The sequence below is a fragment of the Pieris rapae genome, chromosome 18, assembly GCF_905147795.1.
Source record: "Pieris rapae chromosome 18, ilPieRapa1.1, whole genome shotgun sequence".
In the NCBI taxonomy this organism is placed as follows: domain Eukaryota; kingdom Metazoa; phylum Arthropoda; class Insecta; order Lepidoptera; family Pieridae; genus Pieris; species Pieris rapae.
In genome coordinates this window covers 2,005,050-2,068,053 of record NC_059526.1, presented here as the reverse complement: position 1 = coordinate 2,068,053, position 63,004 = coordinate 2,005,050, and the positions used below count along the sequence as shown (strand labels likewise).

Below are 63,004 nucleotides of genomic sequence, written 5' to 3'. Positions count from 1 at the left end.
TGTGAGTTGGCGGCCTAAACCTATGGATCGCTATTTGAAGTTACAGAGTACCGATGTTGAAGTTCCATACATCACTTCAAACATCCTGGAGGCTTTGAATTAACATATATTTAATAAGCTAACGAGTTTTAATACATTTTGAAGCCTACACGTGCTCGGTATTACATGGAAACGTTTATAATATTTTCTTAGGCCTTATTAAATCATAAATTATAATTGGAATGGTATACTGATAAATTGAATATATTATAATATATTTAATTATAATACAACGTAGTATAGTGGTGATAAGAGGTTGGAACTTTTTCTTTTTTATAAGCTTTTAACAAGTTTGTGTGTCTGAGTCTCAGATTGCAACTATTTCCTGTTTATGTAATACGCAAGTAGGTAATTAGCCTTATGTGCCTGACATGGCGTCAAATTTTTAGGTTTAAGTCAAGCTTAGGTTTATTTAGGATATTTTCTTTCGCCGTTCGAAGGACTAATCAATGCGCACATTAAATGTTCATTGGTGCATGGAGATATGAGTCGCACTTAAGTCAGGCCTAAACTGCTCTTTCTAACTAAAAAGTATATCAAATTAAAAGCAATATAAAAAGCTTTTGTAACATTACTTAAAGCATTAAACCGAATTCGGCAATTGTGTTGGTAAGCAAATGTCAAGGGTAAGACAACCTTGGACACGTGTTTTCACAAAAGAAAGAAGAGACAAAAGGAGTGGATCTCTTAATGGATAAAGGCGAAATAAGATTATTTACATGACTCGCCCATTGTCATTTGATATGGGCCATTGTCATCGGCTGTCTCACTGACCATGTCAAAAACGTCAACTCGTATTATGACGCAAAAGTCGCAGACAATATTTAGTTATAACGTATTTATAAAGCAACAGAACGGTAATAATGTTTTTTGAATTCGCTTTATTTTAAAGTCCCTGACTTCGCTATTGAAATCGTCCTTACACGTGCCGGGATAAATAAGGACTTTCATTTTCTTTTTTCTTTAAATTAGGGAGGCTTTTATTTTAATAACTAGCTCTTGGACGCGATTCTGTCTACTCAGTTTTGTTCATTAGTTAACGTAGTAATTAAAGCATAGCAGCGCAAATCTATTAAGCATATGTCATTGTTCTATGTATCCGTAAATCATTAATCGAACATAAGAGAAATACAACTGTATAGTTGGTGATTGGAGATAATTTAATGGACGACTTTGAGTACAGATTGAATTAAAAATCTGTAAGTCGGTAATTGTCGGTAAATATATTTTTGATCTCTCGTATTCTTTAGCCTCCTGTCCGTTTGCTGCCTGTTCTTGTACAAACAAGTTAAGACTGTACATTTACAAAAATGTAAATGTACAGTCTTAACTTGTAGTCGCGACCTAGAGGTTTACTAGAGGTAATAAGCCATGCTAGATATTTTCTTTAATGATTCCTTTTGCTGAATAAATTCCTCCTGTCAATCCAAGACGTGGATGACTATGAATGTGAGTGAAGCCAAAAAAATAAGCTCCAATTAAATATTGACAAATGTGCCTCGGTGACATTTAGTCGCGCCAAATTGCCTCGTCATCATGAGTACAAATTATCATTATATACTTAATTAAATTTTTTTAACTTCTTATCATTATCATGTTGTCTGTATGTATAACGTAAAGAATAAGTCTCGTTGCCTTATCTTAGGACCTACAGAAATAATGTTAGACAAAAAAATCACTTGATAAAATAAGTAATGTTTGAAATTTATATTTACAAGCCAATTAAAAGTGAATAGGGCCAAATTGAAATTGTAATAATAATAATAATTCATTGTTAGGACACTAAGTCTAGGCATCATAGACAGGTATGTGATCAATCTTCTATTGTTTAATTTTAAAAAATCAGAGACAGAGAAAATTGATGGCTCAAATCTCTATGAGGAAATCTGTCTCTACTTCACAGTAGATGCGGTCATAGACAGAAAGTCCATTGAAGCACAGCCGCGGATGGAACCAACGACCCCGGGGATGAGGGTTACACACTGACGCTTATCGGCAACACTGTTGTACCAATATTTTACTGTGCATCATATTCAGGCAAAGAAATATTATTATATATTAGATTAGATATTTGCACCAATAAATGTGTGGACTATTCGTGCCTTCATTTTCACGTTGTTAGGTTTAAGCGCTGTCAGGCATTTGTTTATAGGGCTGTCCACAGCTATAAGAAATACCTAGCTAAAATAACAGGGCTGGCACAAGTGAGCTTTTTCGATTCCAATTGGGGCCCAATACATTCCGAATGGTGAAAAATGTTCGATTCAATCAATTTCTATGTACCAATGGCCTAAAATTTCTGTATCTGTTCCGTGGTCATTTCTGACACACATCGACGAATTTTTGGGTCTAAGGGATGACGGTTTTCTCGCTATATTTTCTTGTAACGTACAAGAGAGAGTTAAATGTAGACAGAAAGTCTATTGGTGAACAGCCGGATATTGAACCTACGAACCCTGAGAGCTGATGCCTATGACGATACTGGTCGATCGATATCTAGAAAGTACAAAATTTAGTATTTGACTCAGATTAAAATCTGTTTTGTCTAAAATTTCCTTTTTTGACTTATATTTAAAAAACAACTATACTAATGAATATAAAATGAAGGTTTCATTTGATTCTTTGATTTACAAAAATAATATTAAATCGAAGCTGAGCCCTCGGCTGATATTAAATTTACTTCCACGTGTAACTGATTTCTATATTTTATTTTAAACTACTGGTTTCCCGCTGTTTTACTTGTTATAAACCATTAAGATCCTAGATATCTATATTTAGTTATTCATTTAAGTTTACTAAATCATACTAAATCTACGGCATATTTTACAAAATCATCCATCTTAAATGTATGCCAATCTAAGTAAACATAAGTGTTAGAAAAGAAAAATATTCCAACATACAATTAAAAAATATCTGGTAAAGCAGAAAAGAAAAAGAATCACCAGCAAAACAACGAATTTGGTTCGAGATAGGCAGCCAACAATGTTTTCTCTAAAACTGATCAGCCCATTACCGAACATATCCAGCTCCGGATAAGCTGTGTTCAATCCGTTAAAATCGCGGAGAATTCTACATGTCATAAAGGTAGAAAATTCTTGATAACATATATTTAACGGTCCTACGTGTTCAGTGATTTGAGCTCATAATACTTTAGTTTTGTGGTCATAAGTTCGATTCTTCAGGCTTCTCACCCGAGAGAATCTTCAATCATCAGCTATCCGAGCTACGCAATGAGGTGCCAATTGACAGGTCCATAAAACGCGGAAAGTGGAAATTACCTTACGCCCCATAGGGATCCATGTCACTTTGCCAAGCAAGCCCTCGAATCCTCAAGGCAAAAGGAAAGTTGGCTGCAAAACAGACCTGGCAACGATGCATCACTTCAGGGGTGAAGGAAGCTGTGATGACGTGGAGTCAAATTAAGGGAGCTGCCCCAGAACGCCTGGTCTTGAATGCTCTGCCCCTCTTGGGAATTACCCTTGCTTAAAGTTAAGATCCTACTTTAAGTGAAGTCGGTTACTAATTTACCTTCGACAAAAGATTATAACTGTCCCCAACAACTTTCGTATGAAACAACATTTATTATACTGCCAGAAGCTGCGATGTCGCTGCGTTGGGTGAATTGAGTTCGGAGGTTAATAATAATTATTGACCCTTGTCAATTAATATTTTACTATTTATTTTTTATGCAACAGGGGGCAAACGGACAGGAGGCTCACCTGATGTTAAGTTATACCTTCCTTCTGTTTTAAATAAATTATAGAAATACTGTTTTTATGAATTAATATTGTTCAAGATAGCTCTTATTATCTGTTTAGAGATCTAATAGTCTTATTATCTTTTTCCTTCTGGCTTCTGAAGTTTTTCACAATGGTTTTTTATATATTTTTATAAACTATAATATTAAATAATATAAAATTAATTATTATACATTTTTACTCTAAACGATAGTTATTAAACCAATTTCATGACGTTTCGACACTTTCAATTTTATACAAATCTACGGTCTAGTCTCCGAATATGATTTTGTTCCATTCAACATTGTCGACAAAATCGGACGTCTTGGTCCGTGGGGTCCTAACGCTGTAAGTTTAAGGTGGTATCAAAAACGTTAGTCGACATCACAGGAGACCGAAGAGCTGGCAGCTCCCATGGACAGAGAATTGGTCTACCTACTCAGCGGGGGAACGCTGCCAGTATCTTCGAAACCTTGCTAATAGAAACTCCTTTTAATAATATATTTTAGTAATTCCGTTTTAAGGTAAGTTATTGTTTTTTGTTTATATTAATTTATGTTATTTTTATTTTAAAAATTAATGTTATATTTCATGCAGCGTTTTAATGTTGTTAGTATTAATTGAATCTAAATTCCATTCCAGCAATTAGGATTTAAAAAAAAAATCTTTCATTACTTTTATTTCTTTTACCTGTTGGTTACATATATTTACATTATAAGTTGCAACACTGTCTTGTGTATACTTTATAAGCTCAATTTATTTAAATTTGTGCTAGGAAAACTTTGGAATTTTTTCACTCACTCATTTGAGTTTATTTTATGTAATAAAATAATCATAGTGGTAAAATGCATTGGTAGTGCCTTATTAGGAGTACCAATGTTCTTATGTCAGTTTATTTTACTCTATACAAAAACAAATATACGAGTAATTCATCAAAACTCCGATATTAAAATCGTTCAACTCATTACTGTCGGGCGATATATCAAGTGGTATTCCAAATTTAAATTATATCCAAAAAATTCTAAGGAAGCTTTAAGAGCGATTTTAAAAATGGAACAACAATATTTTAGAACGAAAGTGAAACGTTGAAGCTCGGGCGGTTTAAAAATCGAATCAGGCCCGGCCTTGAGCAAGAAAAGGAGGCGTTCTTGCCGTCAACACATAAATCATATTTCTGGAGAATTTTTAAAAGTCCTATTGCTTTCGCGTATTTGCCATGTACTCCCACCCGGGGGGGTCGTGTGTACTTACCCCCTCGTTTCCTAGTTCTGTGCGTCATATACTGGGTGATATTCCGTGTTCAATGATTTGTATGGCTTAGATTCAGAATCAAATTTGTCAAACCAAATTCGAAGTAACTTCCATGCGTTGTAAGTGAGTTGGGTTAGTTAGTTTGTATTTAGACTGAACATCAAAAAATTTATACTTAGTACCAATTTTATCGCCTATATTTTCTTATTAGAGTAAAGTATTAAAATATACTTATTAGACTTTAGAAACTTTAGACAAACACTTTTTGTGTAGGGTGAATAATATTTATGTATTTATTTGATTATAGAATTTAATAAAACAATGTAATGACGTATTTTTTTATAATTGAAGAAGAAAGAATACATCCTGTATAACTGTAAGGCGCTGTGGAGAAGCGAGGTCGGGCGGCGCCCCGCACGCAGAGTATAAGGGAAGTAATAAGATATATTTTAAGAAGTTTGTATATATTTCTGATTCCTGTAGTCGTCCAGCGTTTCTGCACCGTATGAGTTTTTCAATAATCAGATAAACACCTCAACTGATTACTTTTGTTATTTTTTAATAGAAATAAAGTTTCAAGGCTTATAATATCTCTTATAAAATATTTCACTGAGTATATTTAATTCCATTTTAATGTATTGCGGTTAATACATACTATAATGTGTATAATTATTATCATTCCGACTGTAATAAAAATAAAATCTAAGATACCAAAAAGAAATGTCTAGTTAACATAAAGAAAATTCTATTTTTAAATTAAAACCGGAAATGGGGTCCATCTCACGATTTTCCCTTTACTATACACGGCACACATGTGGTGGGGCACTAGGAAGAAAGCGGGCGAAGAAAAAATGAGGGAGACGAAAAACTAGAGCGGGACGGAAAAGTGGGTGAAAAACGAAAAATTTCACCCCCACAACCTCCCCCCGGCCGGCAGCCTGCCGCCACGCGGGGCCCTTCACACGCACACATGCGTGGGATACTGCGATGAGAAAATTTCGATACTTTCTTTCCTGAAAGTTACATGACATTTTTAGATTGCTAATTATTCTAATAATATCCTAAATGAAGTGTTTTCAAGAAATACAACCTTCTGTTTTAAATAAATGATAGAAATATTGTTTTTATGTAATAATCTTGTTCAAGATAGGTCTTATTATCTGTTTAGAGATCTCATAGGCTTATTATCTTTTTCCTTCTGGCTTCTGAAGTTTTTCACAATGGGACACCAGCATTTTCAGACCAAACTTTGAAAAAAAGAAAACAAAATTTATTGAAATAAAGGCTTTTTTCGAATTGCGAATAAGGTTTTACTGTGCATGAAGTTAATGCCATATTCATAAAAGTACGTCAAGTATATACGTAGTATTAATTAGTATATTTATTAGATTTCTTTGAATTATTAAGTATATTTTTTTGTAATTAATGAGGTATGTTATTAAATTACTCATATTTATTCAGTGTGAGCCCTCTTGCAATTTCCTCGAAAGTATCAAGAGGGTGTGATCCCGCAGGAGGCTATTGTAGCATGTTTTTATACCCAAAAATTTTAAGTCAGTAGGCGCTCGAACTCTGAGCGGCTTGAACGTTTTTATTATTAGTATATATTTATATTTCGTTTTAATTTACAAGTTTTCATGGTTCATAATTTTAATATTTTTATACCGTTTTATACATTCATAGTGTTTATAGATAAGAATTACACCGAGTTTTGACATCTATAACCTACCGCGGTCTAAGTTTGTAGTCAAGTTTCGGAGCGAGTTTGACAGTTCGCGGGTTCGAAATTTAAAACTGACGTTTGGAACAACATGGCGGACTGTGTGTCTGTCTGTGCGATCGCCGGTTGCACTGACCTTGCGGCTTAGGATGCTCAACTATCAGAATATTTGACGTCTGCTCTACCCGTGAGTATTTATCATAATTAATGTAAACTGATGCGTCATACATATGTAAATACATAGGGTTGCTCGAAAGCCACAGACAACCATTTAAAATAATAATAATTCACTCGAGATGTGTAAACAAAATATTTTTAAGGCCAAAAATGTATGTTTATTTATTGTATTATGTTAATATAAGCGATGTATAAAAAGGGAAGTGCTAAGCGAATACTTGCTATTCAATAATTCATTTATGATTCCTAGATCAATATATTCCAAATTTAAAAACTGGTCTTACGGAAGTAACAATTAACTTTAAAAAAACAGGTTTTACCAGGCTATAACAGCTTAATTAATACAACTTTGCAAAATATTTCCTTAGGATTTCCATGGTCTATGGGCTTTCTTAGCAAACATACTGTATGTAAACATATGAATCATTCACGTAGTCACTTGCGGATAGATTCAATGAATTGTTTTCATACGATTTTAAGTATTATGAGTAAACTTCATCTTTCAATAAAAACATGTTACAATATATATTAACCTAATTTAGTTAGCGTAAACATTTGAATCAATTTATTAGAATTTCTAATTTTGTATATATAAGTATGGACGTCAGTTGATATATTTTAAGGATCCTCCCAAGATATTAATTAATTATTAAATAATTTGTGTCTGGGGTAAGAATCATACATGTCATGTTATGACATGTCAGTTACCAAGCTATGAAGGATTCATTTTAAGAGTCATTCTTCTCGTTTCGTACATTCACAGTAACTACCTCCATTAATGTAGAAGACGTCGCCACAATAATAGAAAGAATTGAAGCCCACGAACATAGGTTCCACTATCACGATGAATCTCCTCCATGATGAGGTTCCATCATCATCGTGAATGTCGAAGCTATTCAACAGTTCAACTCCTTGACACCATGGACCTGGTAAAAAGATTTAAAAGGACAAAACTATTTGTATTAGTGAATTATTGTTAGTACACGTTAGTGGTAAGTAAAAAAATATAACAGAAGAATAGAGTCTGTAAGAGACTGTAAGTAATCTTATTGGACACTTATATTAAATCAACAAATATTCAAGCAAAAACGCATACCAAACTGTGCCAGATAACTTGCACTGATGAAGAGTTAATCGCCGAAACTGAAGCATATTTTGAGGCTAAAGACAAATCCAAATAAAAATGGTATGCTATAATCGTTAATATTGCTCTCGATATATTGGCATATTGAATAATCAAATTTTTTTTTACAAACTTCACAAATAACTCCAAAGAATACCACTTTTTTGTCGTGTACAAGAAATATAAAACAGACAGAGATATATATAGATACAGATATATATATATATATATGTCAAGGGAGCAGATCATACTAAATCTTCTCACGCCATTTTATAACAAATAAAATATTATGTCTTAAATTAGTCCAATAAGTCTTAATACATATATGTTTTTTGTTTGTGTATTAAATTTTTGATATATTCGGCCTTCTACGCCTGACACGTTGTCGATATTTGAATCTAATAGTAATAATATTTTTTTTTAAAGTATGATCCCTGTGACAGAATACGTTTAAGGCAGCATTTCCTGGCTGTATTGCGATATTTATTCGTTGAATTTCGTTCGTGTAATTAAATTAATTAAATTGAAATGATAAAAATCAAATATAGAATCTTGTCGATATTTATGAGTTGGAAATAAATATAAATGTGATAGCTGGTTTACTCTTGATGTATTCATTGCAACGTGCTGAGATTCGAACACACGTCCTCAGGGTTGTGTATAAGCCAATTGACCTGCACTGAGAACTGTAAAAACCGTTCGGGATATCCCATTTTTATTTATTTACTACATACAAATACCCAACTATTTAATAATCAACAGTTTCATTTGATGGAAAACACGTTGTAATTGAAATGTCAGTAAACCGGTTTTTTGATCTGTTTAGATTTTTATTTTTAAAGGATTCGTTTGATAACCACATTTTCTATTCCATGATAAATTAACAATTAACAGTTCTATTTATGGAGACATACGAAGTAAAACAAGTTTTTTTATTTCTACATAATCTGTGCTATTCATAGATTGTAAAAACTATAAATTTTCAAGTCTGAATTTTATTCAATGCTATAGAAATATACTGAGAAATTCGGAATTCGACATTCAAATATTGATATGGACTTATTGACAACCACAGATAATTTTTTTATTTTTAAATTAAGTTTATAATTTATATTTTAATTGTTTATATTGTTAATAAGAATATAGTTTGTGCTATTCATAAGTTGTAAATGTTAAGAAATCAAGTTATTTTACTTCGCGGGTGTAAAAATTATTATTTGTTTATTCAAAAAAACTTTAAATTGTTAAGAGTGCGTTTTATTTAATCTTATATAAATGTATTCAGAAATTCGAAATTTGAATATTGAATTTCGAATTCCGAATTTCGTACAGTAAACACTATATAATGCTAGTTCGAAGTATGCGTTTGTTTTAGCCGCAGTAAATTAAGCCGATAGCCGATAGCCAGTAGTGTGCGTATTGATTTTTTTCCCTCATTCTGTTAAATTTCATTTATTTGGGGGAGCGGTCTGACGTGAACTGACCGATCTATAACTATTTCATATCTCCTATGGGCAATTGTTTGTTCACTAATATTGTTTCGATCGATGTTTTTATGCCATATATATACGTATAAGTACGAATTTTAGTACCAATTTTAAAGATAGTTCAGTACTCGAGAAGAGAAAGCGACTTTTGATACCTAATACGATTAAAAAAAAACTTTATTATTATAAATCTTCCTTTGCATCTATGCTCAGATTCATCTCGATGAATTTAATGACGTGGAATAAGTGATACCATGATGATCTTATGTTCCAAAATAAACGTATTTTATTTATTTATTTTATCAAAATAGATTTAGTATTTGGCGTAATGAACCAAACATTTATTGGATATTTCTTTGCCATAGATAATATTAATCCATGAATCATATATATATGTTGTACTGTGTAATCAGACATATATGCTATGTATTACATTATATTTTATATACCTTATTAGGACAAAACTATAAGGAAGTTCGTTGTATTAATTCAAGAGGCCGCTTTTACAGACTATACGACGACAATAATAATAATGTTTTCCCTCGTCACTCACTAGCTGAATAATGAATAAATTATATGAAAACTCAACGGCACTTATGCTTTTATGTAAACAAGTTAATGTTTTAAGATTAGCTCTTAATTTTGTGTATTTTTTTAAATAAAATATCTAACTATTTAACATCGATTGTTGATGTTCATGTCTTGGATTCGATTCTCGGTGAAACTGTTACTTGAGAATTCGCCCGTATTTTAAATTTTAAATTTTAAATCAGGGCACTTACCACTCCTCCAAGTCTTAATACACAATTTTCATATTTAGTTACTTCATTTCCCTCATGCAACATCTATACAAAATAAAATAAATTAATTAATATTTACTTAATATAATTATTGATTAAATCAGGTTTATACTTGCAACAACTGTTCGGTGCCTGCATTTATCTCTTTCGTTGGTGTGCCGGGAGCTTGCAACTAAAAGTGAATGAAATAATGTATGTATAAAGTATGTATAAAATAAAAAAAAACAATAATCAATCGGACCGTTTAAAAACGCTGGAGATATTCATTAAGGCAAGATTAAATAAATATTTCAGTATAATTTTTTTTTATTAAATAAGTAAGGTCATGTACAGAATTCGGATGTTATATGAGTAATAACGGTACGTGCGTACGCGCATCCCATATGCAATGACGTAAGACCTCTATGGTTTTTACATTTGGGGAAATACCATAAATAAGTAGACTATTGTTAGTCCAATGTTTTTCTATATAACATGAAATATGAGCATTAATGAATTAATAAATAAGAAATAAAAGTAAATTAATACTCACATTATTTATTATATATATAATAATGGACTTGCTTATGGTGTGAAGCCTAACTAAGAATTATTTTAAAAGCATAGTAGACTTTAAAAAAAAATTTAAGAATTTTTTAAGTATTTGCCATGTAGTTTATTTGCTTAAAATTGTATACACACATGATTTAATCTAACAGGCCCTTAAAACAGCGATATTTTATTTATAAATGTGTTATCGAGATATTTTATCCCCTAACGAACCGGTTTCAATAGGAAATTTCAAAATATTTTAATAGTGACTAAGTAGTTGCGTAATCTGTGGAAATCAAACAATAATATAATAACTTTTCGAAGTGCATTTATACAGAGAAAATGACCTGTATAATTTTATAATTATACAGGTTATTTTCTTCTTGAAGGAATTTATTCACACATACAAATTTAGGATGGTTTATGGACGATTAATTGTTTTATTATAAGTGTGTGCGTGTTAACCTGTAGTCCAGCCCACCAAACCTTATTGGTCTAATTGTGTTAAAATATATTTGTATACCTCAATTATCCGCCGTTAGACACGTCACTAACTCTCGTGTGACGTAAATAAATCGAATATAAGCGGGACCCAGACGATTCGTAGCCACAAACGCGAAAATCAGTCGAACAATGATGGCGCGTGCGCTTATAATTCTACTGGCGTGTGCTCTCGCATGTGAATCGAGCGAGTTCGACGAAATGAAGAGTTTTCTAACAAAAATCGAAGGACAGTATGACGATATGTTCCCAGTAATTTCTGGTGAATTATCGCCTTTAGTGCCATGTGATAATTGTCGTCATAAACGTAGTATCTTAGAGCACGATTTCTACAATGAATGGCTATCCAACAGGGTTCGATCAAACAAAATGGCAAGGAACAGATGCCCGTATGATACTATACGGTTTTTCCGGGTTTGCATGCCGATTAAAATGATACTGACCATGCGACAAGATTGAAAAGAGAATAGCTGGAAATGCCACAGATCAAAAATATGTCTTGACTCAATTCAGCGTGTATTGGAACCACCTCAGTTGTTCCCCCAGTATCGTACATTCTACTACCCTACAGATATATTTATATAACGTTAAGTAAGTTCCTAAGTTTAATACTGAGTTGTATTTTATTAATGTATATAATGTACTCTATCGCTTTATTGTTCCATTTAAAGTTACATTTTTGCTAAGAACTGAATAAATAATTGTGAAAAACGGCCAGTGAAAATGTGAGTTGTGATTGGAATACATTTGTTATATTATTTTATGCATAAAAATGCAAACTGTTTTGTTATATGAGAAGATTTTATGATGATCGAATGATATAATTAAGAAATAAATTATTAATAACATATTTGCAATTTTCTTTAAGATATATCCTACGTTTCCTACGAATTTATCACATTATTTTTGTTTTTTTTTCATGCACAGGTCTGATTGAAATATTGCACTGTAATTTTTTATGTTAACATTATATTATTCCATGAATAATTTATTTATATCCAACTAAAATTGAGGAAAATATATTATGTTTACATTAATAACCACAATTAATAGCCATAGTTCGAAATATAATTGGATAATAGAACCATCCTTTGTTTTAAATCGTTTAAAAATCAAAACCAATTCCTTAAACCTAATTTCTATATATATATGATATAATAGATAGTGATAAGGACAGATTAATTAACAGATATTTTAAGTGTATAGTTTGAGTACAGGGATGAGTTTGAACTATGCTACTACACAGCATGATTCACTTCAATTGGAATACTGTTCGCCCTTGGGCGAGTTAAATTGCTTCCCTTCAGGGTTGCGTCGTAGTTTCTTAGTGTAAACAGAAATAGTTCGTCAAAATATACTTATGAGCATATTGAAAAAGTAAGAAATTTAAACAATCAAATGATCAAATTTGTATCCTAGAATCATCTCATGATTTATTTGTTTTGCATTTAGACCTAACTTATATTTATTTTCAACACAGAAATATATAGTATTTAAAATATTCTTAACATATATAATAATTTAATAAAAAATTGATAAGTAGAAAGCAGTTTCAGCAGAATGTTGGTAGCATTTTTTTACTCAGTGAAAGTTCCACCTCTGGAATACTATCTACCAGGCGCCAACTTAAATCTAGTAGTCTACTATGAAAAATACGACTGTAACAAATATTTAAAATGACAATCGGAACATACGTTTAATAACTTCTCAAACATAATTATTTAAAATTAAACAAATATACAGTATTTACAATTTTATTACTATAGTGTTCATAGTAGTAAAAATAATATTGAAATTTAACAAATAGAAAAAAATTATACAATTTTAAAAGTAAAATTATAAAATAGCATACTACATGTGTGTCAAAGATCGATGGAATGATGAAAGTGAAAAAAACGATAGACCAAATGAGGCATGCAGCTTTAAGAAAAACAACTAAGGTAACGATAAGGATATTAAAATACATATAAATATACTGAAGTGAAAATGAGAGGGGTACATGGCAATAGGAACAGAAAAGTGGAACAAAAAAGTACTTAACTGGTGCCCAAAGAGGAAGACAACTTAATGAAAAAAATGAAATGAAAACAACTTAAAATGCGGATAGACCAAAATAAAAGAAACTGCAGGTGGCACGTGACAGAGAATGGAATAGTGCAAAGAGGAATGGCTGTATTTTAAGGAGACCTTTGCCAAAGTGTTTAAATGTAAAAGTATCTGTATTAAAAGGCTATTATTATAAAATTAAAAAAAAATTGTACCTATAATACTTACAACTGGAATTAATCATATCCGGTTAAGTTTGTTGTCGTTTACAAAATGTTTTCATAACAATAAAGAACTTGTCGAATTCGAAGACGACATAATATGTATCTTTAGTTATCTGGAAAACTATTTTTTGTGTTTTCCTACATGCTAAGTGAATGACTCGTGGCGCAAAGGATTATTCAGTAATTGTTCCATTTAAAAAAATATCTGTGGTACTATAACTTCTTTACGTATAGGCCTCAGATTTCTGTATGTTATGTTTCTATTAGATTGACAAATTATCTTGAAGATAATTTGTCAATCTAATAGGCAAGTATGTTAGCCTTCTGTACACACACACTTTGAGAGAATGTTAAATGCGCACATAGGTGAAGAGATTCCATTCGTGCACAGCCGTGGATCGAACCTACGACCTCAGGGATGAGAGTCAAGCTGAAGCCACTAGGCCAATACTGCTGTTTAAAAAACATATCTCAACGTATAAGTTTAAAACAATTCTCAAGAAGTATATTATCAATAGATACTTTAATTTTTGTATAACTATTAATGATGACGTCATATTTCTTTTCTTAGCAATGGTACTCAACGAAGGTAGGTTTTTCGGTGAACTGAATGTAACGATTAATAACTACTTCTTGGAAAAGTGTTTCGTTGTAGGCATAGAGAAAGTAGTGAAACCTACTTTTACTTATAAAAAGCTATAATCTTTATTTAATTAAACAGTTTATTAGAAGATAATTTTAAGATCTTGACTCGAGGTCGCTGTATACAACTACCTGTGTGATATTATAAAAATTAATCAGTGGCGCTATAACCTTTTTAGGTCTGGGCCTCAGAATTCTGTATGTTTCATGATCCGAACTTATTGGTCAACCCAATATCGAGAAGGTGATCAGTCTCCTGTGTGTCCCCATGCCACTGTTTGGATTCTTCACATTGTTTTCCTTCACCGTTCGAGCGAATGGGCACATAAAAGTAAAGTCCATCGATGCACTGCCGGGGATCGAATCTACGACCTCATGGAAGAGAGTGGCACGCCGAAGCCTCTAGGCCAATTGCTCATTGTTGCTTTTGATGCAACAGTGTGATATTATAGCTGTCTTTATAATTTTTATACAAAACATTTATGACAGATTTATCCCCAAAAATAATCGAATGAAAATCCTCATAAATTAACTTGAAAGACGAAGTTTTTATAACCTACTTGATGCTCGGTCAACCGTACCTGGTGTTAATAGGCGCACGCGCATCATAAGTTTTTTGTGAAGAGTGCGCTTCCACAATTCTTGCACTTTACTGGCGTGCAAAAAAACAAAAATTACTTCAAATGAACTTGGACAATTTCATTACATTTCGTAAAATTATGAAACGAATTCGTATGCCATGAACAGAGGTCGGAGAAATAGCTGAAGGAGGCTTTTCTGTGAGAGCGATGAATAGTACTCAAGGAAATTAGAAATAACTATAGTAAACTAGCAGTCTTGGCCAAGCGTTGCTGTGGCTAAGGTTTTTGTTATATTACATAGTACTAAACAATTCAGAGGAAACGGTAGGAGAACTTATGTGAAACGTTAGTACTTTTAACACAGCGCCATCTGTTAGAATTGTATCAAATAATAAACAAATATTTGCAATAAAATAAAATTGCGGTATAAATTGAAAATTGAAATGTAAGCTATCCTGTCTTTTAAGTTAGATCAAACTGCACAAAAAATGTGCAAATTTGATTGATATCGGTTCGATAATAAGAACACTTTACACAGGTTGTATTATTAAGGTATACCAATTCTTAAAAGGTCGGCAACGCACTCGCGAGCCCTCTGGCATTGAGAGTGTCCATGAGCGGCGGTATCACTTAACATCAGGTGAGCCTCCTGCCAGTTTGGCCCCGGTTCTATTAAAAAAAAAGTTAGGAATGATTAAATACTTAAAATAATAATGTTAGTTTGTGCACCAACAGAGTGTTCTCCAAATGGTTTTATGGTTATATAATTCAGGCCCGGATTATGTTTCCTTAAGTACATCAAAAACCCAACGGAAAATCCAAATCAAATTCGATTAGGAATCCCAGAATGCTATTATCAATTATTGTATTTATGTTATATATATTTAAATGAAACAAAAAATATACAAAATATTTTATTACCTAATTAAAGCTTATAACATAATAAATACATTAAAACATGTATTTATATACATATTTACAAGACCGTCAAAATCAAAAATTCACAATTTATCTTAAATCTATATTATATTATTAAAAGGCATTTTTTTACAGCTGTAGTAAATTGGTGATTATGTATTAAAATTTACTGAACAAAATTTAATGTTGACAAATCTAATTAATAACAAAATCAGATAAAACAGGCGTTTGTTTGTTAATTATTTATTTCCGGGGTTTTTATAAGTAGTACTAGTCATCTAGATTTAATTAATTTTAAAAATACGTATTACTTACAATCAAGTGTGTAGCACTACTAAAGGTCAATTGCAGTATGAGTCATGATTAAAAGGAAACTTTCGTGTATTCATATTACTAATCGGGAAAAACTGATTTCATTATGACATAACATTGCATGTACGTAATATTAAAAATATAATAGCCATACAAGGAACATAAAAATTTAATACAATTCTAAAACTAAATAAATTTCATAATACTATTAAATGCTAATAATATCAATTTTACTATCCTATTTTATATTCACCCGAAGTTTCCACAATGTCGGGACTGTTTTTTTATTTATAAATATAAATCAAGATATTGGAACAATTTTATAAAACTTATTATTAAGGCAGTAATTTTAAACTACTTACCTACCTGTCTCTCTACATCAAAGCGTAAACTCAATTTGACGGAAAGAGAAATAAGAGTACTAATAAGCCAGTTTATGTTATAATTATACAATTAGTTAATTAATACGGGGTCTTTTAAGAAAATATTTCTGGTACTTAAGTAAATAAATCTAATCAGATCAGATCTATTTACTTAAGTACGTAACTTACGTAACGTAACGTAACTTACTAACGTAACTAACGTCTAATAAGACGTTAACACGATATTTGTAAGAGATTTTGGTTTCAGAGAGTTTCCATTTCTTCTCTTCTTATACTACTCAAAACTATAAGTCTCAAATAGCTACTAAACACTAACTCTCGAGTAAACTAACTACAGCTTCACATTCGTATAAATATCTTAATAGCAGGTGCAAAGTCAAGTCAAGTCAAGTCAAGTCAAAATTTGTAACATAATGTACACTTATGAACGTCAAAAAAAGAAATATTAAATGAATCTAATTTTACATTTACTGTCAGTTCTCAAATCAAGGTCGTAGAACGGAAATGTATTTTATTTTAAAACTTTAGATTAGTTGCACTTTTAAAAACAACAATAATAAGATATACAAAACTTGTCAAGAAAATCGCAGAAATACACATTGTATTATATTAAAGACTAGAGAAAAATCGTACTTTATGAATTCTATCGAAAAAAAAGCATGACCGCTATAATTGTTGTATCGCTCTTTCGAAAATTTGGAGTAATCAAATCAAATTATTATTTTTCGTTTTCAGCCAAGTGGGATTCGGATTAACTCCAGTTCGAACATAGACTATTATTGCAAAATCAATGTTACTTCGATATCACTTACTGCAAGCCTTGTTTTTTCGCAATTATTCAACAGGTATCGCATAAGTTTGACATTAAACTATACGCCCAAAACGCTTCCCATCGATGCACCCAAGACCGATCTTAATAAAGCCTTTGGGACAGCCCTGACCTTGAATTCTAATCGACCTCTTCCTCCTGCTGCCAACACAGTTGGGACACGGCACTAACGGAGCCAATTCACCTGCAACAACAGGGTATTTCTCCTCTTTGTCTTGCGTGGATAATCTTCTTAGAAACTGGAATATGTCAATAGCATCTTCACTCTCTTTGCAGTCGCAGTCAGCGCTGACAAGCAAGATGCAGGATAAGACCACAAACAATGCAGACTTCATGATTACTCGGTTGTGAATGGGGATTTCGTTTTCCCGTGACTCTATATAAGTGAACGAGTGACTCATACCGTATCTATGACGTTGTCTATTGAATTTATAAATTATATGACGCATTGATTTTACGTTAAGGTTTTTCAAAATTGGTTATTCCAATGAGCTTTTGATTAGACAAGTGGGATTTACTGGGCCATTGTCAGTTGTTAAAGTGCCAATATAAATATTTAATTTAAAGCTTTGGTTAGTTAATTTATGTTTAACTTTTATTAGAAAACTCAAAATAACTTTCTTTATATAGATAATTAAGTACACTTATGAACGTCAATGGAAAAGATCTTAAATTGATTGTAAGTTTACATTAACTACTTTTCTTTACTTTTTTTACTTTTTAATGGCCAAGTTTTGAGTCATAAAAATTGTTTGAACTGGAGGAAATTTATCCTAATGATAAGGATCATTTAAATATTCGTCACATAATATTACCTATCAATATCAAATTAACAAAATACGAGAAAATATTTATAAAGTCATATAATCATAAGTTCATATTAATATAGATAATAATAAACAATAGGCTTGGTCTGAATTTGTCGTATATGGGCCAATAAAAATACAATTCTTTTTATTACCCAGGAAATTAGGCGGGGCGCGCCGACGACATGTTTAAAATCTTACATACATATAAGTAGTTTTCAATAGTCAAGACCGACAGTTAAGCAAAAAATGCAACTGTGTTCTCCATCATCATATTAAATAAATTTAGTGAGGCCCAAATCGTTTAAAATTTATAAATATTTAAAATTCCTTGACCTAATCCATTTAAAAATTGGTCGAAACCTCTTTCCTAGAAATGAAGTTTTTAGCGCAGTTTCCCCCCTCCCGGCTCCCAGAATACGAAGGGCAGCCTGTGCATCCACCACCGAATACTGACTGTTCCGATGTTGAACACCCAGTGGTTGTATCTTAGTTGAATCTGTCAACTCCAGTGTTAGCCATGGCTAGAAGAAAGCGCAATCCTCAACCTTCAAATCTTTGGAAATCTAGAGTTGGTTTAGAGATGATGTTGACGAATTCACCATATTATATAGATTTTAACATATCAAACCCCCCTCCTCCCGGTGACATAAATCTGGCCAAAAGTACATCAGGTTCAGTTCAATTAAACATTCATTACACAATAAAAAAGTTCTTCACAAGAAATAAATTTCAATTGTTAAGAAGAAAAACTTTTAAATGTTATAACAATACATAAGTTGTGTAAGAAAATTTTGTTTTTATTAAAGGCTTTGTTTGCAAGTTGACAACAATTATTTTAAATACTTAAAACAAGGAAAATTTTTAGTTACAAAAATTACGTAAATATTTTTTAAGCAACCCTATTACATAAGTGTTATATTAGCTACTCAAAAGTATATTCACTGAATATATATTCTCTTAATCTACCATTATGGCAGACACAGTTTTGAATCTCATTTATATTTTTTTACATATTGCATTGCAACCAACTTTTAAAATTTTAATTTTACCCAGTTTTTTGTTTCGAAATATGTTATAAAATGTTTGCTCTGAGGGTGTTTTTGATTGTGATTGAAGACATTCTAGCACAGACGACAGGAAAGCAGAGAATTCATTTTCAGTTCTTCTTGTGCGTTATACTCAAATATAACTTTGTGGACTTGACGTGTGAAAGTGTAATCTTTATGAATAATTTTATGTTATATATTTATTTAATAGTAGCTATTGACGACAAGAACAACAATATCCGTTATTCAGAGCTGCAGGCTTACCACACCCATTCATTAGGGATTTCGATTTTCAGTAATCGAACCACATAGACCCTCCACGATTCCAGCTGTTTAATCGTGACTTTTGTAAATATATTATTTTAGAAACTAGCGTCGTGATTCAACACACTTTTCCCTTAGTCATTTTACTTACTGTGGTTGCCTGGAAGAGATCGCTTGTTAACCATAAGTCTGCCAGTTGGCAACAACAAAGTCATAATAAATATTTATTTATTAACACTTTGTTATAAGTCTTGTATCAGTTTCAATTACCCAATTTTCCACAACAAAATTGGGTTTTGCTGTTAGATAAAGTCATTAAATTTTAAGGGAATTCCAGACAACTGTCAACCAATCATTGCGTAAATAATTTGGTAGTAAAGTTATGTACATACTATATGACAGGAAGATGTACTCGTCCTACACGCATTATGTATATCCAGAAATCATATAAGCATTTACATATGTAAAAAATTGTAAGAAGCTACACCGTGTACGATTGTTAAAAGTTTTGAAACAATGTTAGATATTATATTATTATAATACAGTTCATTAGTTACTTACTTCCTTTTAACTATTAATAATGTAATTTTTAATTTAATTAATCCGATTAACCATAATTAATTAAATACTATAGTTAAATGAGTGTCCTATTTACTGTTACAATAATTAATTATCTTCTACTTTTGGTGCCTCTCCATTACCGGAGGTTGGCCGTCAGTATCGTGAAGCGAGGTGCAGCGACTCTTCCGTACTCTTCCGACTCTTCCTCTTCCTGACATTGCGAAGGCATGATTTTCTTTTCTTCTACCAACACGCTGAATCTTTACCCTGGATTTTATCCATTATAATTAATTGCAGGAGGTGATATGGCGCAACACGTCACCTAACTATGCAACATTCGGGTGTTTAATGTATCTATTAACTAATTAATTAAAGGACTGGCAACTCTAATAAGAAACAATTCGCGGGCACCAGTATAAAAGTGAAAAGTGAAGCTCAATCGATACTAACTCACACATAAATGTTCTAAGATAACCACCCCGCAATAATTAGTTTAACAGTGTTGCCACCCCACCCTCACATGTGTGTTACCCTCACTATTGAGAAAAATATACCGGAAAATTCGGAAACCCGCTTGTGATAAAGTATCATATTTTTGTGGTTGCTATGACAACTTTATTGAAATCACGATTAGCCAATCACGCCTTACTTGCTAAGCCGTGATCTTGAGTTCAATTCGGGAAGAATTATATATTCTGTTTTATTATGCGGTGTTTCCATTTATATATAGACGGCAAATGTTGTTGTATGCATATACAGGAAATATCAAGTTAATATTACAGATAAATAAAACTATTAATTTAATTAACTATGTACATTTGCAGTCAAAGACAGCTTAAATACATGTTTAGGGCACGGAATCCCAGACTCTTGTTTGAAATTCTTATTATTATAAAAAAATTACTCGTTTAGTAATATTACGCCTAGTATCATTACAAATGCTCCTCAATGTGTAATACAACTTTCTAAAGTGGGCAAACCCAACTATTTCTCACGTGATCTTATGTTCCAAGCATTTCCGTTATACGCTGCGCAGACGCATTCCTTTTACGAGTGCCATTCTTGATTGATAGTTACATGTTTTCTTAATTATACCTTTATTGTTTGGTTTAACACATTAAGTTCTTTTCTCTACTACTACTCTCCAGCTACCCACTGAAATATTTCCAAACTAGTTTGACTTCCTTCCATTCTTCAAGACCGTCAAAAGCCGGCAACTCCCTGACGAGCCCTCTGGTACTGAAAGTGTCCATGCCTCGTGCCTCCTGCCCTTTTGCTCCATTTAGAATTCACATAACTCTCTTGGTGACTCTTATACCATTTTTGGGTCCTGAGGGAAGATCAGAAAGTCAAGAATTAAGAGAAAATTCCGACTCCTTGGTATACGTTTTTGACATATGGTATTGCTCTTCATCACTTTCCAAGAATTAAGCGCATTGCGAAAATCAAATCGTCGATTCAACTTAACACCTAGCACTGATTATATTGGCCAGTCAGTGGTACAAAAGTCCAAGCAATTTCGAAGATAATTTACTGGTTCGAACCCTAATGTATGGGCTGATAAATCAAGGGTCAGCCTTTAGAGGGTCTGTATGCATATTTATGTGATGTGGGTGCAACTTTAATACCACACTTGTATACGAATGAATCATCGGCTTTTATATTGTCAATAGTAATAAACAATAAAACGTTTATTTGCAAAGAAAGTGGTAGATTCAGATTGAATAAAAAAATGCGTAATCGGCCATTTTAAAATAGGTACGCAAATTTCATAATAATTATTATAACGTCATAAGTAGTAAGTGCGACTCTCATACCTGAGGTCGTAGGCTCGATCCTCGGCTGTGCACCAATGCACTTTCTTTATATGTGCGCATTTAACATTTAAGACAAACCGGTTTTCTCACGATGTTTTCATTCAACGTTCGAGCGAAGTTACATATACACATAGAAATACAGTCATTTGGTTCACAGCCGGGGATAGAACCTACGACCTGGGATGATTACCGTACGTAATTGATAATTGTTATTGTTTTAATTATATTATTAAATATAAATAATCGAAATAAATTTAAATTTCAAAAGTAAGAAGTTAAACAAATTCGATTGCAACTACATATTTATTTTTAAATTAATTCTCTTATTTACAACAGATTATAAATAATATCGAGTACTGTATTAAGTTCAAAGTACATAAATTTAATATCGGATTAATAATTACACAATTTTTCTATTAATTCTCTATTTAGAGTAATTGTTTTAAATATATTCTCTTTTTTAAATAAGCACAAATGCTGACGACAATGTTGAAAAAGTAAGCATGATATATTCCTTTATATAATAACGACTTCGAATACGATCCATGAAGATTGAGTTGTGTAAATTTGCGAAAAGGAATAATGTAACCTTTTTAAATTTAGAACTTTAATTTGGTACTTATAAGACATGACTTCCGGTTATGTAACAACATGACTGCGTAATCTATTTAGTACTACGTTATAATCAATTTCTAATTTATTAAACGCAGCAATACATATTTCAGCAACAGGAAACTCGGGATAAGTCTTCCCCCTTATCGATCCCGCCTTGTCGCGAAATTATCGAAATCTAACAAAAACATCCCGCCGAAACTCACAAGAAAACTAATAACTGGACTTACACCCCCATACGCACCCTGTATAACGCACACAGACGCACCGTCTAATTATATAACACACTGAAAGATCGGGGAAAAATTTTACAAGAAACAAGTGTGCCGGACTTAGGGGGGGAATGACCGCTCTCCGTCATTAAACCACCCCCACCCTGGGGGGGCTAGTTCCACCCTGTTTAATAATATGAAGAATTGGAGATAATTTGCGCGAAACTAAATAAGAAACGCCGGACGAAAATTGAAAGGTCAGAGTGAGACGGAATGAGGATTCTTGTCTCTTAAGTTTTAATGTGCGTTTGGGGAGTATGTCTTTCGGTTTTAGATTATGTACAAATATTATGAAAGGAAATAAATAAGACTGAATATGTATATTAATTATGTGTAACATTGAAGAAAATGTTTGGTGAGTAATTATATCGGGAGGTTTTACGAGTTTGGAATTAAATTATGTATACAAAAATAATGAAAAAAAGGCGGAAAGGCAAATAAGCAGGCGGAAAATAATAAACGGCTAAAATGTAAGAGTAGAGCAGTGTTGGCCTAGTGGCTTCAGCATGCGACTGATTTGAGTGAGGTCGTAGGTTCGATCCCCGGCTGTGCACCACTTTCTTTCAATGTCCGCATTTAACATTTGCTTGAACGGTGAAGGAAAACATCGTGAGGAAACCGACACGTCTTAGACCCAAAAAGTCGACGACGTGTGTCAGGCACTGGAGGCTGATCACTTTGCCTATTACATATAAAGAAAATTGACCATGAAGCAGATTCAGAAATCTGATGCCAAGAGGTTTCTATATAGAGACCTAAAGATGTTGTAGTCCCACTGATTTATTTTATTTATTTAAAATGTAAGAGTCATTTCTCCAATTTTTCTCTGCAGCTTATCTCTTACTCCAAAGGGATCAAATGATTATCTTCTTTTTGGAGTAGAGACTCTTGGGCCGTGGGGTTCAAGTGCACAGTCGCTCATTAAAGGTTTATTGGTCCTGGTAGATTCACCGGTGACCTATCTACCAGGCTGGTGCTCTCCTCGCTCAACGAATAAGTATCATAATACAGCGAGGAAATACTGCCACCGTTTAAGGTACACTGTCGCAGGGACCAAACTTTTTAAATTAATTTTTCATTATTTTTATTATTACTATGTATGTTAGGAAAATTGTAAATACTGAATATTTGATTGTTATGAGTACTAATAAACTTACAATTAAACAAAAATAGAATCATGAAAAAAGTTTAAAAAATTACAGTGAATCCTTTGTGTTCAAGGCATAATTGTTAGATTTAGTTAACGAACTAATAAAAAAATAGAATACGTAGTTTTTAAGAATTTTAACGTGAAAATTTCATGTTTATTTAATTTAAACGTGTTCTTCCAATAACGCAAAATTATAAATTTCTTTGAGTCAGCTGTGAATCAAACCTCACGGGTTCATCTTCAAGTATTTTATCAAAAAAAAATTCAATATAACATGTACTTAAAAATGTACCTACTAGGTCGTCTGAATCCTTATATTTACTGGAGTTATTTAATGATGATGATGGATAAAATAACAGTCCAGTTCCTTCTCCGTCATTTGAAGTAGATTCAAAATAATCAATAGGCTTAGTTTTGGAAGCATATAAACAAATACCTAATAGTCCAAGCCAGGGTTGGTACTGTGTAAGTTACACAGTAATCCAGTTACACAGACATCAGCGCTACACAATCGCTATTGGAATTTACAGAGTACAGGCGCAGATTCGTATTCCAATAAGATTTTTTTTATCATTGTCAACCATTTGAGGATGGTTTACTGTTGAAATATAATTTACTCCGAATGGAACTTGAAGTTCATTCGAAAACTTTTAATTCGTAAATCTTGATAATGTATGTGTTATTATTAAACAATTATAAAGTTTGATCTGAAAACTTACACGAAGGTATATTTAGTATAGTAATTATAAGGTATAAATCTGTTTGATGTGCAGGTGGATAGAAAACCTGGTTCCAGTTTACGATTCCACCACATTATTGTAACTTCGTTTCTGATTATTTATATCAGATGTGAAATAAAACTTTTATTATTATATTATAGCCTATGTCCAATGACGAGCTGTAAAATAGAAATTATCCGGCTTGTCTATTAATTATTACTGTTTATACTAGGACAAAAATTTTACAGCAACAAAGGGTATTATTATTTAGGAACGAAATAAAATACAAATTATAGTGGATGTAGTAACAGTAACAATAAAATATTTTCTAATGGTAGCATTTTAATTTAATAAATAAAGCTATTAAAATAAATAAATAAGGAATACGTAATGTTCTAAAGATATTAGAAAAAATACACTGTTATCTTCTTTCATACTATAGTGAGAAAATCTAAGCGAAATAGCTATTTTTACGAAAATTACACACAAAATATGTACTGGTAAAAATGGATGGATGAATGGGTATTTTGATGTTGAGTACGCGCAACTTACTTCTAATAAGAACTTTATTTGAACCAAAAATAGATACCATCTTACAAATCGCTGACCACCCTATATATAGAGGAAAATTCTAAAGAACATTATAGTAACGAAATTACTGTAAAAATATAGTCCAAAATAACAAGGCTTTACCGCAAAACAATCTATTTTCAGATCAATTGTGCCTCGGTCTGAAATATCATGTAGTTAAAATCGTCGGAGTTTCCGTCAGTCCGTCGACAAATAAATTGCGTCGGATAGGGCAAGACGGATGGACGGGGGGACTCGCAAATACCAGTGAGATGTGTTAGACGGGTGGCGTTTTGAACGCTGCGTTTTTAGAGCGCGTTCCAAATTCAAATTCAGTAGGCTTTATGTATCTTAAGTTTAAAGAATTGGTACGCTCTTTTCTTGAAGCTTCAAAGTTTTTGGATACAGAGTTGCCATTCGTGTGGGTAGTCTCTGGTTCTTTTGAACCTTTTTAGTTAGTTTGGTAAAACGTAGTTATTAACACTATACTAAATATTACTCAGAGATATATAGTAGTGAGATTTTTGTGTGGAGTATAGTGATAGAGCTATTAAGTAGGAATAATAGAGAAATATAATGAGTGTTTAAAGAGTGTTTAAAAAGTAAAAAGAAGACACAACTGATGTCTCGACATCATACCTTATGTGCCATAGAGAGTCACAGTTTAAAAGTAATAAAACTGCTTAGCAATTGACTACTCTGTTTAACAGCATGAAATAAATAATGGCTATTTTTATTAAAAAAAAAAAACATTTTATTTTACTAGTGTAACTGCAAAATATCCTCCAATTATTTAATTCAGAAATTGCATTCAGTATAAATTTATTTTTTATTTGAAGCCTATGTATAAGCAACAGGAAAATAACTGAGACAACTTGACTGATGATTCTTTATTATGTACGGCAAATTAAATTAACACGCGGCGTTGGAAACGCTCGTATGAAAAGTCTTTATTTCGAATGTCGTCAACCAAGTTTTTATTGCACTTTCTTCTTCCAAGTAAATAAGTTTGAAAAATTTCATATACGTAATGTAGCAACGCAAGAGTAGTGTCGGTTAGCAAATGAGCGTTCATATTCCGATGTACTATATTTTTTTTAAAATCATCGACCGGAAAATTATATATAAAGCTGAATTTTATTAGACCGAATCAATGAAGTGCCTACGAAGAATTTATCAATAAAACAGATGAAAAAGTAAACCCCAGTGTAAAACATATTACGCGATTTTAACCTCGTACAACGCGAATATTTCACTCGTTGTATTTCTGTACATTTATGAAGACGCGCTATTTTGTTCATACCAAACTGTTTTCTTGCTTTAAATCATTATCAATAAAAGACAAACGTAAATCATTCGTACATAACGCGATGCAAGAATACTCGTATAACGCGGAACCAATCTACCGTGTTATAGGGCTTACGTCTACCACTATTTAAAAATACATATAAACAAGCCTCCAAGGGCCAATGGAATACTTGATAGTGTAACTTTCAGAAATAACGATATCGGCGTAATTTTGATGTAGTTATTTTAATCCCAAAGTGACCCAGCTGTGTCCTTAGAACATAAACTTTACATTAACATAGTATCGCTATTGAGTAAACCGCACAGGGAACCGTGATGATGATTAATCACGCGGCACTTTGTAGTTTAATTTGTGATTATGGTTCTATAGGAGAAATTTTTCAATTAAATGAAAAATATTTTTCTCGGTTCATATGAGAATTATGAAAATATTTTATTTCAAAACACAAATATTCAGTATTTACAATATTCTTAACCTAAAAATTTATTATAAGGAAATTAAAACAATTATTGAATTAAGATCGCCCCTGGTAGATAGTACCGGTGACTACCAGTTGTGCTTTCCTTGCTTACTGATTACTAAAAAAAACGTTTATTTTGGAACATAAGATCATCATGGTATCAATTATTCCACGTCATTAAATTTGAACCTATAGGCATCCCTACTTATCGGCAAAGAAGACAGAGGGTGTTGGCCGAGAGAAATAGCTGGCGTAAAAAAGTCTCGGAACTCTTTTTAAAAAAGCAAATCATCAATTCTACAATATTTAAAACAAATATAGCAAATTAATTAGAAGTACTGACGATTACCGATTCCCAACCTTACGTTACGTACGGACGTAATATCCTAACCGTCCTTCCACAAATCAGCATTTCTGGAGGCAGTTTTGCCGCGCACCACCACTATGTGGAGCTGAAGTATATCCGTACCAATTTTTTAAAGTTCCTTGAAGAAAAGAGCGTAGAAATTTTTAAAAGGCCGGCAACGCAATTGCGACCCTTCTGCTGCCTCTGAGCCTTCATTCGTTTGCTGTTATATAAAAAAAGGCAATCCACCTATTTAGAAAAACAGGAAGATTAACAGCAGCACTAGTAATACACTTAACCAGAGACAATTCATTGAAAACAAAAAACAATCGAACTTTCGCAATTCCTTCGCAAAAATAATAAAACTGAAAATAGTAGGAATAAAATAAAATGATATAAGGCCGAAGCGGCGCACACATACATACCAATTTATAATATTGTTTTCCTCGAGATATATTTTTTCACTAGTGTGGGGTGGGTGGCCCCCTCTCCCGGTTATTATTAAAGACATACTCACACATTCTTGGATGCCGAGTGTGATTAGATTAATATGGAGGGAGTTTGGGGAGAATTTGCGGTTTTAATTGGCAAATGTTTCGTTCAATGTCTTGATGGGAGAACATTTATCGTTTCCTATGAAAAATCATCAAACAAGTTTCGTAAATGTGTGTATGTACTGGAGATATGTATTTCCGGAAATCGAACCGTTAGTAACATGGAAACCGGCACTCAACTTTCGGGAAATTTAAATTGCCTTTTGTAAGAAGCCTTACTATATAAGAAATGTAAAATGATATTAATTCTAATCGCATTATTTGACTAATGAGGTATTCTTATGTAAATTAGATTTCGAATATTTAAATTATATAGGCCGCCTTATCTAGGCTTAGTCCGGTACCTTTACCATCAATACAAATTTAAATTTGGAACAACATACATTCAAATTTCATATTTGTAATCAATATAGGAAGTATTTTAATGTGATATTTAAAAACAATTTACTTACAAATTTAAATTTGGAACTCCATTCAAAATTATTTTATTTATATGGAATCATGAGCGTAGCAAGTACTTTAACGTGATATTTAAATACATTTACTTCAAAATTTTATTTTGGAACTATATTCAAATTCATTTTTGGAAACATGAGCTCGAGAAAGCACTCAACATGTTAAGATCATTAAATTACAGGTTTTAATTTGGAACCATATTCGATGTTCTTATATCTTCACAGTAATTTACCTTTTTAGTTACTTTTTGTTAGTAACTTTTAAATACAATTCCATGCAAAATTAAATTGGATTTTGATTAAAATTCATATTTGGAATCATGAATTTGACGAAGTACTAATTGTATTATTAAAATATATTAAATTACATTATATTTGAATTTGGAATCATATTCGAAATTCTTATATTGGGCTTGATAGTATTAATTATGTAAATACTAATAAATCTATATTTTGTACTATATTAAAATTTTAACACTTGAAATCCGGAGGTTTATTTGACAAGGTATTAAATAGCATTCACAATAACATTCATATTTATACTTATTAAGAGTTTTGCATGTCATTAAATGTGCGCATTTTAAAATATTACAGCGCTCCTGGTGGGGACACGTAGAACTAAGATTTTTCATACATTAATCCTGACACGATTATTAAAAACAATTATTTTCTTTAGTATTTGGTAGTGTTTGCGTCTTAACTAAAGTTAAAAAAGCCTCTAATACTTTGTCACACTCAAGTTATGCTTAGATTAAGTTAAGCGAATTTTAATTAAATCCCGAATTTTTTGATTTAATTTGCTTTTCTATCCATAATATGACTTCGATCTACGTGTACAAAATTTATTCGTATATATATTTTGTGGCGCTTATCCCATTAAATACATAGTTTATAAGAGTCTAGTTACTGTTTCATAGTATAATTAATCATAGTATTAGTAGAAAGTAGAACATTTGAATTTGGAATACTTTACAAAGTTCCATTTCGAACGAAAACGACGTTCGAGCAATAATTTCTCGATACAGCTTGTGGAAAATTTGAATTTGGAATACTATACATTAAAAGTATGTTGTTCCATTTCTAACCACTACCACGATCAAGCGTTGTCGAATTTGATTGATTTAAATTCCAATTACGTCTGTAGAAAATATGAATTTGGAGTAGGTACTTTATATTGAAAATAGATCCATTTCGAACTACGAGCACTATCGAGCGCTGTGAACTCATTCTGAATTTAAATCATTTAAAACTCAATTCCACCTGTAGAAAATTTGTTTTTGGAAAACATTAAAATAGTTCCGTTTCGAACAACGACCACGATCAGGCGCTGTGCATTAATTTCGAATTTGATTGATTTAAAACTCAATTCCGTCTGTAGAAAATTTGAATTTGGAATACTTTACAGATAATATTCGAGTCCTTATTACGGAAGTTACTCGAGCGTGTATGATAAATGGCTATATTTCGAGAAAGCACCCTTCATATTTTTTATGTTGTCTTTATTACATTCGTAAGAACATTGACTCCACTCCTTTTGAGTTCCACTTTCCCGTTTTACCTTTGCGACTCTTATAGCAACATATCCCTCATATCCCCAGCAGCTTGGACTGTAACATGCTATATGCATGCTATATCCCGATGATACATAGAATATATTGTCTATAACAGAGAAGAAAATATTTTCGTTTCCGGTTGAACCGAAAGCCACTAGACACATTATATTACTATACTACTCATTTAAGAAAGCTGTATGAAATTCAAAATTTTTAATTTATAAATAAACTTTGGAGGATGTATGTCACAATTAATTAACTACCAATTTCTTTATCCAAAGCAGCGCTTTGGGCGTATTATGAACTAAATTTTTACAGTAGTAAGTAAATTTTTACAGTTAGTAGTAAAAATAGTATGAACTTTTCTTCAAATTTATATCGTATTGAAAAAGCCATTTGAGACAGTTTTTTTTGGTTCGGAGCCATTATGCGTGATTATTGAAGGTGGCTTATACCCTTTATAAGACCTAAATTCTATGCCCCTAGACCCCATAAATACGCCATAATGAGCAGCTTTCTAGGTCTCGTGACGTCATACCTCGCCTAAAACATAAATCACGCAAACATGGAATCTAAAAATATTTCGTTGGTTTGTTTGTACGTAAATTTTTTTGCTACAATTTGGATAAGCTTTAGATTTTTTATTAAATATGATATAAAAATCATATTAATTTAGCTCACAAATCACGTTATATACAATCTACATCTACTGTACCTCTAATCGGAAAGTAGTATTAAATGAGAAACCTTAGCTTTCGGATACACTTAAAAAATAATCTATTATATATATACAAAACATACACAATGTAGAAACGGACAAAACCAAAGCTAAAAGCTAGTCCGCACATGAAGGCCGTATCGATTTTATGTCAAAAATATTTTTATTTTTATCAACGATACGTTTTAATGATAACGATAAGCAAAATTAAAATTGTACTAAATTGTCCATAGATTATTGTTATCGAAAAGCAAATATTTTTCCATATTCATGTTTTTTAGTATCCACTAAACCGATGTTTTAGATATTATTTTTTATAGCACCATCCCCCATTGACACTGTTAATTCCAGAGGGCTCGCGAGTGCGTTGCCGGTCTATTATGAATTTGATACTTCAAGAAAAAATATTTAAGTATAAAATCAGATTGGTTTGAAAATACTTTTTTGAGCAGTTTCACGAGCAGGTATCACATAGTGGTAGTGCGAGGGAAAAACTGCCTAAAAACGCTCAGTTGTGGAAGGACGGACGTCGAGGTGATATGGGCGGAATTTCGTATACTGCCTTGACTTCCAATGATGTACTGCACTCAGCCGGTGTTCCGAACAACCTCTCTGAACACTCTCCATAATATATCGAACTTGATTCAACACGAAACAGTAATTCTTTATAACATATTATTACTCAATAACAATTCATAGTTTAATCAAAAGTATTGACCTCTGCGGGCGTCTCTCATCCCTGAGATCGTTGGTTGGATTCCGGCCAATACAAGGCCTATGCATTTATCACTTGTTCGTACGGGGAAACATCGTGAGGAAAAAGGCATACACACAAAAAGTCGAGTGTGTCAGAAGCAGAGGACAGGAAAAATCAAGGCACATAAGAAATCGGAATAGGTAGAAATGTTGTCTGACTTTTCATCAGACATTGATTACAAATAATATGAAAGATAAACATATATTGCCTGTGATTATAGAATGATGGAAAAACTATTCTAAGTCATAGAAATTAAAAATTAAAGACTGGTTTATAATTTACATTTTTATGAAATAGGCGGCACTCACATTGCCAGAGCTCCCAAGTGCGTTGCCGGCCTCTTCTTGAAGGACCCTAAATCAAGCAGGACGTAAATAATATTATTTTTCTATGAAAACACCGAAATCAAATGAATGAATATTCGTGATATTGGAGGAAGCTAGTTTCCGTGATCAGGATTTCCGATGCAAACTGTCACGCGTATGTGACTTAAGTGTCTATCACGCTAATATAAAGTTTATTTATAAATAAAAAGACCAGTGGCTACAACCATACTCAGATTTCTATATTGCGTGATCAGTTTTTTAAAATAGGTCAGTATTTCAGCTTTTTATGCCTGACATATGAGGTCGACTATTTCGGACTAAAGTTTCCCGGGTCTGCTACTTTTTGATTTTTTTTGATTTTTTTTTATAGAAAAGGGGGGGCAAAGGGGCAGGAGGCTCACCTGATGTTAAGTGATACCGCCACCCTTGGATACTCTAGATGTTAGAGGGCTCGCGAGTGCGTTGCCGGCCTTTTAATTTAAAATAGATTTTTAAAACTCCAGAAATCTTCCCTTTTTATACGATTGCTAATCGATTTCACGTATTATAGTTCCACTTCTACGTCAGTAACACAGAAATATAGTTAATAATTTATAAAACACGGACCGAACGAAAGCCAAGTAACAAAACCCTAATTCTTAAAGCAATTTACTTTCCGTACAAAATATAGGCCAAAATTTTCAAGTCGAGTGTTATATTTTTATGCAGTCGTTAACTTTGAAATATCGGGGTGTGGGTGGCGGGCTTAGGGGGTGTGGAGGCGCAAATAAAATAAAAATAAAGGCCGATTATAGTCGACATTTTATAATGGCCCCCAGAATGACATGCGGGCGCCGCCATGTCGGAATGCGTGGAGTCGTTATGTAACCGTAAAAATATTGAATATTTCCTTTTTAAGACGATGGGTTCAGGCTTTATGAAGCATTTTATTCTTTACCTACTCGTTTTAGTTAGGTTGAGTAATGTAGTCATACTGGCTATAAATAGTTTTTTTGTGGCACTAACATCCAAGGAAAATTCTCCAAGAAAAGAGTGTTCAATTCTTATAAGGTTGCGGTATTTAGAGAGTCCATGGGCGGCTTTTCATTACCTACGATCAGATGATCCTCCTACCAGATTATTCGTGTTCTTTTTTTTAAATTTTAATTAAATTATTATAAAAATAATTATCAATTAAAAAACTTGTTTAACACAAATAAAATAACATTCAAAACAATTTCTTTTACAGTGATTGTGTATAAATACCAACTCCACAGCACGTCAGTCATGTCACCGCATGTTTATTTTCAATCAAACGGGGTGGGTATTGAATCCACACCCCTCCAGGTGCTTACTGATTTTATAATTATTAATATTGATAGGATATCAAATTTTAACCATAATCATTTTGAAAATGTTAAATTGCTAAATTCAAAATAGCGATCGACCATGATAATTATGTGTATGTGAAGAATATTCATATATTAGCTTTTCGTTATCTTTAACATATATGTATAAAAAAGGGTACGTAAGGTATTGAGCAACGGACGGCCTTATCGGTAATAAGCGATTTCATCCAGGCAACCTTAGTATGGTAAAAATAAACTAAACTCTAAATAATATTAACAAAAATGTAAAAGCTAATTTTAGGGTTTTAGTCACAATTAATATAGGTTTATGTAGCTAATTACGAGGCAGAATATAAAATATCATAGTTTCTTAATAATGAGACCTGTTGGTTTCACTTTGGGGCGCAGTTAATACATTGTTACGAGATACATTTACATGAGGTTGTACGTTGTGTACCCATAGTACCTAGTTGTGTATCGAACTTTGTTTATACAGATTAGTGGTAGAATATATTATAACGAGGAAATGTTGGAGAGACTGGGGCTGCGAGCCCAAATGCTCCAAAATACCAGTCGAATTGGCTTGATTCTATATCTCTACGCAGAGCGGAGAGAGCGTGTCTTTGCGTTTTCTATAAAAATGTACTAATAAGTTTTTTCAAGAACTGTATGGGTTGCTCACTCCTTCCTCGTTTCAATGCAAAATCCCATCAACATCACCTGATGGCTGGAAGTCTATACGATTCAGAAGGTACTGTCTTTTCACAAGGCAATTTCTTTTGCAAACTAGCGAACGATCGATCGACCTCTCGATGGGTGTCTTCCCTGAGAGATACGATCTCTAACTTTTCAAAGTTTGAGTGTGCTCAAAAGCCGGTGACGCACCCACTAAAACTGTATGTCCATGCGCTGCGATGACTGCCTTTTATGGGCGACACGTAGGCTCGTTTGCCGCCATATTATATATTTAAAAATTATTATTCGACTGTGAAGTCGACGTGGTGCAAATTTACTAATGTCTTTCCTACTCTGAATATTATGTAAGACGGATATATCTAGTTGCACAATGGCTGAATTCACAAAAATTACAGTTAGTTATATAAATTTGTATGTTTTGATATTTTGTTTATACGAGTATTTTTCTTAGTTTAAACTTTTATTGTAAGTTTTCTACTGTATCTAATATCTATATCAGTATAACGTTAGTCTAAAAATAGGAAATAAATCACAATATATAGTGTACATAATAATAGTTAAATAAATTTCAAGAGTTTGGTCCCTGTGAGTCTGTTGACATCATTCCTCGGAGTTTTACGATGCTTATTTTTTTAAAGGCATCTTATTGTAAAAAAAAATATTCATAGCTGTAAAAGTAGGTGAAATTAAACTAGCAAAGCAAAAGTAAGTCAATTCTAATATACCAGTAAATAATTTTCAGGATGACATGATGTATCACTTAAAGCTTATTTTAATTCCACTTTAAAGGCAGGGTCTCACTGTGATTAGTTCTACGTCTTTCAGAAAGTATTTGGGTGCTAGCTTTTTCGGTTTAGTTGCAATCAATATAACTGCGTAATGCTATCTGTTTAGCTGTTTTGGCTCAATTGATCCGTACAAATTGCTTTTGTAACAAACGTACTATCAATAGAAAAATATTTACGCGTGAATAAAAGAATTCGTTCTAATGTGCCGATATGAATAAGCCTATGGGAACAATTCAATTATATCGAGTAATGTCCATTATTTAGAAAAATATGTATGACCCAAATGGATAATTCGTTACATTATTGCGGTCAATATACTAATAAATTCTGTATTTTTGGCATTATATTAATTAGAAATATTAGATACATATGAAATTAACCTTTTGTCGTAGATTAGTCGTAGTAGATTTTTGAGGTCAAAGTGGCCAGAAATCTAAATTGGTCAGAAATTACAAATATTAATTTTTTTTACAGCTTTCAGATATCATTCAATTCTCAATTTTAAAACATTTTTTTTTTCGGAATTCGGATAATTTCTTGCAACATATAAAAAATTCAACTCAGATGAGTCAGTCGAAACCTCCAAATTGATTTTTTGGTAAAGGGATATATGAACTACCAATAAGATGCCAAAAGTGTATAGATAGCAATAGTACATACTTTGATTAATTAAATATACCCTATAAAAAAACATTTTTGTTCCTGCAATACAAAACGCCAATTACATATATAAGGACAATTCACAACAGTAATTATTTACTTTTTTACACATATTACCCACACTTTGTCTATGAATGAAATGCATTTTCGAAGATTCCTACAAAAAAATTATTACTATTATTTTTAAGAGCTTTGCTTACTTTTGCTGACAACAGGAGGGGAAGGGATAAATTGCAATAAATCTGCATACACAATACTTGAACGGTTTAAAGTAACGTCTCAAAAATGTTATTTATTTAACTTATTAACACTTCGTTGCATTACATAAAAGGAAAAAAATATCAAACATAATTAAATGAAAAGCAACTGGCGGCCTTATCGCTTTAGAGCGATTTCATCCAGACAACCACTCAATGTAAAATCCAACATAACCGATGTTGATCGCATCGCAATCTCTTGATTTACAGTTGAAATTTCAATCACTGTCACCCGTCTTTTAAGTCCTCGTGCGAAATTATAATAACAACAAAGTACTTTATCGTCTTATTGTGAGACATTTAAGTATTGATGTAGATGACAAAACGATATAGCCCCTTGTAAGCAATTACGGGGGTCGGAAAGGTCCGTGTTTGACATTACCAATACGCGACCCTAAGGTCGACTTGACAACTTACGAATCTTACTGTAACAAATTGAGAACAACTTTGTATTATCTAAATGCCTTCGTGAATTACTTTTTATGACTCCTAGGGGTTTGGTGTGCTGTGATCTTTGACACGCTTTGGAAGGCACGACCACAGTTCCTTGTCCAACCAAAACGGTCCAATTAAAAGAATATTTTTTGGACTTTATAATAGTCTTATAAATATCTAATAAACCATAAAAATATATTTGAGGTCATAGGTTCGATCCCTGGCTGTGCCCAGTGGACGTGCCACGGCGTGTGTTAGGCACAGGAGACTGACCACCTAATTAGGTAGACAAATTATCAAAGATCTGAGGCCCAGACCAAAAAGGTTGTAGCGCCACTCATTTGTTTTTTATTTTTAAAATAAAAAACAAATGAGTGAAGTTGAAGATTGATTTAATGTACTATTTAGAAGCAAGTGTTTGACTAGCGATTAAATGTTGAACGAACCTCGGTTGCGTACCTTTGGATGTTTCGTCTAACATCCAATATTTTAAGGAACTATTATAAGAAACCAGGAAAGAATTAATGACTACTTTTACCTTCTGTAAAATAAATATTGACACACACATCAAACGGAAAGTTTATCGAAAAAATGTAGTACAAACATTTTTTATTATTATTTTTTTTATATTTTTTTTTATATAATAGGCAAACGATGCTGCGGGACCTACATCGCAGCCAATGGACACCTAATTTGAGTGGGTGCGTTTCCGGCTTTTGAATAGTTGCAGGTCGTATCTCTCACACCGGGAGTCGATTCCACAGTTTGCTAAAAAATTGCCTTGTGAAACGGACTATGGCAGATTTCTAGCCATCAAGGTGATGTTGATGAAATTAAGTGTGAATACGTCTCGTACGTTATTGAAACGAGGAAGGATTGCGCAACTCAACATAATACATTTTGAACCCTACAGGTTCGAATTTAATGACGTGGAATAAGTGATACCTTGATGATCTTATGTTACGTAATATGTTATTTTATTTTAATTTATTTGAACATAATTAGAGTATCTGCTGAAAGAGAACAGACTATTTCAATTTTCATATTGATGTACTTTATTTAAAAAAATAAACAATAGATAATTTATGTCGAAATATTATTACGTAACATTGTTCAATGTAACAAAAAAGTCTTGACACTTCAGACGTTTCTCTTTCCGCACACTCTTATGTATTGGTTTAAAATCTGATTTTTGAGTAAAAATATAGGAAATAAATAAAAAAATTATAAAGAATGATTTCGTTCACAGAGTTTTTCAACGACATGCCAGAAACAATTCACTACGTTGCTTGAAAGAAAAAGCCGTCTAAATAAATCAAACAGAAATCGTAGAAAACGATTTTCATTTAATTCATAGCGGAAAACATCTTAAACTAATTTAACTTTACAACTTAATATAAAAACTTTTTACTCAACAAAAAAGCATAATGAAAAAATGGCGCCAACAAGCTCCCGCATTTTGTTTATACGTCAAATAATAAAGCGAAAGTTTTCTCGTGTTTTCTTAAAGGAAAAGCGAAAATATTTGAAAGCAGGCTGAACTTAAATTTATTACACCATTACTCTTAATCATAAATGTGGAAACGGGATAGCGGATATTTAAAAGAAATGGGAATAGTGTTCTGTAAGAAAGAGATGGATGTATTTACACTGCCGCGCCCTTTTGATAGTGTTTCCAAATTTTCGGAAAGCATCGTGAATTGTTTGCTATAAGGGACAGCTTACATGACGTGATATTATATTTACATTAAGTAGGGTTTTAGTAAGTACACAATGTTTGAGTTGTCAGAGTCGTGCAGCTAAATTTTCTACTTAATTGAAAATAAAATCAACTCATATGAAACACTTTTTTCGCCTCGTAATGTTTAGCATGCAGTATATGAATAGTTAAAAAATAGATTCAGAAATTGGATAAACTTTCCAATATGACCCGTCGATTTGAATGCTCAAATTTTTTTTGTAGATAGTACTCACCATAAGAAAGCGTTTTGTAAAGTATTAAGTTGCGGAAACTTACGGTTCATGAGATATATTTATTTATACTTTCCATACAAATGGACAAATATCATTCCATAACACGCCATAACACAATGAATTTGACAAATAACTGATGTCAAACATCAACCATTTCACGTATCGATTAGTGAAGGGTTCGAAAAATTTGACGTATCGATGAAATGAAAAAAAAAACTTTCCAATATGGACCATAGATTATTTGTAACTTATGATCAAATTAATTATTTGTAATCAAAAAACTTAATTATTATCTAGTTCGGTTAGGTTAGGTTAGTATATGAATATTTTTTTTAATAACATTTTATTTAATAACCTAAAAGTACCCAACACCGAATCAAAGCACCCCACTATCCACGTGGTCTTGTCTGTCCTACCCCGAGAGTGTATATAAATAATCGGAGCCGTTCAAAAACCGAATTATTATCTAGTTCGGTTAGGTTAGGTTAGTATATGAATATTTTTTTTAATAACATTTTATTTAATAACCTAAAAGTACCCAACACCGAATCAAAGCACCCCACTATCCACGTGGTCTTGTCTGTCCTACCCCTAGAGTGTATATAAATAATCGGAGCCGTTCAAAAACCGAATTATTATCTAGTTCGGTTAGGTTAGGTTAGTATATGAATATTTTTTTTAATAACATTTTATTTAATAACCTAAAAGTACCCAACACCGAATCAGAGCACCCCACTATCCACGTGGTCTTGTCTTTCCTACCCCTAGAGTGTATATAAATAATCGGAGTTTATTTAATAACCTAAAAGTACCCAACACCGAATCAGAGCACCCCACTATCCACGTGGTCTTGTCTTTCCTACCCCTAGAGTGTATATAAATAATCGGAGCCGTTCAAAAACCGAATTATTATCTAGTTCGGTTAGGTTAGGTTAGTATATGAATATTTTTTTTTAATAACATTTTATTTAATAACCTAAAAGTACCCAACACCGAATCAGAGCACCCCACTATCCATGTGGTCTTGTCTGTCCTACCCCTAGAGCGTATATAAATAATCGGAGCCGTTCAAAAACCGAATTATTATCTAGTTCGGTTAGGTTAGGTTGGTATATGAATATTTTTTTTTAATAACATTTTATTTAATAACCTAAAAGTACCCAACACGGAATCAGAGCACCCCACTATCCACGTGGTCTTGTCTGCCCTACCCCTAGAGTGTATATAAATAATCGGAGGCGCGGAGGAAGAGCAGCCCCCACCCGCTGTAACAAAGCACAGGCATGAAATGCCTGTGCTTTGGTACGCAAGGGTGGAGGGGCTGCGTTTTCCGTAGCGCCGGAGCCGTTCATAAACCGAATGATTATCTAGTTCGGTTAGGTTAGGTTAGTATATGAATTTCTTTTTTCTAAGAACTGTTTCTGAAATCTTCAATAAACATATAAAAAACTAATATTTATATCATATTATTATATTATATTTGAATAAAATTCAAGTTTTTATTCTAAAAAAACTATCGACAAATTAAAAAAACGATTTTGAGGCAAAATGTCACGTCTCTAATAACTAATGGAATCTGTATGGCTAAAGTCCTTTGCCTTTCCCATTAGGGATAAATTGAAAATAAAAAAAAATAAGCAATGGAAAGTGTACGATTTATTTACGAATTTCTATACATTATACAGGTTTAAATAATCTTTATTAATATTTAGACGGAACTCCGGCAGAAAAAATAACTTGGAGGTGTTCCATTAAAGGTAAAGAGACACTTACATAATCAGTACTATCAAATTCAGGGACACATTTCTAAATTGTTACCATTCTAGCCTTAAAATTTTAAATATGAATATCTCCGTAACTATGGGTTTCCGCAGGTTGGGAATGACACAGGGGGTATTTCTCCATCCCCTCTTCCATCTCCCATCAAAAAAACCTCAAAAATCGACGGGTCATATTGGAAAGTTTAACCCAGAAATTTACTGTACAATGCACAATAACTAAAATTTTTGGAAACAATGAAATCAATCATTATTTATAAACTTTTTTTAGGAAAGATATTGAAAAAAAATTTAAAATAGTGTAGGCACTAGACTAGTGAGTTTTATTCCAACGTCATATTAAGTCGGTTAATAAATATATTTGTTATCAGTGTTAGATACGTTGCGGCATGTAGCCTTAGCTTTACCGATAATGCACCGGCCCCTGTCGAAATAATCAAATCGAGGGGTAGCCCCGTTGGGGTGAGATTTTTGCTATTTTCTACAAAAAAAGACACATTGCACCGTTTTTACCTAAAACACACCAGTTTTGAGCGCACGCGCAGACAGTAGCACGTGCCGATTAATTCGAATTTAGGATCACACTTTTCAAATTTCGAATTTTTTTTAAGTTCGTGGTTGTTTTGTGGACAGTTGAACTTTTATGTGACGTTTATAAATAATGGTGGCCAGTGGTGAAAGTTGACAAATGAAGGAAAATTCAGAATTTACTGACAGAGACAGGTGAGGTTTCCAATTAGAATCACCTACTTAGGAAAACATACGCTTTTATGAAAATAAAAAAGGGTTTATGTCTGTTAAAGGATTACAATAAAAATATATATGATACTAAATTCTATTGAAAAGTTTTCCTGCTTACTGTACTATAAAAGCAAAAAGTAATAGTAGCAAATGCGGCTAGTAATTTCATATAGAGTTGGGTTGTTTATCTATATGTATTAGCGCATTTTCAATGAAAGATATGTAAATATATACACATTTAAAATATAATCTGCAGCTGTATAGTTAATAATAAAATTAAGTATATTGAATTGAAATCCCAATGGTCATTCGATTTGTTAATTATTTCTCCCTCTCCATAGTTAAATCTCACTGCGGTACTCAAACGCCTATTTAATCTTAAATAAATAAACATAATTATGTAAAACAATGAACATATGATGAAATACATAACTAGTGATTAAATTTAAACTTTTATATATTTAAATATACATTTTCGTTAATGCTATTTAAAGATTTTTCTTACGGATTACGTAAATGTATTTTATGGCACGTTATAATTTCGTACCCATTTTGTGATGACCCACTATGATTGGTTATAATTGAGGTAAACTTTTTGGACTATATTGATCGAAAACATGACTTGTAATATGAACTTTTTCATCGTAAATAGTAAATATTTTAGATATTTAAAATTTGTTACAATATGTATATCTAATATCGTAAGATTTCTAATAGCTTAGCAAAACGTTATCACATCAATTAGATTTTGTATTATTAATATGGCCTAGGGTCTTCAGTGTGCGACCCTCATCCCTGAGGACGTAGGTTCGATTCCGGCTGTGTACTTACATTCACTCAAACGGTGTAGAAAAATATAGTGAGGAATCTTTCTTTCTTTAAACCCAAATAGTCGACGGCGTGTGTGCACAGGAGGCTGTTAGATTGACAAATGATCATGAAACAGATACAGAAATCTGAGGCCAAAACCTAAAAGGGTTGTAGCGCCACAGATTTTATTTATTAACATACGTAAGATCTTTTAACGATAAACCAACATAATTCATACCTCCAAAAGTACCTAACTAGAAGTATAATTTGTCTCATATCAATTTCAGATGCGGCGGTGACGCCATGTCGGTAGCGCCGGCAGTGAAGCGCGAGCGCGACTGTGGCGGTCCTGGGGTCAGCGGCGGCGAGGGCGAAGGCGGTGGCAGTCCAGGTCGCAAGCGGCGCAAGCAAGCAGCGCCGGCACGAGCCCAACCTCCGCCAATCGATCTTCACGCAAAAATGGCCGACATATATAAAAGCGCGCTGGCTTTTGGTGAACTCACCCTGCCCACGTTTGATCCCCTTGCTGCCTTTCGTCTGCTACCTCGACACGACCCCCCCAGGATCTTCAACCCTGAAGCATACTGCGATCTGTGTTGTAAAGAATTCTGCAATAAGTACTTCTTAAAAACGCATCGAGCCAATAAACACGGTATTTACGATGGCGAGCCCCAAAATCATCCTGGATTTCAACCACAAATGCAGCAAACTTCACCTCCTCGACGTGCTTCAGATGAAGAATCTGGTGGAACACCACGCCGTCTAACACCTGACTCGGCGAGACGAGCCCGCGAATCTGCTTTCCAACCCGATGTACTTCGACGACTTGGCGTAACAAATCCAGAGGCATTTTGTGAAATTTGTTGCAAGGAGTATTGTAATAAATATTTTTTGCGTACTCATCGAGAGAGAAGACACGGAGTTCCTCCACTACGTTCACCTGCAATGGATACTTCACCCTTAGCAGGTACATCACCATCTATACCTATTTTACAGACATCGCCTCACATCGAAACTCCCCCGAGAGCGCTATCTCTACCGCCGCCGTTTGATAACGAAGATCCTCCTGAAGTAAAACAGGAGCGCGAGGATCGCGAAGAACTAGAAACTGTGTTACGAGAAAGTCAAACAAGCCCTCTAAATTTGATAGTCGAAGAGAGGGGAGCGGCGTCACCTGGGTCTGCAAGTGAAGAATTACGCAAGCTTCAAACTATGATATCACAACTAAATGAACTTGCAGCAGAGCGACTGGTAGATGAGCCTAACGAGGTACCTCGACCGCCTTCATCTTCTCCCCCGCCCCAGGATGAAAGGCGTGGCGGAGCAGGCTCGAGTTTTTGTGAGATATGCAACAAAGAGTTATGCAATAAGTATTTTATGCGAACACATATGCAACGTATGCATGGTATCTCGTTGGAAAGTGGGACGCAGTTAGGAGGTGTCACGTGTGATATTTGCCATAAGGAGTTGTGCAGTAAATATTTTTTGCGCGTACATAAACATAATACGCATGGCATTCCCGCTCCTCCCGCTCCCGCAAACGCCGCTCCCTCGGAGCCCTGTCCGCTATGTGCCCGGCGCTTCCGTGGACCACGTGCGCTCAGAGCTCATTTGCTAGCTGAACATGCTCCACCTGCTCGACCACCTCCACCGCCGCCCTTACCTCCGCGGCCGTTAGACCTCCTCGCACGCGACAAACCATACGCGTGCGCCTACTGCCCGTTCACTACCGACGTTCTCGCTTTTTTGTTTGCTCACGAGCGAGCACACATTCAACGCGCTAATGAACAACAAGAGAGTGGAGAAATGGAGCAGGAGGGTAGTGCTGAGCCGAGTGAAACTGGTGAAGTTGAGGCGGAAAATGACGGTGATGCATACTCTTGCTCAAGATGTGAGTTTCGTGCGGAGGGGTTTGCAGCACTCGAAGCCCATGTAAGGTCGACGCACGGCGGCGCAGGTGCGCTACTGGCGGTGCCACGAGCGCCACGTGCGCCCCTTACAATGCAACCCTTTGTGCTAGAGGAGGCGGGCGGCGCGCTGAGTCTCCTGCCGGCACTCGTGTTCTTGCCGGTGCGCCGCCGTGCTACTCGCCGTGCCACCGTCACGCTCACGCTAACGCCTGCCTAGTTCGTCGCGAGTAGACGGACGCAGTCCGTTATCAAGGTGCTGTCTGGGACGATAGTGCCTTGACGACGGATTGCAGTTTAGATGCGACGGTCCGACCCGCGCGCGTCCGCGTTCGTCGACTACATCGCTCGCGGACGCGCGCTCGATCGCCGAACTGTTGAACTACATTTAACGCTGTGTGCCTTCGAGCGATTGCCGAGAGATAGACGATCGTTCTTGAGGAGCTGTCCGCGGCCGCCGCCTGAGCGCCACAACGCGCGGCGGCCCCTGCTCTTTTTTGATTTAAATTCGTATATTGAGAATTATATTCACGGGTGATATATGAAACGTTGCCGCTTATGAATCGGTTTTATTATCTCCTCGACGTTGGGTCGGTCCGAGACGAGTTTATGAAACGTCGATTTCGATCAGGAGAAGAAATACACCCTAGGATAAGTTTATTTAAAGTTTAAACGATACGTATTCCGGTGAGTGCGTAATTACGATAGCGTCGTAGTACCGGTGCGATGTTGATCACTGATCGAGCTCCTCGCGGGCACAGGAACACCCGGGCGAGCCCCGACAGCCACCGGCCGCCGAGCGCGCCTTCATGTTGTACGCTACATCACGTTGGATTTCGATTTGCGACACGACAGCGCGCCGCGGTCAGATCTCACCCACAGTACAAACCAGGTGCCACACACACGTACTGCGACAACCGTTCTACCTCACGTTAGTTTCTAAGCTGTTATTGTATAAATATATTTTGGAGTTAAAGTACAAAGTAAACTTATCGCCGCGGACGGAGGCCGCTCATGTTAGCTATATATTGTTGTCTAGAAGTGAGTAATGCACAAAGATACGTACTATTGGGCAGTGATCAACATTAAACGTAATTTAGTATAAACTCTGTTTAGATGTGGTGTGGCTCGGCCAAGCGGTTTTGTTGTGTAACACATCAGTAATACGGGTCATTGTTTTGGGGAGGCGAGCTCAGCTCTGCCTACCTCGTAGTCGTCGGTCGAGCCTTATTTTAAATTTATTTCTATTGTAATTTATTACTTACTCTGTTATTGCAGCGTTTGGATATCTCTCTTATGGTAGATAAACGTCATAATTCAAATAAAGGAAAAAAAAAACGGTTAAAACAAGTTATCGCTAAACCAATAGGTTTCCAAAATAACGATAAAGACACGAATACTGAATCTTTTCTAATTTCATAATTTATCGTAAAAGAGATATCCAAACAGTTACTTGTTCAGAAATATATTCAAAAACCAATTTTGAAAACAGGTTTATTTATATTATTTAGTAGATCATTGTGAAGGATAGCTTGTACAAACCATGCAGCTTCTAAAAAAAGTTCCTATGTATGTACGTAAGATGTAATTTAATTAAATAGAGAGGTCGACTGCGGAACGGCTGCGAAGAGAAGGCTTCCTGACGATTTACATGACGGTCAGGTTGTCCCACAGTTTATTGTACTCGTCATTTAGTATGAATTTTGTGTCATTCAAGAAAACATCTTTTATATTCAACACCAGATACGGTAGCAACGGTAAGGATTGTTCGCGTTGCTACAATCAACTAAGTTTTCTAGTAAGAATGACGCAAACAAATACAATTAAATGTTCCTAAACAAGTTCCTTTGCCAACACTAAACGTTCTTCGGTATTTTGAACCTTCCTAACAGTCTTCCTATAGACAAAACTCGCTTCGGAGCCGGAACGCAGTCGCGCAATACAACAAATTATATTAATAATGTTTTAAATAATAACAAATTAAAAAGTACGCGTGGTTACGATCTCTATAGGTGTCCGAACTTTTGTTGGGGTGCGTAGAACCATATTTGGAGACGCGATTTTTACTGTTAAAAAGTTCGTATGGCCACAGAGATCGCTATATGTAGTGAAAATGATGTTGTGTTCAATCGCTTGCGTTGTACCTCGAGTGGATGACCAATATAGTTTAATTAAAAGTACAAATTGATTAAGAATTACAGCGGCGTCTGGTGATAGACAATTACAGTACAAATTAATGTTAAGCGTAGATACAGGAATACAACAGTTGTTTAGATGTAATTATTTCACTCGGGTACAGCGCTTTCACATACAGTCGCACTTTTTAGATCTTATAATTAATATATTCCATTCAAATACAAAAAAAATATAGTTTTCTAATAATGGAAAATCAATAAATTTACTATTGATAACGGCAGGTAATAGTATATATTAATTAAGCAATTTATTTTATTAAATCATATTTAAAGTGTTTAGTATGAATACCAAAGATCTCGAAGTCATATATTTAAATAGATATAAATTGTTCAATCTTATCATTATTGAATTATACAGATGTTAATTATTAAAATACGAATCAATTATGATGATAGTTGAACGATGACATTTCTATTAAATTTAGTTGTAATGTGTTTCTAGCCCTATTTTTAAGTTTGTGCGACTGTATATAATGGTATTTACTTTCAAAGAAATCTGTGTTATTTCTAGTCAAATTATTTTATGTATTTTCCAATTTTATCGATATGGACTGAAGATCTTAAATGAATAAACGATATTTTCATACAGATTTCCTAATCTTCCAAACATGCGTCCGTATTGGTAATATTAAATATAAAGAGAATTATATCCAGGCCTGGCGGGCCTAATCTTAAACTGTGCTTGTTACGCAATATTTGGTGTTGTCCTGGTGGATTTAGCGTGCGATCTGATGCATGAGTTTCAATCCGACTATGCACCAATGGACTCTGTGTTCATAACATTCGCTCTAACAGTGAAGGAAAACATCGTAAGGAAACTGGAATGCCTTAGACCCAAAACGTCGACGACGTGTGACAAATGATAATGAAACAGATACAGAAATATGAGGCCCAGATTGTATTGCCACTGATTAATTTATTATTCAAACTATTTAAACTAAAACACTGATACCTATTTCATACTATAAGACGTATTTGTTTAACTCGAATAGTTATCAGCAGTTTAGCTTTTATGTAATCCAAAAGATAAACAATGTTTATTTAATGTCTAAATCTGTATTTATATGAATCAATGTTAGCAAAATAAATTTTAGTAATATACAATAATAATACTACTCAAAGTATTATACATACAGTTATTTATAAGCCAAATATTGCGTATCAAAGTACCGTCGGTATATGTTCCTAGATCCGTCTGTTTGTTGTTTGTTTTCAATACTACGAAACATTTCTACCGTATTCAATAAATTAAATATACAAATAGTTGTGTTTTTCAATTGTTATGAATGTCCTTGCCCAAAGACGCACTATGTTTTCTGTTGCGACACCGCCCACATTCACATAATTTTGTGGCCATAGGTCAGAATATGATTGGAGAAATAAAAAAACTTATCATTGTCTCATCTATGACCCCTGAATTAATCGTTTGAGTCGCTTCTGCAGCACTGCTGCCATGGTGGAACTCGCACGCGGAAATAACGCGATATTTCATTTTTTTTTTGTTTTATACATAGAGTGACGCAAAGAAAAAAAATAAACTGGAATATAAAATTATACATGTTTGACGAAAAAAAAAATGCACAAGTGAATAGCTGTAAGAAATTTTATTTGGGATTCCTAACCAAAGGCCTTTGAAGGAGATATTTGAATTCAAAGTAAGACAAAACGTCAATTTATGATGGATTAACTTGAACGCAAAAGAAACCATGTTTTAGGATACTCTTACGTCATACAGAGTCATATACCGGAATACAATGAAGTCGCGATAAGCAGAGATGTTACTGATGTAATGGAAAAAAAATAGATTGACTTAATTGATTTCAGTTATTAGTATCAAATGAAGACTATTAAATAAGACATATTCTCCGTCTAGTATGATCACAAAAAAATCTATTTGAAAATTTTATATTACTATTAATTGCTTAATATAATAATTATTATTTATTTATTTTTCTCCCATATAACATTTACAACAATAAATAAGATTACATTTGTGACGGTATTGGGAGACTGGTTTCCAAACTAAGTAAGAATCTGTGATATTTATAACCAGGCTTCCATTCCATAGCAAAGTCATATTGAGTAGTTACAAAAATTACATACATAAAATGGGTAGGCAAACAAATTTAACGTTTTAATGAGGAAAGAACAACAAAAAAATTGTTTAATAATAAAAAATTAGGGGCACTACAATATTTTTAAGCCTATGCCTAGAATTTCTGTAGGTATGTGTTCCATGAACATTTGTAAATCTAATAGTAGGTGATCAGCCCTGAGCAGTTTTCTGTGTTTAAGGTAAGTCGCTTTCCTTTGGTTTTGGTTGGTTGTTTGGGTAAATGTAAAAAGCGCTCATAGAAAGAAAGTCCATTGGTACAGCCGAGGATCAAACGTACGACCTCAAGGATGAGAGTCGCAAGTTGAAACAATTAGGCAACACTGCAATGTCGGGTTACACGATTAAATAATCCACAACTACTAAAACAGTATTATAATCCCAATACATAATTACAATATAGAACACAAAGTTGGACTTGACGTTCCCGCCAAAAAATACTCTTAATTAAAGATTATATCCGCGTCAACTGTCGGCTTTAGATTAATAAAAAAAATACAAAAAATCCCTGTTTTATTAAAAAAGCGACACCCATTAAAAATCCGAGGGTGCTTTGTAGTGCATCTGTCAAATGTTTTATAGGAAAACTACAAAAAGGGAGGAATTGTTGAAAAATGGGTTAAATGATGAAAAAATTGCAAAACATTGTAACACGAGGGTTAAACCCGTGACGATGTCAACATTACGTCAACTTAACCCTGGCCATAGGCCGATACGGTATGTTTTTAATTTAGGATTTTTATTGCTACATATGAAATAAATACTGGGCTAAGTAATGGGATGCGTCGCTTGTATTTATATAATTTTGATAAATATTTTTGTCACATCAGATAGTAAAGTTAACTGGAGAATTAAAGATTTATTTACTATTGTTTATAAATGGATTTTACTCAACAAAATTAAAACGTAAAAATTCAGGATTATTTTATACTAAACGTGAAAATAGCGTCGTCGAGTGGATGACTGCAATGTGTATAGAATTTTAATATAATATATGCTCTTCATCATACAACACGAACACAATTTAAATTAATGTATTTGTATGTTGTGTCCTGTATGAATTTAAATATAATGTTGTGTTTGACTAGAAGCTCAAAAGATTTTTACGTAATTGTAAACAAATGAATAATAGCATAAGAATTCGTGTCACATAAGGAAAGACTTTGCGGTAGGCGTATAACAATAATTAGTATTCAATAATTAATCATTTAATGTTTATTATATGCATGTATTTACGCCGTAAAATATATTAAATTAGTAATTAGTCATTGCATTAACTAGAAGAAATGTTTATCCTTGATGATATATGACAGCATGCACAAACAATGTTTATATATTATATACACGAAAATACAATATAAATATTTTAATAAACAAATTAAGTTTAGTGCACATACTAATCGTATAACTTCCTTCTTATTATCAAGTTAAATAAAACATATCCGAATTATTACATAATATAAATATTTCATGATATAAATGTACTCATTATTAAATTTGTCATTTTATACTGTACGGCGAGGGAAGTTTTAAATAAAATAAATATAATTTATTACTACATTTAAACAGTCACTCACTCACAAAGGAACTACTTCTAATTAGTTTATAAAAATATTATATATTTTCAATTAAACATATTATAAAATTATAACACTCGTGTAACAATAGAAATAAGCGAATATTGAAATGTTAATTGCTATAAAACAAATAACAGTCGAAGAGAGTGCCTACGTCTCGGGGCGTAACTGGACTCGTAATAGTGTAATGGATTTTTAATTACCAGAAACAATTTTCCAAAGAAACATTTTCTTTAAGCAATGTTAATGAAATGCTGTTTAAAATAATAGCTACAGCTTTTTGATGGCGACCAACTAAACTAAAAAAACCTGAGCAAGAAAAAGAAACATAAGTATGACCTCCTACATAAACAGTAAGGTCACAATCTCGGCCAAGAATGATCTTAGGGCGAATATGAAAGACGCGAAGTTTAATATTCATTGCATCTATATACAATTGATTAATAATGTTTAGTGTCAGTGATGAGGTTCCAATGACGCATTCTGTGTAAAAAGTTATGAAACCACAGAGCTGATTAAAGGTATATTAAGCTCATGCGGTTATATTATCTGTATTACGTACATTTCGACGCAAATTCATGGCTGAAATCTTCATACGTATCACATCGTCTAAATTATGATTAATTGTTATTAAAAAGGACGATACAACTGTGTACATAATGTATATATAAAGGATATATTAAATGATAAATCACGTACTAAATTTAAACAATATGTAATCAATCACGGAAATAATTTCACAATCTTGACATTCTCACCCTTACTTTTTATTACAAAAACATCCATTTTGCCTTTTTTTAGCAAAAGTTCAATTTTATAAATTCGTTACGAGAATCTCTAAATCATTTCTAAACAACTTTTATTAACCCCTTGCTTAAGCGTGTCAGACGCGCGACGAAAAAACTAAAAAAAAAACTTAATTCTCCAAATACACAGTGACCTACATTCATTTGAACCCCGTTTCCTGATTTTTGTAAAAACTCCCCCTTTATTACAACTTTTTATATTTAATTGAATTCAATCCTTTGGAAAAGGGTTCAATAAACCGACATTAGCTTTTTATCTGTGGCGGGATTTTTTTGACGGCTAGCTGTCATTGTCGCGCGCGAAAATTATACGTTTTGTCAAAATTTCGCGCCATTTACCACGGCCATCTGCCGGGGAGAAAAAAGTTTTTAATACAATGCAAATAGGGGTGCAGGACATTAATTTTTAAGGGAATCGATGTTTTTCGATAAAATAGGGAAATGCATTTAAAGTATAACGACATTGTCCCCTTATTTTAATATTAATGTCCGGTACTAAAGGGGATTCAATGTAAGCAATACATTCATATTTGCAAAGATTAATAATTTTGTAAGTAAATAGCTTCTTTTGCTTCCATGTGTTTTAATTACATTATAGGTATGCTTTATTTTAATGAAATATTACAGTATTTACAATATCAAAAATAATTGATAAAATAAAATAGTAATAAATAAAACAGTAATAAAATAAAATTTTAGCCCCTAAGAAAAACTTTAGCCCCTGTGTACTTTTAGCTAAATGTAAAAAAAAATTAACAATAGGACAAGACAATAATTTATTACAAAATTATCCATCATAATACATATATTCAATTAACAAAGTCGCAGCAAGCAATAGTGCTTTATCTTCTACGTCGAGATGTCTTTCGAAAGCGACGCCATACCTAAAAATAGTTTTTAGTTACACTCAATCATCATATGGCGATACTCGGAGACATTTATTAAAATGCAACGCTGTGGTCAGCAACGATGCATCATGAGCGGACTATGTATTTTCAGCGGTTTCTGTCCAGCGCCTCTCTTATAACAGTGTATACAGCTAATCAGAAATTTTGCCGAGTCGCACCGCTCTTAATAAATGTATGCCTAAATAGGTAAGGGTTGGCCAAGTGGCTACAGCGTGCGACTCGCATCCCTGAGGGCGCAGGTTCGATCCCCGACTCTTTCTCTATAAACAATCGACTTTTTCTCTGTGTTTTATTTTACAATTGAATTGTAAAAAAACCTATAAACGTCGAAGGCTGATTACCTACTTGCCTATTAGATTGCCTATACCAGCGTCACTGATTTTTATTTTTTAAATTTGTATGAGTTTGTTTTGTCGCGTTTATTTATTTGCAAACTGGTAGGAGCGATAGGGATACAAAAATTAACAGGTGGAGACATACGTAAACAAATGAAAGTTACTTTTGCTATTTCTAGTATTATAAAAGTCATTCTGTTCTGCTCTCGAAAATTTACCTATCTTGAAGTGGGGCGAAAAACATAGCATGCAGAAGTCCTTGCCAACGCTTGCAGGAGCTACCGACGTGAGTCCCGTCCATCTTCTGAATCCTGAATTGCAAGTCTTGAAAGAAGCTTATCGTTATACGCGGTCCTGTAATATTTTTATTTCAACTGATCTCAAATGTATCAAATTTGTAGGTTAGATTTACGAAACTTATGAATAGATAAATATAAAACCTATTTAGTAAATGCGCCGTTTTAAGCGATTTCATCTAATTGGTAAACTGTAATCACAGGTTATGCTGCGTTTAATTGTCACATCAGTGGACAATTGCGGCTATGTGTGGACCTAAACCAAAAAAGCACAGTACAGTAATTATAAACTAAATTAGATATTTGTTTACTAAAGAAAATAAGCTACCGATAACTCCAATGCGTTACTTATTTAGATTAATATAGACGAGATATGTTGCATTTGGCTCGTAATACATCACATACAATATACATATATACTACATACATATATGTAGAAAAAAACCCAACACTAAACAGTAATAGAGTAAAATCTTTACAGACTATTTCTTAAACTGAACATGAAGAAAACCATTTGCCAGTAAAAAAATTTAAAGACTGTTATTTTTTCTTATAGAACAGGGGGCAAACGGGCAGGAGGCTCATCTGGTGATTACCGCCGCCATTGAGAGTGTCTCAATGCCAGAGGGCTAGCGAGTGCGTTGCCGGCCTTTTAAGAATTTCTTCGCTCTTTTCTTGAAGGACCCTAAGTCGAATTGATGCGGAAATTCTTTAGTTTTGTTTGGTTCCACAAACTGGTGGTGCGCGGCAGAAACTGCCTAGAAAAACGCTCTTTTGTGGAACGTTCCGTTGCGTTTTAATCTATGCAGCTATTTTTTCCATACATTGTCATGTGTGCCCTTTTTTAGGTTTCGTTGACGGTATGAATAGTCGGTTGATATCGCCTCAGAACATCAAGTAGATTGACGCATGGGCACTGGAGCACTGCCGGATAGTTTTCCTTTCCACGTACCTTTTTAGATGGTTTACCTATTATTTGCTACAATCAGTACGATGCAGTCACACCCTGAAACGCGCCATCAAATTTATATGACAGCTTTTATAAGTCAAACTAATCGAATTTTTAGTTGGTTTAGCTTGGTTGGCGAGACAGTGGTCTGTGAAATGTGTGTTTAAAATTTATATGTATTACAGGAGTAACTGTATAGTATATGTAATGTATGTATGAGCAAGTTGCACTAGACGACTAAATATATGAGAGGGATGAGACGTAATAATCTAACAACTCTATGGATCCTAAGCCCTACAGATATACCCTAACACATAAATAGTGAATATATAAATAAGTATGAGATGCCTGCAACAAGAGACCTAAGACAACAGACGGAGCCCTACGGGTAGGATCAAATGTTCGAGGTGGTGGGATTATACCAATGGGCAGGCTCATCACGATAATTAAGGGCTTGAAAAAGCCTTCCACTTTGAGAGGAAACGACAAATGAATAAATCTAGAGTGTACCAAGAATATACATGACTCATATTACCTCAAATATATTTGTCATATTGATAGTAAGCAATATTCCTTGTATATATCCTTAAATGATAAGTTCTTCTGACTAATATTACACGCCTACTCACTCGTTCGCTTTGAATACAATTGAAATTACTTATTTGTATTTGGTATTTTTCCTAACCGACTTCCAATTCAAGCATATTTATTGGATATATGAATATCGACGAACATAATTCTTTTCGGTTGACAATAGGTCTTTTGTTAAGTTGGCTGGTCTTATTTATAGATTAAAATTGGACGCCAATCTAGAATATGATCTATTTCTTCTGAATTGATTCAAAAGTTTGTTGCTTTTTGAAGCAACACCTATACACAAGGAAATGGAAGTGATGTGCTACCATAAAACTAAGAATATTGATGACTCATATCATAAAACTAAGAATAATGAAATTATACATACATGAAAATTCTTTAGATATATAATATATGTGAAATCGTCTTTTATGATAATATTTTAATATGAAATGGTGCTTTATAGTGACAAGAAAAATAGAAACAATCTCGTTCGTTTCGGTGAAACTGCAGAATACAAATTTAATTATAATTTTACACAAAATACAGTTGTCCTTATATTGAAATAAATATAACATTTTTTAAACAGCGAAACAAACCTACTGTAGTGGGGTTTCTTTTTCTTAGGAAGCTAAATGCTAAATCGTTACATGGTAAACACTAAATTAATGATGTTTATTGATTTATTTGAATTAATGATATATAATATATGTGTAAAGGTTACTACACAGTTAATGACTACCTAGAAGATAAAAACGCTTGGCAATAGGTCTAATTAAATTGTTATAATATGCTTTGTTCTCTTGAAGTGTTGTGAATGTAATGTAATGTAATGGAATGTAATGTAATGGTGAATGTGGTAAATCACAGAACAGATTGTATTTTATTTTTACTTATGTAACTTAAATGACGTTGTGGTTTATGACATTTTCTTTTGAATTATTGTATGTAAAGGGAGGATAAACTTGCTGAGTTTCTTGCCCGTTCTTCTCAGAACAAGACCTCCTGGTAGTCTTGCGAACGGATGGCGTAGTTTTGCTCTTTCGCGAATTTTGTAAACGTTTTTGACATTCACAAGCATGCCTTAGGTCGCATCTGGACTGAATAAATGAATTTTGATTTTGATTTTTTTTTTGAATACATTTTTCACTTACTTCTTAACACGCTCCTTATACTTATAACAAAAGGGTTAATAAACACACGTTTAAAAAAGTGTGTTAGTGACAAATAAGAAGAACACCAATAATAAGACTCGTAGTTGTGCATTATTTCATGTTCTTCACATCAACACCGACTATAGTAGGGGAGCCCAAGAGGGGATTTCGGGATTTACTCAAGCGCGGCAGATTAATATACAGGGGGATACCTTGTACCCGGTTAAGTACCTCCACCAAATATGAGGCCCATATATAAGGCCGCCCGTGAAGGATACAGGATCAGATTAGTAAAAAAAAATTGATCATCAGACATTCTCGAGCGCGTCAGATTAAGGTAGTGTGAGTTAATTACATCCTAAAAAGTGTATATTCCACTAATCTGACAATTTGAGAGTGACGTAAAGAAAGGGGAGGGCAGCAAAGTTGTAAAAAAAAAACGTCATCTTGACATTCTCGAGCGTAGCTAATTTTTTTTTTATTTTGAATGAAATAATTCAAGAATATTGAAAAATATATAATCTGACGATTTCCGCAAGCCGAAATAACAAAATTTCGTCGATAAAGTTCGTGCGATAAACGCGTGCAGCTGCGTGATGCCTACATTTCCTTCTCCGCGTTTCCCTCAAAATTAGATTTCATGTGAATTTGAACCGATGGGGACCGATAGATTTTGAGAAATTTTGAAAAATCTAATAAAATAACAATTTGTTTTTTTGAAAGTGTTTTTTTGCAAAAACTTTTAAACGGCTTTATCCATCAACTTCAAAAAACTAATCCATCTTTAAGCTTGAAAAACGACGTCGATCGCCACCAAACTGGTGAAAATCGGTTGATTCGTTCGAGAGATATCGTGAACGAAAGAAAACCGAAAAAAGTGTTTCTATCACATAACTTCGACATTTCATATCGGATTATCGTTTTTGATGAAATTAAATAATTAGAGCTTAAAAAATGCGTCGATCGCCGTCAACCGCGGGAAAATTGCTTGATCCATTCAAAAGTTATTGGGGTTTGAAAATTTCAAAAATAGTGTTCTATGAAACTTCTATCAGACTTTCGAGCTGGGAGAACTCAAAAGCATAGAAATATTATTTCTTTGAACTCAGCGAGCTCATAAGTACAATTTTAAGCGCCCAGGAATGGAATTGCAGGCATGGCCTTTAGGGTGAACCGTTTTTCTAATATTTTTTTTGTCAGATCAGGCAAATCCCTCTAGATAATCGTCAGATTATGAGACAGTACGTTTAGAATATGAATCTGAACCATATATATCTTAATCTGACGCGCTCGAGTATTTCAAAATGGCGATTTTTTTTTGCACATTATAATAATGGCTGCGAGTTTGCGTCAGCTCGAAATCGTCAGATTATTGAATGAGAGCTTTTTTTTTGGTGCACTTAACACCCCCTTAGAAAACCTGACGCGCTCGATTAAATTTTTTTTTTTTAATTTTTAACCCTTACATACAACCACCCCCATCATTCAAATGATCAGATTAACATACGTACATTATTAAAAATACGTAGGACATTGATGCTATCAATATCTGACGCGCTCGAGTATGTCCATGCAACAGTTTTTTTTTACATATTTAAACATCTATAGCCGCTTTCCCCACCGATGAAAAGGTATATATCATATAACATTTTTTTCTTCTTATCATCTAAGCTTTGCAACCCAATAGGTCTCCACGACGCTCGAGTAAATCCCCATTTAGCATCGTGGGCTCCCCTACCACTATGACAAATTAAAAAAAAAAGTATTGTATCGCGCAGCCTGGACATATCAACGACCAATATTTAAGCCTTGACTTGTTTAAGCTATCGCGGAATATGGTTAAAAGGTGTATTTATAGGATCGCAAAATGACCTGTATTATCAGCATACCCCATACACACCTTCACGTAGATACCCTCACTTTTATACTTCAACACAGCCAAAGTAATACTTAAATGTATTGATTTTTTAATTTTTCCTTTTGGTAAATGTATATAAGTATAATGTATTTCATCTTTGGCTATTTTTTGTTTAATTGTTTGTTTTTATATTAATTTTGTTTTATGTAGGATTTTGAAATAAATAAACAGACCTTGTATCCAAAACACCGCATCGCCATTTTGTTTTCGAACGAGGTATATCGGCCTAACTGGTGCCCACTGTTGTTCAATACTTCCGATTTTTCTTCCGGGAGGAGAAAATACCTAAAATACAGTATATACATATGCATACCTAGAGTAACGGGACTTCTAAATCATTTACTACAGTTTTATAATTATCACTTCCATTAGTAGAGATGCCAACAGAAACCCCGATGGAAATATTAAATATGTGTACCACATGATCCTAATGTAAAGAAACCATTTATTTTTTGACGGGACATAGATTTAATTTTCGACAATCAATAATCAATAGTCAAGTACATCAATATTTTTTGTATAGAGATGGTGATTGGTGACGATTTTAAATAAGAATGAAACTCATGGCACTTTTTTTTTAATTCTGCTGCTTAAATTTTCGCTTAGTTTCTGAAAACGGGACAATTTTGCGTCCCATGGTTCATTTCGGGGAATCGTAATTAGAAAGAGGGAGAGTCCCGTTCAATATAGGACATCTGATCTAGTTATATTAAGGTCATAGTGATCCTAAGACTGCAGCGCCATAATAAAAGAGTACTTCCCTTTTTATCAAAATTGCATATAAAATCGTCAGGATCTGAATCGCTATTGATGATAAACAAACATAATAAGGGCCTACATTTTTATTATTTCCAATAAAAATAACTGAAATCTTCCTAAATCTTCCTTTATTAATGAAAAATCGACTTAGTGTGCGCCAACCAGAAACAGTAATCGTTCGATAAAAACCTTATACAGCAATAGTAAAATTTTATAACATATCCATTCGCACCTGTATGTTCTGTAACTGGCAAGGGAATATTCTAGAAGTACAGGCGTAGGGACGGCTAATCCTCATCACCTCTTCTGAGGAGCTGTTAAAGACCCGTAGTTGTAGTGGACGCAGGCCGTAGCATAGGTAGCCAACCCACCAGCTGGGAATAACCAACCAGAATAATAGAATATCATGGCAGAATATAAAGCTGTGTTGGCCTAGTGGCTTCAGCCTACGATTCTCATCACTGAGATCGTAGGTTCGATCCCCGGCTGTGCACCAATGGAAGCTTTTTCTACGTCCACATTTAACATTCGCTCGAATAAAGGTGATCGTGAGGAAACCGGCTTGCCTTAGGCTGAAAACGTTGACGGCATGTCAGACACAGATAGTCTAGTCAACAAGTTCAAAAAAAAATTGCGATAAAGGTCCTAAAGATATGAGCGATGGCTCATTCGATTCGGAATCACCTCTAGAAAAATGTTTTTGGAAGGATTTTGGTGCAGGTTAAAATTTTTAATTGTTTTTAACAAAATAAGAACTTTTGAAAAATTAAAAAAAATATTTCCGATTCCGCATAATAATTTTTAATAATAATAATTTAATAATAATACCTGTTTATTAAGATTTTTTTATCAAGATAAAAAAAACCAAGACCCGAAATCCAACGTTAAAAGTTATAAGGCTTGTATACCTATTTTCCTCTTCAATCGTATAGACGAGGTTACGGTCTGGTGTCCTGACAGAAAAGCGATTCTTCTTGCCTCTCAAAAAGAGCACAGCTTTTACTCGAAGACGTTTTGTGATGAATAAACGGTCGACTTCAGCCAAATCGCAGAGTAGATTTTCATTTGGTGTTTCTTCGGTGACTTCTGGCTCTATCTGTTTACAAATTAATAATTATAATATCTGTGTTGTCCATTAGTTTTATAGGCTTGGCGGACACAGGTCTAACTCATACCTAGCGATGTTTACATCTTATCTTATCTTATATCTTTAAACGAGCAATTCTTGTATATATATATATATATAATTGGAATCTCGAGATCGGCGCCAACGATTTTCATGTAATTTAGTATACGGGGGGTTTCGGGGGCGATAAATCGATCTAGCTAGGAATAAATGATAGAAAATAACAAAAAGGTGGTGTTTGAGTAGTCCCAATTTAAACTGAAAAATGAATCTTCCTGACCTCTATCGGTGAATAGTAATACTATTTTTTTAAATTGTTTTATTATTTTATTTATTATAAAAAAATAAAAATACCGACCAAAGCTCGGCCATCCAGGTACTGTATATCTATCAGGGGAGCGGCAACTTTGTGAACGGATAATTAAAAATTTTAAATGACACAATAACATAAAATACTTTCTTATTCTCACTTTACGACTATTTAAAGCATCTAAGAAATCTAGACCTGAATGTTATTGCAAGAATTGTATTATTTACAATTAGTTTAAAAGTTTTAGGTTTTTTATTTTGTTTTGTTTTATTGTGTTTTAAGTTTATTTTTATATTATTAAGTTTTCTATTATATTCAGCTACTGTAAAAATAAGAAATAAATATATGTTTTATCTTTTCTCATAATGGTTGCCTGGAACAGATTGCTCGCAAGCGTTAAGGCCGTCAGTGTATTTAATAATGACCATTATAATTCTGTACATGTGTATAGTTAATAAATAAACTAAATTAATTACTCTTACTTTTGTTGCAATATTATTAAATCACATTTGTAACTGTCTCATTTATATCACTATGTTTGTATGCAGACCATGACTTCAAATACCGCAGTAAAATATGCTTTAAAAATTTCCCAATAATTTCATTTACATCCAAATCCTAGTATATAACGAAATCTTTAGGGTTTTAGGCATCCTATAATACGTTGAAATCCTCTAGGCTATATCTTATTCGTTGTAAAGAAGGACTTACCTGAGTCTGTGGCGATTCAACAAGATCCTTTAAAAGTTCTGTATTAGGTTCGATTAGGGCGGGTATAGGCGTCGTCATAATATATAAAAATTAAAATTAAACTAAATCAAAACATATTAACTTGACGCTGTCATGTATATAATGCCAAAGAGTATATTTTATACTATTATTGTTGAGTTCGACTGTAACAGATAAGAACTGAAGTTGAAAAGAAGATCATTCAAGTATAATATGTCCGGACCGGATACCTGTCGAGAAGAGGTCTAAAACTTGGCGTTGCGTAGAGATGTGGGGATCTTCTGGTGCATTTTTTTCTATTTCTAATTACAATAAAATAATACACAGCTTAGAGTTTATTTATAATTTTTTTTCTTACTATCCTATGTATCCTGTATCCTAGCTACCTTCACTACTGTCGATCGGGACAGCTTTTTTATAACCCTCTCTGTTCATGGCCTTGGCTTGCCCCATTCGCTTGCGGAGTGCTCCATACGCTTAGTGGATTGATGAAATAAAAACGGTGCTACCGTTTCTTTTTTTTTTGGGAGCCCTCCATGTCTCTAAAATCACCACTTATCTGTGGACGTTGCTATAAGCCTCGCCACTTGCCACTTCTAATGACACGCTTTCTTTGTAATAAATAATTAAGAACATAAGCCTAATATATATTGGTTATTTATTTATAATTTGTCCTTCAACAAAAGCAGTGCCTATGCTTTAACAAAATCAAGGAATTTTAAATTATAAAGCGTTTTACCAAATCTTTAAAGAAATGAATAAGAAATGTTATTAAGTACACTATTCCAGAGTATCTGACCGATAGGCTTTAATTTCTTTATAAAAGTTAAGTAAATTCTCCTTTTCGCATGTGAAGCCATAGCAAGTACATCACATGAATAATATATCTTGTAAGAGTAGCAATGTATAAGAATAGAATTAACTATGTTCTAGTAGTATGCCGTCTCACAATATTGCTGTGCCTCATCAATGTTCTTATTGTAATAAATTATAACGTGTCACGTATAAAATATTAACATAAGGAATGCAGTAAAGATTTGAGATTGAGTTTGAGTTAATTTTTAAATGAAAATTCTCTAAGAGTTTTATTTTAATTGTTACAATAATTTAATTAATTTTTTTAATTAATAAATTTTGCACGTTAATACTATTGCGTAAACGTAACAAAAATATATTTTTAATATTGTTCTACAGTTTAATATTCAAACAGTTGTGCAGTTGCAAAAAGTTGAAATATGCATTAATTTTCTATGCAACATTTTTTTTTGTTTTCACCCTCTGGTCATAAAATACGCTTTGTGAAAGGCGACCCATGCAAATATATTATTATTAACGGGACTTTATTTAAATTTGTGGAAAAAACGCAAAATGTATCGCTTTTATCAATCGAATCCTGCAATATACTCCAATTACAATAGACTAGAGTAACCATATTGTTGTAAATTATCGCCTTTTGCTTTAAATTTTTTCATGATAAAATCAAAACATGACTTATTTATTTAATTATAAGTAATCCTACAGATTTAACATTTGGATATAATAAGACAATACAGAAAGCCAACACTGAATACATCACAATAAATATATATGAAAAGAAAAAAGAAAGTACATTAATAGACAAAGATACAATTAAAAAATGACTAAAGAAAATTTAAATTTAAAATTTGAAACAATATTATATATAATACTTAGAATTTAAAAACAGGGTTTTTCCGCTAATATACCTATACATAAAAGTCGAAAGTATCGTTTCATCATTATTTATTAATATAGTTATCCTAAATATTGTGTCTATAAAACACTCCAGTCCACATAAATTCCTTGCGAATATTAAAAAAAATGATTTCGGCAATTGATATTGAGAAGATCGATTTTAAACTAAAAAATAAAGACAAAACTATCCGACACTCGCAATCATTTCAATGGAAATGATGGTCACCACGTTCTTAATGTCGCACGCGCCGCCCGCGGTACCATTTTATGCAAAAACGCAAATTTCTACGAAATTTGAAACGCTCTATTGTTACCGCGCTCGATGAATAAAAATAATCGTTGCAAGTTTTATTTTTAGGGGAAAAATGCATTTCGCTCAAGTCTCAGTCATTATTCTAAGGCAGGAGTGTGCCCGAATACAATTAACGATTGGTTTTTGCATGCGACAGTTTGAGTTAATAAGGATTTTTGCATGGTCAAATAGATTATGAATTCGTAAAGGGGCATTATGGAATGTGAATTGAAAAGATGGCTTAAAAAGTTACAAAAGGCTCAACCTTTTGTAACTGTTACAACATAAATTACATGAAGTTCAGTTAGTTTTGATCATGTTTTACTGATTGTATATTAAATAAAGTATAAACTCTCCTAAGAAATTACGTTCTAAATTCGAATTCAGTAAATAGTTGAAATTTGATTTAATTCTCTAAAACGATAAGATTTTGTCGGCAATAATGACAAGACGAAGATTTTTTTTTCTACTAAAATTTTATAAGTTTATATTCGTTTAGGGGTTTTATATTTTGGGATTAATTTCCATGTATAAGTGTTATATTTTCGGTAACTACTCGTATGGTGACTACTTACCCAGAAGTTACAGTGTCAAACACAGCATTCTGATCACCTGCTATAGAAAAAAAAGATCACGGAATAAATTTATAAATCTGCAGTCATGATTAAAATTATTATAAAGCCATTAATTAAGAACTTTTTTTAATCAAATGTCTTGCTCGGCTTGTGTTCGCATGGTAAAATAGTAACTTTAAATTTTTAACAAACAATTATTCTCAACTCTCCTTTAAGCAACTCATTATCTATATTGTATATATATATATATGTATATATATCGATCTTGTCATATTAATTCAAGCTCCAAGACTTTAATAGCCATTATTAATCACCGGCGAAATTATGCAAGTGATACGGAACAGACAACCAAAGAAAAGGTTTTAACACAGATGCAGAGATTCACTTATATTGAATTCGTGTTGTGTATATAACTATCATTATTAAATAATTAATGTGAAATAAAAGACGGGTGTTATATTGGTAAAACCTGATTTATTTTTTGTACTTCAACATTTTTTATAATCTCACATTTCATTCATACGTTGAGTTTGTGCGTTTCGCATCGAAAGAAATATTTTAAACAACTTATCTATAAAATTACGAAACTTCAGTGGAAGACTATATAATACTATAAAGGCATATAAAATAGCTAGAAATGGAAAGAGTTCAGGTTCAGATAATATAAAGTATATTAGTTTTTTTTCACATTAATATTCGGTATTCTAAGTATTCGGAAAAATACATTTTTTGCAATAAAACAAAGAAATGTGTATCGTTATGATGACATTATATATTATAACGCCCAAATTAAATGGAATACAGGTTGACATACTCTTTCCACTTTGACGTAACAATAAACAAATTCCTATTAAATTATTGCAACAACTAATAATACAATTTATATTTTGTTCGATAATACTATTTACATTATCTAGCTGTGAAACGCGACACATAATTCATACATTTTATCATATCAAGACCTGTCAATGTCAAACTTTGAAACGTGACAGTGATGTTGACAGTCCGGTGGTATGACGTCTTGACTAATAAATTTTTCGAAAACGTAGAAACTTAACAAACGTGTAGGTCTTAACTAGTGTTTCAACAATAAATTAATACTTAACAACAACGTAGCAGTGTTATCAACTAAAAGATCGACGATAAATATTTATCTAGAAATATATGTATCACAATTTACTAACAATATTGTTTTTAAGACAAATGCGTCAACAGAGCACCATATTTTTTTTTAGCCATTACTGCTTTTGGCAAGCGTGACGTCACATAAAATTGTACAAGGTCACGTCACCAACATATTAGAACTGCGTTAGTAAGAAGATAGTAGTAGTACAAAGTATTTCTGGCTTTGCGAAGCTAACGACAGTTTGATTTCTGGGATTGAAAACTTGAAAAGGCGATTTTAGCCTGAGTCTAAGAAATCAAAGGACAAGTAAGGACACAAATGAATTTCTCGCAAAGGTCTTTTGGTCACTTGGAAAAATAAACTAAATCGCAACGTTTCACATTAACCCCTTCATAAATACTTATCAGTCTAATTGCACTCTAAGGTACTCTGTCTCTTTCTGTCAAATTGTGTTTAACCTGCGAAGGAAAGAGACAGATGACGAAGAAGACTTGCTTTAAAACTATGTGGACTGATTTGTATGAGCAATTATGATTATTGTTTTCAAACACAGCGTAAACATAATTGAACAGGA

At 33.2% G+C, this 63,004-nt stretch overlaps 2 protein-coding genes across 2 annotated transcripts; one reads left to right on the top strand and one right to left on the bottom strand.

Annotated features, from left to right (window-relative positions):
• Positions 1-6,599: 6,599 nt before the first annotated feature.
• On the top strand, positions 6,600-45,365 carry LOC111004287 (zinc finger protein 628-like). The gene is made up of 2 exons (XM_045632207.1): positions 6,600-6,934; positions 41,354-45,365. Exon 2 carries the CDS (start codon positions 41,370-41,372, stop codon positions 43,191-43,193), a length of 1,824 nt encoding a protein of 607 aa, XP_045488163.1. The 5' UTR covers positions 6,600-6,934; positions 41,354-41,369; the 3' UTR covers positions 43,194-45,365.
• A 5,092-nt stretch (positions 45,366-50,457) lies between these two features.
• Positions 50,458-58,823, bottom strand: LOC111004277 (phospholipid scramblase 2-like; the record flags this gene model as incomplete). The annotated part of the gene is made up of 6 exons (XM_022275247.2): positions 58,707-58,823; positions 57,468-57,655; positions 56,792-56,933; positions 55,974-56,085; positions 51,126-51,261; positions 50,458-50,548 (listed from the first exon to the last, which is right to left on the bottom strand). Coding segments are annotated over exons 1-6 (747 nt in total), but the record flags the coding sequence as incomplete, so codon positions are not given.
• Positions 58,824-63,004: the final 4,181 nt, after the last annotated feature.

Excerpts from the sequence above, each read along its gene's own strand:
- LOC111004287 (XM_045632207.1), top strand. The coding sequence starts at position 41,370 with ATGTCGGTAGCGCCGGCAGTGAAGCGCGAGCGCGACTGTGGCGGTCCT.